Source organism: Hypanus sabinus, unplaced genomic scaffold (genome assembly GCF_030144855.1).
Source record: "Hypanus sabinus isolate sHypSab1 unplaced genomic scaffold, sHypSab1.hap1 scaffold_1318, whole genome shotgun sequence".
Lineage (NCBI taxonomy): Eukaryota > Metazoa > Chordata > Chondrichthyes > Myliobatiformes > Dasyatidae > Hypanus > Hypanus sabinus.
The window spans coordinates 37,200-108,826 of NW_026779387.1; the positions used below are offsets into that span (position 1 = coordinate 37,200).

The 71,627-nt window shown below is 49.4% G+C and overlaps 1 protein-coding gene and 1 non-coding gene across 2 annotated transcripts; both read right to left on the reverse strand.

Annotated features, from left to right (window-relative positions):
• Positions 1-21,127: 21,127 nt before the first annotated feature.
• On the reverse strand, positions 21,128-21,215 carry trnap-ugg (transfer RNA proline (anticodon UGG)). Its single transcript is given in 2 exon segments — positions 21,128-21,163; positions 21,180-21,215. It is a non-coding gene; the product is annotated as a tRNA-Pro (tRNA).
• A 9,935-nt stretch (positions 21,216-31,150) lies between these two features.
• On the reverse strand, positions 31,151-57,114 carry LOC132386815 (uncharacterized). The gene is made up of 11 exons (XM_059959148.1): positions 56,996-57,114; positions 56,599-56,675; positions 56,117-56,281; positions 49,049-49,144; positions 46,034-46,181; positions 45,638-45,714; positions 45,156-45,320; positions 34,684-34,779; positions 33,554-33,649; positions 31,437-31,519; positions 31,151-31,271 (listed from the first exon to the last, which is right to left on the reverse strand). Exons 1-11 carry the CDS (start codon positions 57,037-57,039, stop codon positions 31,197-31,199), a joined length of 1,122 nt encoding a protein of 373 aa, XP_059815131.1. The 5' UTR covers positions 57,040-57,114; the 3' UTR covers positions 31,151-31,196.
• Between the last annotated feature and the right edge of the window lie 14,513 nt (positions 57,115-71,627).

Consider the following 71,627-nt stretch of genomic DNA (forward strand, 5'->3'; position numbering starts at 1 on the left):
ACGTGGTGGTAGGTGAGTGACGGTGTGGGTTAGTGGTTGGACGTGTTGACCAGCCTCACTGTCTGAGGAAGGTATCTCTGGTGGTGGATGCTACACAGACTCCTCTCTGATGGGAGTGGGACAACAGTCAATGGACCTTGTGGACGGGATCCTTCGTGACGGACTGGCTGAGGTGACATCTCTCTGAGGTCTCTTGCTATCCTGTGCATTGGAGCCTCCACACGAGTCTTTGATGTGACCGGTCAGAATGCTGCCACAACACATCGACAGGAGTTTGCAATACGTGTCTGATGTGACCGGTCAGAATGCTCCCACAACACATCGACAGGAGTTTGCAATACGTGTCTGATGTGACCGGTCAGAATGCTCCCACAACACATCGACAGGAGTTTGCAATACGTGTCTGATGTGACCGGTCAGAATGCTCCCACAACACATCAAGAGGAGTTTTCAATGCGTGTCTGATGTTCAGAATGGTCTATCGGTAGTGGTATAGAAACTGTCCTTCGGCCAGCTGGGATGTGGTTTCAGGGATTTGTATCGTCTGTCCGATAGGGAGAGAAAGTGTGGACAAAATTTTTGATTTGAGATTGCTGCTTCTGAACCTCCCTCTGTAACTGGATCCTCGACTCCACAATCGGAAGACCAAATCCGTGGGTATTGGAAATAACATCCCCACCTCGCTGACAGTCGTCACTGGCGTACCAGAGGGATGTGTGTTCAGCCCATTCTTCTACCCTCTCGACACCCATGTCTTTGTGGCTCGGCACAGCTCAAATGCCATCTATACATTTGCCGATGATAAAACCATTGTTGGCAGAATCTCAGATGGTGAGGAGAGGGTGTACAGCAGCGAGATTTACCAGCTAGTCGAGTGGTGTCGTAGCAATAACCTTGCACTCAACGGCAGTGAGACCAGAGAGCTGACTGTGGACTCTAGAAAGGGTGAGAGGAGGGGACACAATCCAACCCTGGCGGAGGTGCCATACCCGGGTTTAGATTTCTACTGCAATGCGGTGGGATACTTTATATTAGCAGCTTTCTCTGAATGCAATGTGTCACGCTGGAAAGTGTGATTCGGCTTCGGCTAAAGATGAGGCCACATGTTGTCACTCGGTTCTGTGCGATGTGAGAGAAGGTTCCAGAGAGGTATGGGGAAGGGTTTTCTGAAGGACAGGAGTCTGGGTCCTGGGTCTTCTGTCGGGGAGCTGCAGAGAAGGGAAGATGGCTGAGAATGCCATTGGAAGGGGAGTCCCCGTTGCGCGGTGTTTCGGCAGATGAATGGCTCCAAGGGGGAAGGTGTTTTCAGGAAGGTCCTGATGTAATAGGTAGAAAAGCCAACTAAAAGGAGAGGCTGTACTTGGTCCGTAAATGGGAAATGAAACTGTTCAGTTGTCAGATGTCGTGCTGGGGGACCATTTTGGAAGTACTGATCACAATACTGACTCTACCATAGCATTGGAGAGGGACAATTTGGGAAAAAATAACTTGGGGAGGGGGAAAGTCACCGGGGCCGGATGGGATATACCCCCGGCTGATAGGCGATTTGAGGGGGGAGATTGATGAGCCTCTTGCGATGATCTTTGTGTCCTCAACAGGGATGGGAGACGTACCGGAGGATAGGAGGGTTGCAAATGTTGAATGGCTCCAAGGAGGAAGGGCCATTACACGAGAGAGAAAGAGAGAGAGAGAGAGAGAGAGGGAGAGAGAGAGAGCGAGAGAGAGAGAGATGGAGAAAGAGAGAGAGGGAGAGAGAGAGAGAGAGAGAGAGAGAGAGGAGAAAGAGAGAGAGGGAGAGAGAGAGAGAGAGAGAGAGAGAGAGAGAGAGAGAGAGAGAGAGAGAGGGAGAGAGAGAGAGAGCGAGAGAGAGAGAGAGAGAGAGAAAGAGAGAGAGAGAGAGAGAGAGAGAGAGAGAGATGGAGAAAGAGAGAGAGGGAGAGAAAGAGAGAGAGAGAGAGAGAGAGAGAGAGAGAGAGAGAGAGGGAGAGAGAGAGAGGGAGAGAGAGAGAATGGAGAGAGAGAGAGCCCGTTTCTACGGGATTGATTTCGAGGGAAGATCTGGATGTGTTGTCTGTTTCCACACAGACCGTGGGTCCCGAGAGAGAGAGAGAGAGAGAGAGAGAGAGAGAGAGAGAGAGAGCCCGTTTCTACGGGATGGATTTCGAGGGAAGTTCGGGATCTGGTGTCTGTTTCCACACAGACCGTGGGCGTGTCCAGCGCGCGAGTGGAAAGACAACTGCAGGTTGAGCTCCAACTCTCTGTCACAGTGGGACTGGTTTAACGGGAATGGGCTCTTTTATTTCTCTATCTCTTCCTTACTAATTGTTCGATAAACACGAAGTTTCTAAATATAAAATCTGTTATTTCTGGCCGAACGACAATTGAGTATGGGCAGTATTTTCACAAAATGCATTCACATCAATGTTTCTTTAATCGGAACATCACGACATTCCTTTTCTTTTTCAATGTTTTTTTATTATTATTAATATCAACAAAATAAAATTGGTACATAGATAATGTGATTACAAACATATCAATTCAACTGAACATGAAAGAGTATATAAGCAATGATTACAGTATAAATGGGTATTCCCAAATCATAAACTATACAACATACAAGTAAAAAAGGCAAACCTATGTAAATCATAATATGTAATAAAAAAACAGAAAAAAGAAAAAAAGAGAAAAAAAATTACGCAAAAAAACGAATCTAATAATCTAGTAACTAATAAGGAAAAAAACATAAAAAGAAAAAAGGAAAAAGAAAAGAAAAAATGGAAAAAGGAAAAAACAGGGCTGTTTATAACATCTCACAAAAATACAAAGTCATCAGTGTCGTCAACTCCAAATAGGCCTGGAAAAGGGTCATATTACATCATATGAAAATATTGAATAAATGGTCTCCATATCTTTTCAAATTTAATAGAAGTATTAAATACACCACTTCTAATTTTTTCTAAATTTGGACATAACATAGTTTGAGAAAACCAATGAAATACAGTAGGAGGATTAATTTCTTTCCAATTCAACAAAATAGATCTTCTAGCCAATAGTGTAAGAAATGCAATCATTCGACAAGCGGAAGAGGATCAATGGAGTGAGTACATCATTGGTAAACCAAAAATTGGTAAATCCATTCCTGTTTGGTTGAACTGTGAATCATACAGACCCGAGACTTGCATTGTACCAGCCTCCGTCGTATCCAGGACGTCTTCAAAGAGCGGAGCCTCGGTATAGCAGCGTTTATTATTCCAGATCCCACCTACCCAGTGCATGCCCTCCTCTCGCCGGAAACAAGGCACGCACTCCCCGATTCAGAAGCAGCTTCCTCCCTTCTGCATCCAATTACTGAATGGATATTGAACCATTGAACACTACCTCACGCCTTCTTTCATTAGTTCTAGTTTTGCTCTATTTTCAATTTAACTATTTAGTGTAGACCCTGTACTTATAATTTATTTATTTAGATTTTATTTCTTTGTTAACATGTATTGCATTGTACTGCTGTAGCATAGTTTACAAATTTCACGACACATGTCGGTGATAATCAGACTGATTCTGGTTCTGATTCTGATAGGGCATTTCGAGGTAAAGGACGAGTTGGTGTGAATCTCTCAGAGAACATTAAGGTGGATGTGGACCCAGAGCCAACGGCATTAGCCCCAGGATGTTGACAGAGGCAAGAGAAGAGATTGCTGGGGCTTTGACTAATATCTAGGAATAGGCCGTAAGACTACAAGATTTAGGAGCAGTATTATGCCATTCAGCACATCGAGACTGCTCCGCCATTTCATCGTGACTGATCCCAGATCCCACCCAACCCCGTACACCTGCCTTCTCGCCATATCCCCTGACGGCCTGACGGGCCAAGAAACCATCAAATTCCACTTTATATGTACAATTCAACCTGACCTCCACCGCCGTCTGTGTCAGAGCATTTCATAGAATTACTACTCTCTAGCTAAATAAATCGCCCTTAGCTCTCTTCTAAAGGGTCCCTCCTCAACTTTGCAGCTCTGTGCTCTAGTTCTGGATACCCACACCACAGGAAACAGCCTCACCACATCCACCCTGTCAAGTCTTTTCAGCAGCCGGCAGGGTTCAATGTGAACCCACGTATTCTTACAATTACAGTGAGTACAGGCCCAAAGACCACTTCCTTGCCCGGAATCATCCTCATAAACATCTTCTGTACTCTCTCCAATGACAGCACATCCTTTCTGAGATATGGGCCCCACAGCGCAGAGAAATACATCAACTGCAGCCTGACTCGTGTCTTATAAAGGCTCGACGTGTCTTCTTTAGCCACAGGCGAGTTTCCATGAGTCAAGAAGGGAACCAAGGTTAATACTGGAACCGATGGACCGACAAGTCCTATGTCAGTTTTAGGAAAGTTACAGGAGAGTATTCCTCCGGATAGGATTTCTGAGCATTTAGGAAACCCTGGCCTCATTCGCTCGAGGCAGCACGGCTTTATCGTGTCTTGCCAACTTCAATGCGTTTCTGAGGAAGTGACAAGTGTGATTAATGAAGAGAGAGCTGTCATTGTGTACATGGATTTAGTGAGGAGTTGGACAAAGTCCCTCATGGGAGGCTCATCCAGAAGATTGAGGTGCATGGGATCCATGGGGATGAGCCATTAGGATGTAGAACGAACTTGCCCACAGAAGACAGAGAATAGCGGTGGAAGGGGCATTCACGCTGGAGGTCTGTGATTACTGGTGTTGTGCAGGGAGTTGTTCGGGAACAAACTCTGCTGTCCGTGATGTATGTAAATGAGATTGATGAAAATGTAGTTAGATGGGTTTGTAAATTTATGGATTACATGAAGATTATTGGTGGGGTTATGGATAGCATAGATGACTGGCAAATATTGCAACAGGATATCGATCAGAGATGGCAGATGGAGGTTAACCGGCCAGATGAGGAGTGTTGCATCTTGGTGGGCCAAATGCAGTTACAGGACACTGTCGTGGAAGATCCTTAACAGAGTTGATGAGCAGAGGGACCTTGGGCTCCTAGTTAATGGCTCCCTGAATGTGGTGGCACAGGCAAGGCATGTGACATTCTTGCCTTTATTAGACAAGGCATTGACTTCAAAACTCGGGAATTATATTTCAGCTCCATAAAACTCTAGTTAGCTCGCATCTGGACTATTGCAAACAGTTCTGGTCGTCTCATTATAGGACGTGTGTCGAGGCTTTGGTGCGAATGCATCAGAGAATTTTACCAAGATCATGGAGGTACTAGAGGGCAAGTGCTACAATGAGAGACGGGTTGATCTCTCAGGGGCGCCGGGGGCTGAGGGAAGATCTGATGGAGATTTATAAGATGATGAGAGGGATAGTTAGAACAGACACACCGTATCTTTCCCCAAGAGTTGGAATGTCCAGAGGGCATGGCATTTCATGAGAGGGGGTAGTACTAAAGGGGATGTGACGGGAAGATTGTTTCACACAGAGAGTTCTGGGTGTCTGGAATGAACTGTCTGAGATGCAGAAAGAGCAGCTGACTTTTAAGAGACGTTTAGATAGACATGTCGATGTGGGGAAATTGAAGGAAATGAACATTCTGTGGGTAGAAGAGATTAGTTTGGTTTGCCATTTCATTACTAATTTATTTGGGTCGGTAAAACATTGCGGGCCGAAGGGCCTATCCTATGCTGGCCCGTCTGTTCTATGACCCCGTCTCTCTCTAACACAGTTACCCGTCTGATAATTATCCCCTGAAACGGAGCACAAGTAGAGGAAGGAGTGTGTGAACAGTATGGATGGTTCAGTGTTTGTTAGACAAAGGAACTGCTGCTTGATCACACATTATTCAGAGTAAGTATGAGAAATGGGAAAGTTATCAGAGTGGCAGATCTGTATGCGGAATGACACTGTGACCACTGGACCAAAGGACACCAAAACGTTTATGCGTTGTTTTACCCTTCTGTATGATATACTCGGGATTTGTGAAAGTACACAGCACGGGGAAATGAATGTGCAATCTTCAGAAGCAAGAGGCTGTGCAGATGCTATAAACCCAGAGCGACGCGCATGAAACGCTGGAGGAACTCAGCAGATCAGACCGCATCGATTGAGAGGAATCAGTCTTTGATCAGGACCGCTCTGCTCTTTCATACAGTCACAGACTCGCAGTGTTGTCGACAATGGAAACGGGCTCAAGGGTCCATTAAAACTACCTCGTGCATATAGTGCTGGGCTTATAATAGCCGATGTAATATCAATAGAGACCATGATAAGGTGAGAGAGAGTTGGAGAAATTTCCTTTCGTGAGTCGGTACTGAAAACCAAATTCGATGAAATTAAGATGTCATTTTTTTTCAAAATGGTTTGAGGGAGCAGTTGTTTTCATCACGGAGTGAGTGGTTGACGCTGACAAGGTGCCAGAATGGACTGTTGAAACGACTCCTGTAAAAGACAATTGGACTGGCTGTTCTTTGGATAGTGAGCCCGGCAGCGCCTCTTCCGGAATGAAGTGGTGTATAATAGTGGCTGGAATATGGATTTTGTGGCCGTCTCTGCCGAAGGTCATGGGGCGGTTTTGAAAGTGCATTAACACACTGAGGTGAGTAGATAGTTCTGTTGTTGGTCTTTCGTTTCTCGTTCTGTTCCGCTCTGCTCTGTTCTGTGTTGATCGGCTGAGGATGTAGCTTCTCATGTTGTGGAAAAAAGATACCATTCTATTCATGAAGCATTTCGAAGGGGCTTTGAATTATTTTATTGTTTTCGAAACCTCTCGTTAGACTGTGGAACAAAACAATTTAAAAACTGGTTCATTAGCTGAGTTGTTCACATGCAAACTTCATTTACATCCCTGTAATGACTCTCCCCCCGGAGTAAACTCTGAAATATAAATAACCGCTACACCCAGTAACCGGATTCATTGCGAAGGTCGGGTCTGATACGCGAGAACATGGAGTACCCGCCGATTTTCCGGATAGAGCAGATCTATTACCCGGTCCTTGCTGCAGTCGGTGTCCCAGGTGAGATACAGACGATTGAAGTTACATATCATTGTGCGGCTGCGGTCAGTCTTTATCCGTGTGGAGTGTTTAGTGTGGATAAAAGCAGCTGCTTTATCTATCATGAATTATTAACAGAGACAAGGACATGTCATGCTCCCAAAATTTCAATAAATAGTGCATAAAAATGAGACCAGCTGATTCTATGTAATGGGCAGGGGTCAGATGAAAATAATTGACGTTATTTTAATGTACATTGTCCTGAATGTTAGAGTGACAAGTAAAATAAAGGATTATTTCCGCATTAAATTATTTTCCAATCTGCCATTGATGTAGAAGTCTCTCTTGCATATTGGGTTCAGTTTGCAGTTCACGTGGACCAGAACAATAGATTTTTAGTGTTATCATTCAGCGATGCTCCCTACCAACAGTTCCCATTCTTCTGAAGATTGACGTGATACCTCGTTTATCATTCAGTGATGCTCCCTACCAGTAGTTTCCGTTCTGCCAAATACTGAAGTGATACCTCGCGTTGTTAGTTGGCGATGCAGACTGCCAGTAGTTCACGTTCTGCCGAATCCTGAAGTGATACCTTCTGTTATCATTCAGCGATGCACCCTGCCAGTAGTTTCCGTTCTGCCAAATACTGAAGTGATACCTCGCGTTGTTAGTTGGCGATGCAGACTGCCAGTAGTTCACGTTCTGCCGAATCCTGAAGTGATACCTTCTGTTATCATTCAGTGATGCACCCTGCCAGTAGTTTCCGTTCTGCCGAATACTGAAGTGATACCTTCTGTTATCATTCAGTGATGCACCCTGCCAGTAGTTCCCGTTCTGCCGAATCCTGAAGTGATACCTTCTGTTATCATTCAGTGATGCACCCTGCCAGTATTTCCCGTTCTGCTGAAGATTGAAGTGATACCTCGTGTAATAATTCAGTGATGCACCCTGCCAGTTGTTCCTCTTTTCCTGAAGTCTCAAGTGATTCCTTGTGTTTTTAGTCAGCGATGCTCCCTACCAACAGTTCTCGTTTTCCTGAAGACTGAAGAGGCTGCGGGTGCTGTACCCTTGCTGGTCTTAGTGCAACGTGTACCCAATTCTGTTCCCTTATCACGCAATTCATAGAACTATAATCTAAAGCTCCACCCACCTTCATTGGCTGGTTATAGTCGTTAAACTCTGGGGCTTAGGGTAGCAGTGAAGGTCTGCCTGTCCTTGGCCATGTGTTCTGTTGTTCCCCAGTGAGGTTCGGAGTCCTCATTTCTGTCCCGACGCTACGGCGCAGTTGTCTTTGTTGCCTCTCATTCTCTCGGCCCTTCGGGACTCCAGAGAAATTCTGACTCGGAGATGGAGTGTCCACCTTCACATTAATAAAATCAATGTCTTTCACCCCCCAAGACAAAGGGCTACTGAGACCCGCCGCTTTCTGAGTGAAACATGTCTCCTCATTTCAGTCCTAATGCGTGACTATTATCATCGCCCAGTGTAATAAGTGAAGTCCTCCCTGTGACAGAGAACAGAGAGCAATCGGGCATTCCGACTTTGCTCAGGGTTAACCGTACTCCAGAGCGACGAAACTAAACCATCACCGATCGCAGTTTATTTTTCACCCATCACTATGTAATTCCAGAATAACGCATATTTCTTCCAAAAGAGGTGTGTGAATGAAAAATGCTGGAATTTTTCAGCGGTGACGCAGCAGATGTGCACTGAGAAAGATAAGGAAACGTTAAGATCCAACACGTGTCATCCCCAGAGTTGTGGTTGTGAATTACATGGTGTTTCGTTTGTTACCGCATCAAGTAACTTCACCACACGGAGTTACTTTGAATCGTCTTTCACTCCAGGAGGGAGTGGGTAATCATATTGAGAAATGCATTCAATACAGAATAGGAGAAAAAGTATTTGTCTCCTGTTTTTGTTTTATATATGCAACGGATTCATTTCAATATCATTTCCTGTCTCTTGCAGTGAACTTGGTGGCAATTGTGATCCTGTCACGAGGAAGGTGCGGTTTGTCCAAATGCATCACTCGCTACCTGATGGCCATGTCAACGGCGGATCTGCTGGTGGTTATTGTCGAAGTGATAATACGTCGGGTTAATTGCATGCATTTGTCATTGAATTTTCTATCTCTCACGCGAGTTTGTAGCATCAACTTTGTAGCATCCATTATAACTGTGGACTGTTCTGTCTGGTTTACCGTCGCTTTTACCTTCGATCGCTTTGTGGCAATTTGCTGTCAGAGGCTTCAGTTAAAATATTGCACAGAGAAAACAGCTTCGGTGATTATCGGTGTTGTGATTGTATCAAGCTGCCTGAGGACAATCCCTTTCCATTTTTTGCTTGTACCGTTAGTTTATATTGACAATACTGGATGGGGCTGCGTAGTAACATCTCATTATGTGACGTCACCGATGTGGAAAGCTTACGAGTGGATCGACAGCATCATAACCCCCTTATCACCAATCCTGTTCATTTCACTCTGCAATGCTCTGACCGTCAGACATATTATCGTGGCCAATAAAGTTCGCAAGCAATTCCGAAACAATGGAGAGAATTCAAAGGATGATGCAGAGGAGAAGAATCGGAAGAAGTCCATGATTTTACTTTTCACCATTTCTGCCAATTTCATGTTACTCTGGATGATATATGTCGTGCATTCTTTGAACTGGCCGGTGAGGAACTTCTTTTACTATGATCGGTTCTTGAGTGACCCAGTGTACATCGCCCAGGAGGTTGGGTTCATGTTGCAGATTCTCAGTACCTGCACAAACACGTGTATCTATGGATTAACGCAGCGGAAATTCAGAAAGGAGCTGAGAAATGGCGTGAAATACATATTTACATTGAACGGGAAAATGTGCAAACTCTAGTTAAACAGAGAACCCTACTCTATGTGGATGAGCATGTTTCTTCCATAGTATTAAAATTGTGTCTAGGCCGGGGGAAAGTGTATTGTACACCACATGATATTTACAATAATGCTGAATTTACTACATTGAGTGGAAAAAGCAGGGCTTTATCAGAATCCAACAATATTTTGTGCATCATCACACAGTGACGTTCTATGCCCATCTATTGCAGTGGAAAGCGGAAAATAAAATTGTGAAACAAGCTGCGGGATTTGGGGATTTGGGTTCGGCACGGACTAGAAGGGCCAAGATGGCCTGTTTCTGTGCTGTGATTGTTATATGGTTATATGGTTATACATAAGGCCGGATAAATGAAGAGTCTCATTCGAAAATGTGAGAACCGGGTGAAATTCTGTGCTAAAGGCAGTAGGGAATAGAGCAAGTGGAGGAATTCTGTTGGCTGACGTAGACGATGACAATGACATGGGTCATGGGTCAAGGAACGAGAGAGAGGGGGAGGGAGAGAGAGAGAGACAGACAGAGAGAGAGAGAGAGAGAGAGAGAGAGAGAGAGAGAGAATTGAAAGTCAGTGGAAACAGAGACCATAAGAAAGTGGTTGATCAGGATATATTTTGTTGGCGCCGACGAACCTGGGTCACAATTCCTGGTCCAGAACACATTACAACCAAAAGATATATATATATATATATATATATTCCTGATTACCTGTCATAGAAAGACAGAAATCTACGGCACATTCCAGGCCCTTCGGCCCACAATGTTGTGCCGACCACTTACCCAAGTCTAGAAACCGACTAAAATTTCCCTACCGTATAGCCCTCTATTTTTCTAAGCTCCAGGTCCCTGTCTAAGAAAGACCCGACTGTACCCACCTCTACCACCTTCGCTGGCAGTGCATTCCAAGCCCCCAACACTCTCTGGGTGATAAACGTAACCCCGACATCCCCCTTGTACCGACTATGAAACACCCCTCCTTTAAGCTATTTAAGGTCTGGGAAAAGGCCTTTGGCGATCCACACGATCAATGCGTCTCGTCATCTTATACAGTACCAGGTCATCTCTCATCCTCCGTCGCTCCAGGGAGAAATGGCCAAGGTGACTCAACCTATTCTCATTGGCATGCTCCGAAATCTAGGAAACATCCTTGTAAATCTCCTCTGTAATGTTTCTCTAGTTTCCAGATCCTTCCTGTAGAGAAGTGACTAGAACTGAACACAGTTCTCCAAGTGGGGTCTGACCAAGGACTCACATAGCTGTAACATTAGCTCAAGGCTCTTAAACTTAATTCCACTGTTGATGAAGGCCAACACACCATACACCTTCTCAACAACACTGTCAACCTGTGGAGCAGCTTTGAGTATCCTATGGACATGGACCCTAAGATCTCACGGATCCTCCACACTGACGAGAGTCTTACAATTAATATTATATTCCCTTTTCAGATTTGACCTACCAAACTGAGCTACTTCACACTTAACTGGATTGATCTGCATTTGCCAGTTCTCGTCCCAGTTCTGCAATCAATCTACGTCACGCTGTAATCTCTGACAACCTTCCAGTTTATCTACAACATCCCCAACTTCTGTGTTATCAGCAATCTTACTGACCCATCCTTCTACTTCCTCATCAAAGTCATTTATAAAAAATCACAAAGAGGAGGGTGCGTAGAATAGATCCCTGCAGAACACCCCGGTCACCATCCTGCATGCAAAATATGAGCCATCTACAACCACCCTTTGCCTTCTGAGGCCAGGACAATTCTGGATCCACAAGTCACGGTTTACTTGAATCCCATGCCTCATTATTTTCTGAATGAGCCTCGCTCGGCGAATCCATATACACTACATCCAGAGTTCTACCTTCATCAGGCTGTTTTGTTACGTCATCAAATAACTCAACCAGTTTCGTAAGGCATGACCTGCCCTTGACAAAGCCATGTGGACTATCTATAATCAGATTATGTCTCTCCAAATGCTCTTAAATCCTACCTCTCAATATCTTCTCCGACAAATTGCGCGCTACTGAAGTTAGACGCACTGGTCTATAATTTCCTGGGTTATCTCTACTCCCGTTCTTGAACAATGGAACAACATTTGTTACACTCCTGTCCTCCGGTACTTCTCCCATCCCTGTTGAGGACGCAAAGATCATCGCAAGAGGCTTAGCAATCTCCTCCCTCAAAACCCATAGCAGCCTGGGATATATCCCATCCGTCCCCGGTGACTTTCCCCCTCCCTCAGTCATTTATTCCCAAATTGTCCCTCTCCAACGCTCCGGTGAAGGAGTCAGTATTGTGATCTCTACCTCCAAACTGCTCCCCCAGCTCAAGATCTGACACCTGATCAGTTTCATTTCCCATTTCCAGATCAGGTACAGCCTCTCCTCCAGTTGGCTTATCTACCTATTGCCTTCCAGAAAACACCAAACCGTCAATATCCTGGCTGGCATTTCCCACCTTTTCCCTTTACTCCCTAATTGGTCCTTAATCCGCACACTTGATTCCTAATCTTTCCCAATTCCTCTCTATCACCAGCACCTGGTTTCCATTAGCCACCAGAGGATAAGACTCCGACAGCTCCGGCCAGCCGTTGCCAGATTGATGGTCGACTCTCAGAGAGAGGGGAACCTTACTCCAAGTCTTCGACCCCATATCTCTTCGTGAACCAAATCTCCCGGATCCTGACCCAGCCTGATCCCGATTCTACTCCCGCCACGGAGATTCTGCCTCCTGATCCTGCCTCCGCGTCGGAGTCCTGCTCTTGGGTTCGTTTCCCTGCCACGTCCTCGTTACACAAACAAACTCCACCCCATCTAAACCCCTTGCTCTAAGGAGATGCCAATCCATATTAGGAAAGTTAAAATCACAACCCGACTGTTACTGCAGCATTCTAGGACCTGCCTCCCTATCTGCTCGCCGATGCCTCTCTTACAATTGGGAACGTCTATGAAAACACCCAGTAGAGTTATTGACCCTTCCCTGTTTCTGGTTTCCAATCACAATGACTCAGTGGACAATTCCCTCCATGACTTCCTCCTTAATCGCAGCCGTGATCCTATCCCTGATTAGGAGTACCACATCCCCACCTCTCTGTCATTTCTGAAATATCTATAGCCCGGCACAGTCAGGAGCCATTTCTGCTGCTCAGTCATCCAGGTCTCTGTAAGTCCGCAACATCATAGATCCACACGCTGATCCACGTTCTTCGTTCATCTGCCTTGCTTGGATTAAAATAGACACATCTCACACCATCTGACTGAGCGCTTCTTTGCTCTATCATTTGCCTATCTGCCTCATAAACTCCATACAAGCTGTCCCTACTTGTGCGCCGACTGTCCCAGCCTCTGCCTCTTCACTTCGGTTCCGTCCCTCCTGCAAATCTGGCTTAAACCCTCCCCAATAGCATTAGTAAATCTCCTTCCCAGTTTATTAGTTCCCATCCAGTTCAGGAGCCACCTGTACTACTTGTACCGGTCACCACTTTCACAGAAAAGTTTCTAACGATCCAAGAACTTGAAATCCTGCCCCCTGAACCATCTCCTCAGCAACTCATTCATCAGCAGTATCTTCTTGTTCTGACCTTCACGAACGTGTGGCGCTGGGAATAATCCGGAGATTACCACCTTGGAGGTCCTGCTCTTCAGCCTCCGTCCTAACTCCCTGGTCTTACTGTGCAAGATCTGTGCCCCTCTCCTGCCCATGTCATTGGTACCAACATGAGGGGAGATTTGATAGAGGTATATAAAATTATGATGGGTATAGACAGAGTGAATGTAAGCAGGCTTTTTCCTCTGAGGCTAAGGGAAAAACATACAGACGACATGGGTTAAGGGTGAAGTGGGGAAAGTTTAAAGAGAACACTGGGGGGGGGGTTCTTCACGTAGAGAGTGGTGGGAGTGTGGAATGAGCTGCCAGATGAAGTGGTAAATGCCGGCTCACTTTCAAACTTTAAGAAAAATTTAGACAGGTACATGGATGAGCGGTGTATGGAAGAATATGGTCCAGGTGCAGTTCAGTGTGACTAGGCAGACAAATGGTTCGGCACAGCCAAGAAGGACCAAAAGGCCTGCTTCTGTGCTGTAATGTTCTATGGTTCTATGGACAATGTATCTCACGGGTGCACAGGATGATACGTATGCATTTATTATTAAATTTACTTCGATCCCTCAGCTTTCGAACGTTGAACATTTGTCCCTCACAAACACGAATTAACGATTCATTCTCTCTCTCTCTCTCTCTCTCTCTCTCTCTCTCTCTCTCTCTCTCTCTCTCTCTCTCTCTCTCTCTCTCTCTCTCTCTCTCCCTCTCCCTCTCCCTCCCTTCCTCTCTCTTTCTTCCAGCTGCTCCGTCAGCTGATATATTTTCGCCCTGAAACGGAATATCGTTTGTTTTGTTCTCATTCAGGTGTAAAAACTCCGAACCAAACACCGAAGTAAACCGTGGTCAATGAGGCACGATCCCAATAAGATTAACCATTTACTGTTCACTCTTCCACATTAACGTGTGGTGAAAAGTCGTTGCTTCTATGATGTTTCTTAGTGCGTAGAATGAAAACTTTTCTCGCGCTGATCCTGCACACACAAACCCCCTCCTTCCCGTTTATCCAAACCGGTATTTTCCCACAAGACGCGGCGAAACCAGGTGTGACGTCATCGCATGCCGCGATACACCACAGACAACGAATTTACTTTCAAAAACCTTAACTTTAACTAGAAAATAATTCCAAACGAATTGATAAAGTGAAAATGTAATAAACTAAACAAATGCCAAGGGCAACCCACGCCCTGCCTGACCTTTGTAAGGTCACTATGAACATGAGACAAAACTTTAGTCTCTAAATCAGTCCTTAGGTAGATGTAGAAGGACGTCTGCAACTGGCCTTTGGAAAGTTTTCACATCACCTTGGTCAGAAGTTTTCACCTCAACCCCTCCGACGTGTCCATCCCTACCAGGAAATGTGGCAGTGATTCTGGACATTGGCCAGCAGTTGCGGGCGATCTGCTTGACTCTGAGCAGGTCTAAATCTCCAACTTGAAGATTCCGGCGAGGTTCTGTCCTCTTTTGTTTGTGTTGCAACAAAGGTAGATATTCATGTCTCTAACGGGACCAGAACTGATTTGCGAGAGCCTGAACCTGTCTCCATTGCTTTGTGTACAAATCCTTGTCTGAGAAGTCCCCAGGTGGAGGGGGAGCTCCTGCCTTCTGCGTAAGGAGCATTGATGGCGAGAGTATGAAGGGGCTTTCCGGGTCAGAAGACACAGGTAGGAGTGGTCGCGCATGTATAATGGCTGTGACCTCTGCCATTAGTGTGCACAGTACTTCGTGGGTCAGTCGGGTGCGTTGCTGCAGAAACATTGATTCAAGGACCCTTTTAGCAATGCCAATCATCCGTCCCCATGAGCCTCCCGTGTGAGAGGCGCGTGGCGTTTTGAACTCCCAGTTGCATCCCTGCTGACTGAGGTACCTTTGCACCGTTTTGTCCATTCCGAGCTCCTTGGACGCTCCAACAAAGTTTGTGCCACAATCAGACCTTAACTGTTTGCAGGGCCTCTTAATGCAAAGAAGCGCCTGAGAGCGTTAATGCAGCTGGGTGTATCCAAAGATTCGATGACCTCAATGTGTACCGCTCTCGAACTCATGCAGCTGAACATGATGGCCCACCGTTTGCTCTCTGCTTGTCCTCCTCTGGTACGTCTAGTGGTGATAGTCCAGGGACCAAATACATCGAGCCCCACATGTGTAAAAGGAGGGCAGTCTTTGAGGCGTCCTGGTGGGAGGTCCGCCATACATTGAGCTTCAAGCTTCCCTCGCAGCTTCCGGCAGGCTACACATCTGTGGAGTAATGAATCGATCAGTGTTTTGCCTCCCAAGACCCACAGTCCCGCTGCCTATATTGCTCCCTCCGTCAGGTGATGGTCCTGATGCCTTACCTGTTCATGGTGATGGCGAGTAAGCAGTAAGGACACACGGCTGTCTTTGGGCAGGATTACTGGGCTCTTTTCTGCAGCTGAAAGGCAGGAGCGTATTAATAGGCCTCCAATGCAAATGAGATCGTTCTTCAGGATCGGGCTGAGTTTCCTCAAAGGGTTGTCCTTTGGTATTAGTTCATTAACTTGGAGAGCTGAAAACTCCCTTGCAAAAGCTGCTCTTTGAGTTGTTTTAAGGATGACGTCCTTTGTCTGGGCCAATTCATCCGCAGTGCGAGGTAAGTTTACTATTTCGGGATGAGTGTTCGCGTGATCTGACCATGTGAATGAGGAACGCAAGTCCTCTCACTGAAGAATTCAAAGTGAAGAACTGCTGAAAGCGTTCGGTGGTTCGCATTGATTCTTCCAGGTAGGTGACTCCTGTTTGTATTTGCGGCCGAATTTCCGAGTCTCTTTCGGGTTCGATCAGCTCAAATGTCTCGCTCATTTGAGTTTTTTCTGTTGGTGGCTGATCCAGGAAGGGAGGTCCGGTGAACCAGGAAGTCTGCGCCAGACGGGATGCAGGTAAGGATCTCGATGCATGGTCTGCAGGGTTACCCTCTGTACGCGCATAACACCATTGTTCAGGCCTTGATTACAGGTGGATACGTTGAACTCTATTATGAACGTACACGTAGAAACGTTTTGATTCATTATAAATATAACCAAGCACAACTTTGCTATCCGTGCAGAACCTGGTGTCATCCAGCTGCAGGTCTAGCTCGTCCTGGATAAGATCCGCCATTTCTACAGCCAGGACAGCTGCGCACAGTTCAAGCCTTGGAATTGTCGGCTCGGACTGAGGAGTGAGCTTCGCCTTACCAGTTACAAATCCTACTTCAACTTGACCATCCCTCCCGACTACTTTCAGGGAAGCCACAGCACCGATGGCCTTGGTTGACGCATCCGAAAACCGCACAACTCTCTGTGAGCTGCCTCGGTGGGTGTGGTCACAGTGTACCTAGGTGGGATATGAAGCTGTTTTAGATCTTGAAGTGAATCTCTCCAAGCCTCCCACTTGCTTAGCTTGTCTTCTGGTCGGGGAGTATCCCAGTCGGAGAGCTCAGAGGTAAGTTCTCTGAGAAGGACTCTTCCCTGGATCGTAACTGGCGCCAGTAGACCCAAGGGATCGAAAACACTGTTGACAGTGGAGAGAACTCCACGGCGGGTAAATGGCTTGATCGCGGTCGGCACGGAGGACGCGAATGGGTCAGTTGTAACTCACAAAGGAGGCCCAAAATCCTTTGTGTGGGGTTGGTTTCTCAATCCAGATCTAGGCCTTTGATTGCCGGAGCACAGTCATCACGTGCAAAGGCATCCATGAGTGCCTGACAGTTTGATGCGAAGACTGACTGTCCCAGTGTCTTGTCGGTTACCTTACTGCACTTGTTGAAGCCTCGTCGTGCTTCCTTGATACACATGAAGCTTGTGCAGGGTTGAACAATTGAATGGCGGCCACTCTCCAGCACGCTTGTCTTGAGTGTGTTAACTGTCGGTTTGTGTACATTGCCAAGGCACACCTCTCCTATCACCACCCAGCCCAGATCCAGGCGTTGGGCGGAGGGGGCATCGTGTGGTCCATTGACCTGCTGCCTGACCATGTGCACCCTGAGAACGTCTCCTCTGAGCAGCAGGAGTATTTATGCTTTTGGGTTCAGTTCTGGGATGTGCTTGGCGATATGGTGGAGAGGTGGCTGGTGTCGCACAGCGCTTGGCGTCGGGATCTCGGTGCGGTTATTCAAGATCTCATTGCACTCTAAGAGTGGAGGGAGACAGATAATAACTTTACCATCCAGCGACTCGAGCTGGAAGCCTTCTGCCTTCCTGCCATATGTTTCTACGCTGCCTGAGGAAGTTCGAAGGTAGTATGGGAACTGATCACTCTCTACGTTGAACAAGTCAAAGAACGCTGGTCTGACTAGTGAGCGATTGCGCTGGTCGTCCAGAATTACATAGGCTTTGATGGTCTTGACTTTGCCTCCCTTAGGGTACACCTTAGAGAGGCAGATCTTTGAGCAAGAACGGCTTGACTGACCTTGACCGCAAACTTCTGCGCAGCTCGAGCTGACAGCAGTTGTCTTGGAGTGATCCTCTCCCTCCCCGCCGTCCTCTTGTGATGGTGAAAGAGCTGTGCGTTCCAATCTGGTCCTTTCTGAAGTAGATTTTACTTCCTCTAGAACGTGCATTTCTTCAGCGCTTTCCAATATTTCTGCTTCCACCCTGGCAGCTTCGGCGTAGCGTCAGCACTTCTAACTCTGTTTCTATCCTCACCTTTGCCAACTGTTTTTCGCCTTCTCCAGCAGCCTCTTCCCTTTCTCTGGCAGCCCTTTCCTTTTTGGATTTCGGCTTCTCTGGCAGCCTTTTCCATTCTCAATTTTGCTTTTTGTTCAGCGTATGACGCTCGCACCTTGGCGGTTTCTGCCTTAGCTCTTGCGAGGGCAGCCGTATTTGTCGATGCCCTCCTGCTCCTGGCGCTGGATGGCAACGACTTGACACTGGATCGCGAGGTCATCGTACCACTTGTTGAAACACCAAATAATGCCGCCTTCTCACTGTAGTGTTGTCACACAGGTGTAAAAACTCTGAACTAAACACCGAGATAAACCGTAGTCAACGAGGCGCGATCCCAGTAAGATTAAGCGTTTACTGTTCACTCTTCCACATGGTGAAAGAGTATGGTGAAAACTGTTGATAAAACAATACAAAATATACACAGTCTTTGTTTCCTTCTTGGCATCACATTTACATCATAAATATTTGTAAAAGTAAAACTACAACAAACTATATTCCATTAAAGTACAACATACAGTCAGAATCTACCTAGGTCATCAACTGCTTTAAATACTTCAACACAAACTGTCCGCAACTCTTAAAATAACAAAGAACATAAACTTTATCAACCGTCGTTACTTTTAACAGAATCAGCGTTAACAATTTTACTTCAACATATTGATTATCTTATGAACTTCAGGCTTTGCTTCTATTATGTTCCTTAGTGCGTGGAATGAAAACTTTTCTCGCGCTGATCCTGCACACACAAGCCCCATTTTCCGTTTCTGCAAACCGGTATTTTCCCACCAGATGCAGCGAAACCGGGTGTGACGTCATCGCATGGCGCGATACATCACAGACAACGAATTTACTTTGAACAACCGTAACTTTAACTAGAAAACGATAACAAACGAATTACTAAAGCGAAAATGTAATAAACTAAACAAATGCCTTACGGGCATCACAGACTCATTTCCCTTAAGTCATTAATAATCTGGTTTCTAGTTGATAAGAATGAAGACTAACCTTTCAGTTATCACCGTCCACATCTGGTACACATCTGCCCGTTCACCAATCCTGAATGAACCGTATCGGAGACGGTTTGCGTCCTGCTCACTGCTCCCCATCGCACCAGCAACAGTGTAGTTTCATGCCGTCCGCAGAAAGGCAATGTGTCCACAATATGACCCGGTAGTGGAGCGGTTTGCGTCCTGCTCACTGCTCCCCATCGCACCAGCAACAGTGTAGTTTCATGCCGTCCGCAGACAGGGAATGTGTCCACAACATGACCCGGTAGTGGAGCGGTTTGCGTCAGGCAATTGAACTGGCCGCTGTAAGATCGGGATTCAGTTCCCACCGCTGTCTGCAAGGAGTTTGTACGTTGCACCCCCGACCACGTGGGTTCCATCCGGGTTCTCCGGGTCCTCCCACATTCCAAAGACGTACGGGTTCGTGTAATAACTTACTGGCACGCTATGTTGGTGCTGGACACATGTGGGCTGCCCCCAGCACAATATTCACTGATCCAATTTGACGCAAATGACGGATATCACTCGATGTTTAGATGTACAAGTGAGAAATAAATCTAATCTTTAAATACTGTACTGAAGCTTCAAAGTTATCGCCGTACTCTGTGAACAACTGGGCTGGGCACCGAACCCTGCGAACCCTAACTTGTCACTTCCTTCCACCCAGCAAAAGGCCCGCATCTCCCTCTTCCCTGCGGCTCTGTCACCTGACAATGCCCCGTGTGGGTTCGTATTCAATGTCACAATCCTTCAGGGAGACTTACCAAAATCCTTTTGAAAGTCCAAATGCATTAAACCGCCGGCTCGCCTTTAACCATTCCGGAGTCGGAGAGGAGAAAATCCAATAGTTTGTTAAAACTGCTTTCCATTGAGAAACGAAGGCTGTTATTCCCATTCCCGTTCATTCTTTCCTGTGTGACATCTTTCAGAAGGGATCCCAGTGTGTTCCTCACGATCTAATAATGGCTCAGAGTCTTAGAATCAGAGCACGGCGGTACAGAAACAGGCTCTTCGACCCGTCTAGTTCCGTCTAGTCAATCCTTCCATCGACCTGCACCTGGACCACAGCCCTCCACGCCGTTTTCATCCACGGACGTATCCAAACTTCACTTAAATGTTGACATGGAGCCAGGAATTCACCACTTCCACTCACAGTGAATTCCACTGCCCTCTGTGTGAAGAATCTCCCCCTCAGGATCCCCCCCCTTTAACTATTTCACATTTCACCCTTAACCCATGACCTCTGGCTCCTACCTCAGTGGAAAAGACCTGCTTGCACTATCCCTGTCTATACCCCTCATAATTCTGTACACCTGGGTTGCTCCAATTCCCCGGGTCTCTCGGTTCCTTTGTGAAACTACGAGGTTACATTTGCCACACTCTGCTCGGCAGGAACGTCTCCAGACGTCAGAGAAAGTGGGAAGATGGTCATCCACTCAAACACTAATTCCCATGTTCCCGTTGTGTATCTCGCTTCAATGTAGAGAGTATCAGACTCAGGACACCTGTTCCTATCGATAGAGCTGGATTTCAGTAATACAAGAACACAGGATTATAGGGGCAGGAATTGGCCTCTCAGCTTCACAACGACTCCCATCTATTCAACTTCTACGCCGGCCCAAATCCCTGATAGAGTCATAGAGCTTTACAGAACAAAATCAGGACCTTCGGCCCAGCTCGTCCATGCCAGCCTTCTGAATAATTCCACCCACCCGCACGCGGAACATAGGCTTCCATACCTCTCCCATCCACGTACCTATCCAAACTTCTCTTAATTGTTTCAATTATAATGCATCTCTTTCCACGCCCACCACAACCTCTGGACGAAGACGTTTCATTTGAATATTTCATAGCCCACTCCAAATCTTTGATCTCGAGTTGTTGTCTCGCCTAACCTGAGGGTAGCGAGCCTGCAGGCATTGCCCTAAATCTAGCCCTCATAAATTTGTATACATTTAATTATCACCACTCATTCTCCTGCGCTCCACTGACTGAAGTTCTAAAATATATAATTCAGGGGGCTCGTCCGGGATTCGAACCCGGGACCTCTCGCATTCTCGCGAGTTGAGACCCAAAGCAAGAATCATACCACTGGACCAACGAGCCCGTTCAGTGTTTCTGACATAAAACCGATGCCTTTCACTTACTCAATCTCCTTCCTCAATGCATCTGGTGGTAAATTTACCACCAAATTTGATCAAAGAGCAAAGACCAGTACAGCACACTACAGGTCCTCCGGCCCATGATGCTGTGCCCACCTATGCCGAACTACTCTGCCATCAATGTGGCAATTCAGTCCTACACAGCCCACAATCCGCTATTTTCACTATAGCCACTCGTCTATCCAAGTATCTTATTAATGTCCCTATTGTGTCAGCTACGACCAGCATCCCGGCAGTGCGTTCCCAAAACCCACCACACTGTGTACAAAACAAAACAACTTACCTTTGACCTAAACTTTCCGACAGTCATCTTCAACACATGTCCTCTCGTATTGGCCGCTGTCACCCTGGGGAAAAGGTGTTGTTGGCCACTCTCTCCGTGTCTCTTGTAATCCTATACACCTCCACCACACTCCGTAGCTTCGAAGAGAAAAGCCCCAGGTCGCTAAAACTTCCCTCACAGGACGTTCTCTAATTCAGGCGACATCCCGCTGAACCTCCTCTGCAACTTCTCTAAAGGACGTTTTAAAAGTTTTTTCCACCATTTCCCCAGACAGTTACTCCGATCAACCATTCAATGTAGCACCACCACTCTTCCCCGAAGCGCCCTCTATCTATCATCCCTGTCACTGCACCACACTGTAAACACTTTTAACCACATTTGTATCATGTTGTTTACATTGTAAATACAATCTGCTGTCTGTGTTATTCATGCACATTCTGTTCTATATCCGGACTGTAACCAGGAACGTTCTTTATATAACTGTTTACGCTTTATCATCGGTAAATAGTTTTCTTGCATGCCGTCCCAACTCACCATGTCAGCTTCCGAATACACGTAAGTGCATCGGCGAAACCGTTGATCATTAACATCTGATCCCTGATGTTTCCTATAACGGGACGAGCTGAACTGGACACAATACTCCAAGTGCGCTCTAATAGGAGTCGGACAGAGTTAGTTACCTTGCGGCACTTGACCTCAATCTCTGACCAATGAAGGTCACCACAACGCGTGACTTCAGAACCACCCTCTCAACCTGCACCAGCGTGGGTCTAGTGTTGTTTGGATGTCAATTATAATTGTCCCCAATACTGGTGACAGCCAATTCTTTCTTTTTTCTCCATCCAGCAGGTGTTCAGAAGAGTGCTCAGACCCTTCAAAGCAAACGGAGAAAACGAACAGCTCGAGAACTGGGCCTGTCCCGCAGCCTCTGAGGAGGGAAGAGAATGATTAACGATGAGGGTCGACACCCTGTAGATGCTGGAATCGTCCACTGTTCCAGATCATGCGCAGTTCCTCCGGAAGTTAGTTTTTCCACCAGACTCCCGCGTCTACGCACTCCGTCTAAAATATACTGTGTTCAGCCAGATGCTCCCCCTCCCATCCTCCACCCATCCCATCCCTCACCCAGGGAAATTTCCAACCTACTTTCCATAATTTTATTCACCGGTAACCCTCGGGCTCGATGCCTCGGATTCTTCCTGGGCATTTTATGTCGCCTCTTTGAATGATAAGCAACAGGATAGGTGTGTGTAAGATGATAAGAGGCACAGATCGAGTGCACAGCTGGGGACTGCTTCCCCGGGCGGAAGCGGATAAATGGAGGAGAGTGCAGCGGGATGTCAGAGGGAAGTTCTTTCCCAAGAGTGCGGTAGGCCCGGAGAGCGCCATTTCGCGATGGTGACAGAGGCAGACATGTTACAAAGAGAGTGGTAGGACCAGGGAGTGGTCTGCCGGGATGGTGACACGTTACAAAGAGAGTGATACGCCCGGGGAGGGGTCTAACAGGATAGGCACGTTAAAGTAATTTAAGAAACGTCTGGATAGGGGCATGGATGATAGAAAGATGGGGGTTATGCATGAAGAAAGTGTTAGATTGATCTTTGAGCAGGTTAAAACGTCGGACAACGACATTGGGCTGCAACGGTCTATGTTCTTTTTTATATATGTTACAAGGCCGCGTCGTTGTAGGAATCATGTAGAAGGTTTAAAGAGGAGATTTACTGGAATACCTTCCGGATTATCAGGATGTATCTGGCCGGGCCCTTTGGATTTATAACACAAGGTAGGGTTTATTATGTAGAGGGTTTAGATAGATCTACCTGGACGCTGCCCGGATTATGAAGATGTATCAGGTCAGATCCTTCGGATTTAAAACACAAAGTAAAGTTCATTACAGGAATCATGTAGAAGGTTCAGAGAGATTTATCGGGATGATGCTCGGATTATGAAGGTGTATCGGGTAGGACACTTCGGATTTAAAACACAAGGTAGGGCTCATTACAGGGATCATGTAGAGGATTTAGAGAGGAGATTTACAGGGACGCTGCCCGGATTATGGGTACGAATTGAGAGGGCAAGGGCTTTCTCTCTTTGGGGTGAAAGAGGGCATGAGGCGACCTGATGGAGCTGATAGGATGAATAGGTATCTGGATAGCCAGATAGTTCTTCAGGGCAATAATTTGATCGTTTCTGGGACTTGCGGCTCTCTGTCCTCGTCCATCTTGTTCGTCACCTTTTCAAACAACCCAACGTATTTCACGAGAGGCGTTTTCCCGCCCGAAACCCACACTGACCATTCCCAAACGGAGGGTATTTCCAAATGCAGGTATATCGCGTCTCTCAGAATCACTCGCAGGTAGTTTTCCGTCACTAATGTTAGGATTAATGTCTTATTAATCCCTGTCTTGTCCTTGTAGCCTATCGTTACTAAAAGCAAAGCATTCGCCACCCTCCAGACTCCAGTACCCCACGTGACTCATGATAGTAAAACTACCTCTGCCGTTGTCCCATTCATCTCTTCTCTGGCTTCCCGCAAAGCCCTAGATGCACTTGGTTGGACCCTGGGGATGTACAGTATGCATTTTCTACAGTGTAAAGCGGCCAGCACCTCATCTTTTGCAACAGGCGCATGGTTCAGGGTAGCGCCGCCTTCTTCCCCGAATTTCCTCGCTTCCATTTGATCCTCCACGCTAAATTCAGAGGGGAAGTATTCATTTGACGCTTCGCCCATCCCCTCGGGCTCCGAGAAAACGGCCGCACTGATCCACTCATTCCTTGATATTGCATTTCCTGCAATATATTTATATAATCCCGGAGGATTTTCCTTTGCCTTTCCTGATGGATCGATGCCCAACCTGGACTGTGTCTTCTTTTAAACACGGGGGATTCTGCACTATCGGACAGACACATCGACTGTTTGTTTTCCCTTTCCCTACATGCCGCCAGACCTGCTGGGTTTCTCCAGCATTTGGTATTCGTTATTACGCCTCCTTTACCCTGAGCGGGGTCTCAGTATCTCTCGTCAGCCAACGCTCCGTACTCTGACCAGCTCTGCCCATCACTCTGGTTGGAACACGCTCTACCTGAACTCCGGGTATCGCAACTTGAAAACCAGATGTCTATTCACCAGAAAATGAAATCATCCCGTTCCCAACCATAAACCCCGGGAAACCCCCGGCTAATCGATCTGAAATCGGCCCCACACTAAATTAACACCTTAACTTGTGGAACAGCCCTAACTTTCTGCAGAACTATTTTCACCCTGGTGGAATTATGGTCACTGATCGCAAAACGGTCACTCATTGACTCTTCAAGGAATTTGCCCTTAAAGATAAAGATTAGCGTTATTTATCACATATCGTACAGCAACTATTAGTGGGAAGATAGAGGATTGGGAAGCTGGTAAAAACCAACAGAAAGCAGCTAAAGAGATAAAAGATGAAATGCGAAGGTCAGCCGGCTGATAGTATCAAAGATGATACCGAATGTGTTATATTTTCAGATATATACAAAGTTACAGAGAGGTGAGAGTGTATATCTGACCGCGGTAAAGTGACACTGGAGAGTTAGAAATGGGGGAAACAATGAAATGGCGGACGAACTTGATAACTATCCTGCACCAGGCCTCCCGGTGGAAGACACGAGCAGAATGCCAGAAATCCGAGAGAGTTTGGGGACAGAAATGAATGAGGTTTCCATTACTAAGGAGGAGCTGCTTGGGAAGCTGAAGGTTCTGAAGTTAGACTAGTCACCCGGACCTGATGGACGACACCCAGATTTCTAGAAGAGGTAGCTGGAGGGGTTGTGGAGACGGTAGTAATGATCGCTCAGGAATCGCCCTTAACCTGTGACCTCTAGTTCCAACCTCTGTTGAAAAGTCCTGCTTGCATTAACCCTGTCTATACCCCTCATAATTGTGTACAACCTAGTTTACTCTTATTTCCAGGGTATCTAGTTCCTTTGTGAAACAACGAGTTTACATTTGACTCATTCTGCTTGACAAGAACGTCTCCAGACTGCAGAGAAATTTTGGAAGACGGTCATCTACTGAAATACAACTTTCCATGCTCACTACTTTTATTTCGTTTCAATGCAGAGAGTATGACAACTAACATTTGTTAGTATTTGACCTGAATTTCAGTAACACATAAACCAAAGAAAATGGGGGCAGGAGTTGACCACCAGCATCACAGCACTTCCCACCCATTCCATTTACATCCTGGCTCCAATCCCTCATGAATTATAGAGTCAAAGAGCACTACAGAACAGAAGCAGACCCCTCGGCCCATCGAGTCCATACCAGCCTTCTGACTAGTTCTTTCTACCCGCTCCAAGAACATAGCCTTCCACATGCCCCGCATTCAAACTTCTCTTAATGTTACAATTCAACCTGCATCTCGTTCACTCTCGCGATATCCTCTGAGCGAAAACGTTCCCCCGCAGATTCCCATTGAATATATAACTTTTCATGATCAACCTGTGATTTCGAGTAATCATCTCTCCCAATCTAAGGGGGAAACCCTGCAGACATTGACCTTATCTATATCCCACATGATTTCGTAAGTATCTCCCCTCATTCTCTTGTGCTTCACTGAATGAATTCCTAAAACGCATTATTCAGAGGGGATCGTTCAGGAATTGAACCCGGGACCTCTCGCATATTCGCAAATTCAGGCCCTAAGCGAGAATCATACCACTAGACCAACGAGCCCGTTCAATGTTTCGCAACATAGAACTGATTACTTTCACATTCTCAGCCTCCTTCCTCAACACATCTGGGAGGTGTTTTATGTCTGACCTTGGAAGACAGGACCTAAGTAGAACAAAGAACAAAGAGCTTGTCCAGCACACTCGGGGCCCTTCAGACCACCATGTTTTCTCCAGCTATGTAAACTACTTTCCCATAACTATAACTTTTCCCTCCTACCCAGGCCATAAACCGATATTTTAACTCCCACCTATCGACCTAAGTGTCTTTCAAACGTCGCAGTTACACACGCCTCTACCACACTGTTCTAAAACCCACCACACTGTGTAAAAACAAACTTACCTCTCACATCTCCCGTAAACTCTCCTCTACTCTCCTTGCCGCTACCTACAAGGAGTTTGTACGTTCTCCCCGTTTCCGCGTGGATAATCTGATCAACTATTTCAGTTAGACCTCCCCCACCTCCTCTATCTATTACCTCCCCCCCGTCGCTGCACCGTCAGCATCTTAAAGCGCTTTTAATAATACTTACAGTCGAAATGTATTTTATTCCATATCGTACTTTAACAACTAACTATATTTTATAACATTCTTTATTCTTCATCATTGCTGAATGTTGGATTATTATATCGCGTTTTTCGTGTTGACGAGCACACCACAGCAAAATCCTTATAGAGTAATGTGAACGAGTCTTAGCCACATATAAATTACTCTGAAGCCTAAGATTGTTGCACAGTACTGTTGTAATTTTATGTATTGCACTTTACTGCTGCTGCTGGATAACAAATTTCATGAGGTATGTGAGTGATGACAAACCTGATTCTGATATGGGTCTCTATTGTGGACTAAGAGTGGTAAGGGGGCAGGGAGAGGGGAGTCATGTTTTGGAAAAGGGGAAAGGAGAGGGAAGGGAGCGGGAAGCACCAGTGATTAATTCTGTGATGATCAATAAACCCATTGTTTGCAATAAAATGACCTTGCCTGGTGTCTCAGTGTTGGGAGTGTCTGCATCTACGCCATACCCAACCGCCCCTGGCACTCCTTCTCTGCCAACTGTTCCACACTCCCTCCCACGGCACTCCGTCCGCACCATTCATAAAATCCTTTGATCCCGTCAGATTTATATATTTTATTTGTGCACATTAGCTGATTTTTTTTTCTCCGTTTGCTCGGTTATTTTTCAATCCTTCTATTCCCTTCCACAAGCTCTGCCTGCCCCCTCATTACATGTCACACATACAGCTACGTCCCAGCTTTCGTTCTGCAGCTTTGAGAAATTTAAGTGTTAAAGATCATATTTGTTTCAACTGATATTGCTGGAGACGTTCTGGGCTGGAAACGGTTAAACGAGTGTGTTTGTTCAGGGACTGTAATTAATGACGGTCCCACTGGAAACCCCTGACGTTTGGGACTTTTCCTTCGCCCCCGTTCATCAGCAAATATGGTTCTGTACTTCCCACAATTCCGTGAGATCGTTTCCATTGGCAGTGACGGGACAGCGGCGCCACCCCGAGGCAAAGTGTGACATTACACGAGAAATATCCAGCTGTGGTGCTTGTTGTTGTATCCAGGTATCGATTCTCTTAACCACGCATTTTGGTCCTTCTGTGCACTCAAACTGAGATGTAGCGTTTTTATTGTTCTCAGTGCAATATTGACTCCTGAAGACATTTTACTTCAAGCTGACGTTCTGGGCAAGATGCTGACAGCACTAAACATTCTACTTTCAAGAGACGCACAATCTCACTTCTATCGCATCTCCCACCTGTACGCCATACATTAACACCTCCCTATTCTGCCACCAGACATTAACGCCCTCCTCCTATGGTCCCGTACAGTAACACCCTCCTCATTTGGCTTTGCATATGAACACCATCTTCACTCGACCCTGGACGTTAACACCCTGCTTTTTAAATTAACGCCTCCTCTCCCAGATCGAGTAATTAACCCTCTCTCAGCGGTCCCGTGTAAGAATTTGCGTGGATGGCAGATGTGGACGGATTCCAGGTTGTGTGGGAAGAGGGGAGCGAGAGGGCTGAAACCTGAGTTCCCGAAGATCATCAAAGCCCAGTGGATGAGGATCCAGGATCACTGGCGCCATCCAGGCCCTACCCCTGCGGGGGAGATGGATCCTCCCCTGCACTGGGGTTGTGCTGAGTTAGACGGGGTGCTGAGGCTCACTGCGGGCTCCCCTGGAGAAAGTACGGCTGGTGGAAGGAGGGAGAGGTGGAGGGGATGGAAGAGGAACAGGGGTGGAGGGGTTGGAGAGATGGAGTGAGGATGGGATCTGGAGGCTAAAGGATGTGAGAATAAGGTAAAGTGAAGACAGAGGAATGAGGAGGAGGGAAGATGGAGTATGAACGGGAAAGGAAAAAGGTTATGAGAAAGGATGGAGTGGTTGAGAAAATGAGAGAGAAATATATAGTGGGGTAGAATGACAGAGTGGGAAAGGAGGAGGGAAGAAATGGGAGCCTCGTACCAGAGGACAGTGTCAGACTAAAGGACACACATTTACCAGGGAGGTGAGAAGGAATTTGTTCCCCCCACAAATGGTCAGAGGGATGGAGGGAGGGGGAGGGGAGAGAATACAAACTTCACAGAGACAGCACCGGGGACCGGGATTGAACCGGGTCTTCAGAGAGAGATGGAGTGAGAGAACGAGGAAGAGTTTGCAATGAAAGAGAGAAAATGTAATGAAAGGGATGGATGGGAGATGAAGGAGTGAAAGAGAATGGGATAACGGGAGAGAGAGAAAATGATAGGGAGCGATGGGGTGAAAGTATGTGAGGGAGAATGAAAGAGAATGGGAAGGGTAGAGAGAACATTGGAGGAGAGAAGGTAAACGGGAGGAAAGGATGAAGGCAGACAGTGTGCAGATATACGAACTATTCCCTATACAATGATATGGTGCCATGGGGGGGGGGGGTTGAGAGGGGGGACAGAATGAGCTTACAAGAAAGGAGGGGAACAAAACAGGCACCTGAGAGATTAAGGGTCCAATTTTTTTCTCCACCTCCTCATTATCACTCAATCCACCCCCACACCGTCAGGCGAGACGCTGCAAATTCCCTCAGGTCCACGAAGGGTCTTGCGATCCCCGCACCCTGGCCACCCACCCAAATGACCTGTGCACACACTCCCTTTCCTCACAACACCCACTGTTTCTGCCCTGCTCACTCTCCCCAGCAGAGGGCGCCAATGCTCAGCTCTCCACACTGACCCGCAATTACCCATGATACCAAAGGAACACTTCTCTCAAAACCTTTCGTACGGACAGTTCCATGTTTATTGAGCACGCACAACAAGCAATAGCAATGCAAATCATCAGCTTCACTACCAAATAATATTCAGTAATGTCAAAGATCCCTTGGATTTCAACCCTTCAAACCCTTGCAGACTGAGAATACATTATACCGTCTCTGCACTCTGATCTCCGACGCCCTGACCCAAGTCAGTCGATCTCTAACCACAGATTCCCTCTCTCCGTTTGTGGGAATCTGTGGTTAGAGATCGACTGACTTGCTCGATGTCAGAAATGGAAATGAGAGTGTATCAGAGAGAGCAAGAGATGGAATAAAACAGTATCAAAGAGAGAGAGAGAGAGAGAGGTGGAGTCAGAGAGCAAGAGAGGTAGGGAATGAGAGTGTGTCAGAGGGAGGGATGGAGAACAAGAGTGTGTTAGCGAGAGAGATGGAGAAAGAAAAGTGCATCAGAGGGAGATGGAGAATGACAGTGTGTCTGAGGGAGAGATGGAGACCAAGAGAGCATCAGAGGGAGTGTCGGAGTGCGAGATGGAGATCGGGACGGTGTCAGATGGATGTGTCGGGTGTTGTGCTGATCGGGTGGGAATGTGCAGGATTGTCCTGTGCTCTGCGAGTGTACACAGATGTCTGCAAAGGTGCACAGGATACTTTCCTCAGTACCTCTGGAGATCAGGGATCTTCCTCACTACATCCACAGACCATGATGTCTTCACGGTTCTGCAGTTTTATCAAAAATCGATTCATTATTTCACACATAAGTTCAGTTCAATCAGTTACAACAAATTATTGATGACATATTTATGCAATGAAGCCCAGCATCAGCTAATTTTCCCATTTTATTGTAAACCCACATGTGTGTTTCACACTGACCCAGTCCTGTAGTGAGGGGTGTCGGTGTTTACGGACCATACACTGTGGAAGGTGTGTGACGTCTCACACCGACCCGGTCCTGTAGTGAGGGGTGTCGGTGTTTACGGACCGTACACTGTGGAAGGTGTGTGTGTGTCTCACACCGACCTGGTCCTGTAGTGAGGGGTGTCGGTGTTTACGGACCGTACACTGTGGAAGGTGTGTGACGTCTCACACCGACCCGGTCCTGTAGTGAGGGGTGTCGGTGTTTACGGACCGTACACTGTGGAAGGTGTGTGACATCTCACACCGACCCGGTCCTGTAGTGAGGGGTGTCGGTGTTTACGGACCGTACACTGTGGAAGGTGTGTGACGTCTCACACCGACCCGGTCCTGCAGTGAGGGGTGTCGGTGTTTACGGACCGTACACTGTGGAAGGTGTGTGACGTCTCACACCGACCCGGTCCTGTAGTGAGGGGTGTCGGTGTTTACGGGGACCGTACCCGGGATGTTCTGTGATTGATCTCATCATTCGGAGGATCTGCTCCTCCTGGAACAGGCCGGGTCTGTGTGCTCACTCTCAGTTCTGGGCTTCTGGCGTCACTACTCAATGGGATCGTACTTCACAATGTGATCAACTAAAAGCTCGCAGGCTGCGGCACACTGGGGAATCAGCAGAGTGTAGCAACATCTTAGGCTCTCCTGGGATTAACCCTCTGTGAGCCGTATACTTGTCTAAAGGCAGGCTGGAGTAAGGGAGAGGGTGTAAACCGTCAGGGAGATGGAACTGCAGACTCCTTCACTCATTGACAGATCACTCCTTCACTCCTCTGAAGGTTCTGCCCTGAACCGTGCAAGCTTGATCTGAAGATTTGGATCACCGAACATCTCCTGGAGCTGCGGTCAGAGAGGATTAAAGATGAATGACTGCAGAGGTATGGGGAGTTGAAGGAGTGACGGGAGGAGAGAGGCATCGAGACGGGAGGCAGAGCTGTGACTGAGAGGGAGAGTTGGGAAAGGAGAGGGATTAAGAACTGAGAGACTGGGAGGGAGTTCACTCACCTTTCGTCGAATGGCTTTCCACACTTCATCCTCACTCACGTTTCCACTCGATGTCAGCTGCACGTTAATCCACATGCGAACTCCTGAACAAAACAGCCCAGTGTCAACATGGATTCACTCTCAGGTCAAGTGCTGCTCACAGGATGTGCTCCCTCATCTCCGTCCCTTCGATGGTGCAATCTCCTCTCCCCCACTGCCCACCCTTGCACACCTTGATTCCTCCCCACATCCTCATCAAATATCTATGTCAATATTCATTTAGACAGGGACAGGGAGAGTGTGAGAAAAGGGCAGGGGTGGGGTCAGGGAGAGAGTGTGTACAGGTAGCGAAGAGAGGCAGAAAACGAGGGAGGGGCAGACAGTGAGTGGGGTGGAAAGTGGTAGTGAGAAAAGAAAGAGAAAGATGGATGAATCCAGAGTGAGAGACAGAGACATGGAATGTGAGATTTCCCAGTTACCTGCATTGGACAGTTTTATGGGAAATGATGTCAGTTACATCCACATGTAAGATTAGAGCAGTACACGGTCATCAGTGCAGAAGATTAGAGCTCCTGGTATTGGGTGTAGTGTGTTAACGAGGAGTGAAGACTTGTGATCACACGGAGAATGTGACACGGGATGAATTTTAGGGACTGGCCCTGGGGAACAACATTCCATTCAGTGATCCCCACCACGGACACCTGAGCTTGTAGATCCTTCTGGGGTGGTGGTCAAACCCGGACCAGGTTCTCCCGTCGCTGCTCCCAGGGGTTCCTGAGTTGTGTCTGAGTGGGGATCTGTGAGGAGTGACAGGGTGGGTGGGGACGTGCGAGTGATTACAGAAAAGATATTGAAAAGCTGGTCAGGATGAACCTGGCTGCAGAGAATGGAAGGTACCAGTTCATAAGAACCCATTAAACATCACGAGTCTAACAAATCAAACCTCTCATCCCCTACATTACTGTCTCCTGAAATGCCACAAAAAGGTTATTGGAAAGCACAAGCCAGGAGATGGAAACAAGAAAATTTCCAAATCACAGAATACCCCTCGGAATACAGTTATGTCAATCAACAGGAAGTGGAAATCTGCCTCGAGCTGTCTCTTCTCAACAACTGAGTGACTGTGCAAGAAGGGGACGAGAGAGTGACCCACCAAGAGGCCAATGACAACTCTGGAGGAGTCACAAGCTTCAGTAACTGAGCTGGGAAAGATTGCTCACACAACAACTCTTGCCCGTGTGTTTCACCAGTCGCAGCTTTATGGGATGGTGGCAAAGAGAAAGCCACTGTTGAAACAAACTCAATGAACACTGGCAGAAGGCCTATGGGAGACTCCAAAGTCTGGTGGAAGAAAGTTCTATGGTCTGAAGAAAACAAAATTCTTTTTGGCCGTCTGACTAAACGCTATGACGGTGTAAGCCAAACACTGCACATCACCAAAAACACACCATCCCTACCGTGAAGCACGGTGGTGGCTGCATCATGCTGTGGGGATGCTTCATTCCAGCAGGCCCTGGAAGGCTTGTGAAGGTAGCGGGTAGAATGAATGCAGCAAAAGACTGGGAAATCCTGCAGGAAAACCTGACACAGTGGGCAAAGGTACTGCGACTTGGGAGAAGATTTGTCTTCCAGCAAGACAATGACACCAAGCATAAAGGCAAAGCTGCACAGCAATGGACTAAAAACAACAAAGTTAATGTCCTGGAGAGGCCCAGTCAGAGTCCAGACCTCAATCCAACTGAGCATTTGTGGCTGGACTTGAAAAGGACTGTTCACTCACAATCACCATGCAATCTGACAGAGCTTGAGCAGTTTTGTAAAGAATGGTGAAATATCGCAGTCTCCAGATGTGCAAAGCTAATGGAGACCTATCCACACAGACTCAAGCCTGTACTTACTGCCGAAATTACATCTACTAAATATTGACTTGAAGGGGCGGAATACTGAAACCATCAATTATTTTGTGTTTTATATTCATCACCACAACAAAGCACACAGCAGAAATTTCACACAGACGGGAGGGAAGGAATAAATGAACACCCGTTACGACGCACATCCAGCAGCTGAATCGGTCTATGAGAAGTTCGACATCACAGAGTGACAGACTGAGAGACCCCGATGGACACAAGATCTAATACCTGAGGATCTCTCTCCCGGTGAGACAGAGGATGGTGTTGCGGTGGGTTGACCTGTAAATGATCCATTGGATTGATCCATTGTGGAAGCCTCCAGGTCTGGAACAAAGTAACAGAGACATGGGAGAGAGGCAGAGATTAAACAGGGACAACAGTTCATAAAGATGAGAGATTCTGCAGATGCTGAAAATCCAGAGCAACACACATGAAATGCTGGAAGAACTCAACAGGTAAGGCTGCGTCTCTGGAGGGGAATAAACAGTGAATGTTTTGGGCTGAGAACATTCATCAGCACTGGAGAGGAAGGGGGAAGAAGCCAGAATAAAGAGGAGGGGAGGAGTATAGCTGGCAGGTGATAGGTGAAGCCAGGTGAGTGGGAAGGTGGGTGGGTGAGGGAGGGTTGATTTGAGAAGCTGGGAGGTGATATGTGGAAAAGGTAAAGGGCTGCAGGAGGAGTAATCCAAAGAGAGAGGACAGTGGACAAGAAAGTAAAGGAATAGAGGAGGGGGATCAGAGGGAGATGATGGGCAGGTGAGCAGAAGAGAAGGGTGAAGGAGTGAGCCAAAAAGAGATAGAAAGAGAGGGAATTAGTCGGGGCATAAATTGCCGGAAGTTAGAGAAATCAATGTTCATGCCGTCAGTTTGGATGCTACAGAATCACAATATGAGGTGTTGCCATTCCATTCTGAGATTGACCTCATCATGTGGAGACCTTGGACAGACACGTGGGAATGGGAATGGAAATCGAGTTGAAATGGGTAGCCACTGGGACAACAATTTGAAAAGGAGGTCTCTGATCTGAAGAGATACCAAAATCATCCCGTTTCTGTAAAGTAACGCTCCCTCGTGAATGTCTGTGACCAGTCACTACTCTCAGTCAGAGCCCAGATGAGTATGGAGGACTGAAGAAGTGAACATGACCCCATCACTGATACCTGAGTTAACAGACCCTGCTGAGGTGGTGGTCAAACATGAGCCAGTTTCTCCATTCTTTGATCCCTGGAGTTCCTGAGTTGTGCCTGGCTGGGGTTCTGCTTTTGAGCTTGAAGAATCTGCTGGGGTGGTGGTCAAATCCAGGCAGGTTCTCCAATTGTTGAGACTAAATGAACACAGACTGACATGAGACTTGGTACCTGAGGATATGTCTCCCGCTGGGACAGAGGACAGTTCCTGGGTGTGCTCTGTAGTAGTCAATCCTGTAGACTGTTCCAGTGTTGAAAACTCCAGGTCTGGAACAAAGTAACAGAGACATGGGAAATGGACAGAGCATAAACAACACAACAGGGACAATAATTTGTACAGACGAGGAATTCTGCAGATGTTGAAAATCTAGAATAAACAGACAAAATGCTGAAGGAACTCAGAAGGCCAGGCGAGCACCTCTGGAGAAGAATAAACAGACGATGTTTTGGGCTGAGACACTTCATCAGGACTGGAAGGGAAGGGGGCAGAAGCCACAATAAGAAGGTGGACAGTGGACAAGCTGGTAGGTGATCAGTGAAAATAAAAGAGTGAGACTGTGTGTGGGTGAGTGAACAGGATGATGACAAAAGCAGGGAGTGACATATGCAACGAAAAGAGTGAGACTGTGTGTGGGTGAGTGAACAGGATGATGAGAGAAGCTGGGAGGTGATCAGTGAAACCAAAAGTGTGAGACTGTGTGGGTGAGTGACCAGGATGATGAGAGAAGCTGGGAGGTGATCAGTGAGTCCAAAAGAGTGAGACTGTGTGTGGGTGAGTGAACAGTATGATGAGAGAAGCTGGGAGGTGATCAATGAAACCAAAAGAGTGAGACTGTGTGTGGGTGAGTGAACAGGATGATGAGAGAAGCTGGGAGGTGATCAGTGAGTCCAAAAGAGTGAGGCTGTGTGTGGGTGAGTGAACAGGATGATGAGAGAAGCTGGGAGGTGATCAGTGAAACCAAAAGAGTGAGACTGTGTGTGGGTGAGTGAACAGGATGATGAGAGAAGCTGGGAGGTGATCAGTGAGTCCAAAAGAGTGAGACTGTGTGTGGGTGAGTGAACAGGATGATGTGAGAAGCTGGGAGGTGATCAGTGAAACCAAAAGAGTGAGACTGTGTGTGGGTGAGTGAACAGGATGATGTGAGAAGCTGGGAGGTGATCAGTGAAACCAAAAGAGTGAGACTGTGTGTGGTTGAGTGAACAGGATGATGAGAGAAGCTGGGAGGTGATCAGTGAAACCAAAAGAGTGAGACTGCGTGTGGGTGAGTGAACAGGATGATGAGAGAAGCTGGGAGGTGATCAATGAAACCAAAAGAGTGAGACTGTGTGTGGGTGAGTGAACAGGATGATGAGAGAAGCTGGGAGGTGATCATTGAAACCAAAAGAGTGAGACTGTGTGTGGGTGAGTGAACAGGATGATGTGAGAAGCTGGGAGGTGATCAGTAAAACCAAAAGAGTGAGACTGCGTGTGGGTGAGTGAACAGGATGATGTGAGAAGCTGGGAGGTGATCAGTGTGTCCAAAAGAGTGAGACTGTGTGTGGGTGAGTGAACAGGATGATGTGAGAAGCTGGGAGGTGATCAGTGAGACCAAAAGAGTGAGACCGTGTGTGGGTGAGTGAACAGAATGATGAGAGAAGCTGGGAGGTGATCAGTGAGACCAAAAGAGTGAGACTGTGTGTGGGTGAGTGAACAGGATGATGAGAGAAGCTGGGAGGTGATCAGTGAAACCAAACGAGTGAGACTGTGTGTGGGTGAGTGAACAGGATGATGAGAGAAGCTGGGAGGTGATCATTGAAACCAAAAGAGTGAGACTGTGTGTGGGTGAGTGAGCAGGATGATGAGAGAAGCTGGGAGGTGATCATTGAAACCAAAAGAGTGAGACTGCGTGTGGGTGGGTGAACAGGATGATGAGAGAAGCTGGGAGGTGATCAGTGAGACCAAAAGAGTGAGACTGTGTGTGGGTGAGTGAACAGGATGATGAGAGAAGCTGGGAGGTGATCAGTGAGACCAAAAGAGTGAGACTGTGTGTGGGTGAGTGAACAGGATGATGAGAGAAGCTGGGAGGTGATCAGTGAAACCAAAAGAATGAGACTGTGTGTGGGTGAGTGACCAGGATGATGACAGAAGCTGGGAGGTGATCAGTGAGACCAAAAGAGTGAGACTGTGTGTGGGTGAGTGAACAGGATGATGAGAGAAGCTGGGAGGTGATCAGTGAAACCAAAAGAGTGAGACTGTGTGTGGGTGAGTGAACAGGATGATGAGAGAAGCTGGGAGGTGATCAGTGAAACCAAAAGGTGAGACTGCGTGTGGGTGAGTGAACAGGATGATGAGAGAAGCTGGGAGGTGATCAGTGAAACCAAAAGAGTGAGACTGCGTGTGGGTGAGTGAACAGGATGATGAGAGAAGCTGGGAGGTGATCAGTGAGACCAAAAGAGTGAGACTGTGTGTGGGTGAGTGAACAGGATGATGTGAGAAGCTGGGAGGTGATCAGTGAAACCAAAAGAGTGAGACTGCGTGTGGGTGAGTGAACAGGATGATGAGAGAAGCTGGGAGGTGATCAGTGAAACGAGGAGTGAGACTGTGTGTGGGTGAGTGAACAGGTGTTCCGGTGGAACATCACTGGTCACCATCCTCCATGCAGAAAACGAAGCATCTACAACCACATTTTGCCTTTGATGGACAAGCCATTCTGGATCCACAAAGCAAAATCTCCTTGGATCCCATGCCTCCATATTTTCTAAAGGAGCTTGCATTGGGAACCTTATCAAATATGCTCATGAAATCCAGATACACTATATCCACTGCTCGACCTTCATCAATGTGTTATGTTACATCGACAATAAAATTCAATCAGGCTTGTAAGACATGACCTGCCTTTGACAAAGCCATGCTGACTATGCCTAATGAGGTTATGTCTCTCCAAATGCACATTGTAACGTTCTCCTTCGGGAACGTCGAACGCCGAATTCAACGTCGAGATAAACCACGGTCAATGAAAACCAGGTCCCAATAAGTTTAACCATTTACTGTTCACTCTTCACATTAACATATGGTGAAAACTGTTAATAAAACAATACAAGATTGATACAGTATTTGTTCCTTTCTTAATATCACATTTCAATTGTAAATACTTGTAAAGGTGACTATAACTACATTACACTAAGATGCAGTATACAGGCAGAGTTTACCTGCGCCATTGACTACTTTAAATACACTTCAATGCAAACTATCAGCAACTCTTTAACTAACGAAAACATAAACATTATCGACCGTCGTTACTTTTAACAGGATCGGCGTTAACATCTTAGTTCAATATATCGATTATCTATTAACTTACAGCGTTGCTCTCACTCTGATTTCTAATGCTTGCAATACAACTTCTGCTCAGGTGTGCCTCGTGGTGAGCCCCCACCCTCGCGTTAATTTCAAACCGGTATTTTCCCACAAGACGCGGCGAAACCGGATGTGACGTCATCGCATGCCGATATATTTTACATGCAATGAATATACTTTAAACGCTTCTAATTCTATCTAGAAAATACTAACAAATGAATTACTAAGCGAAAATATTATAAACTAAATAACTGTCGTAAAGACAACACACACATAAATCCTGCCTCTCGGGATCTTCTCCAACAACTTGCCCACCACTGAAGTAAGACTCACTGGTGTATAATTTCCTGGGTTATCTTTCCTCCCCTTCTTGAACAAGGGAACAATGTTTCCAACCTTCCGACCCTCTAGTACTTCTACCATCCCTATTGACAATGCAAATATCTTCACCAGAGGCTCAGCAATCCTGTCTCGCTTTCTCTGTAACCTGGGGTATATCTCGCCTGGTCCCGGCGATTTATCTAAATTAATATATTTCAAAAGCTCCCGCACATTCGCTTTTTTAATGCCTATATGCTCAAGTGTTTCAGTCTGCTGTAAGTCATCCCATAATTGCCAAGGTCCTTTTCACTAATGAATGCTGAGGTAAAGTATTTATTATGTTCCTCTGCTATCTACTCCGGCTCCATGCACGTTTCCACTAACGCTCCTGACTGGTCCTATTCTCCCATGGCTCATCCTCTTGCTCTTCACATTCTTGTAGAATGCCTTGGGGTTTTCCTTAATCCTGCTCACCAAGGCCTTCTCATGGCCTCTTCTAGCTTTCCATAGAACCACAGAACATTACAGCACAGAAACAGGCCTTTTGGCCCTTCTTGGCTGTGCCAAATCATTTTTCTGCCTAATCCCACTGACCTGCACCTGGCCCATATCCCTCCATACACCTCTCATCCATAAACCTGTCAATGTTTTTCTTAAATGTTAAAAGTGAGCCCGCATTCACCACTTCATCTGGCAGCTCATTCCACACACCCATCACTCTCTGTGTGAAGAAGCCCCCCCCCCCCATCTGGCTGAGTGTATCATCTATCCTTCTCAAACATTCCCAACAAGCTGTCATTACTTGTACACCAACCACCCCATCCTTTGCCTCTTCATTAGTTCAAAACCTCCCCAATAGCATTAGCAAACCTCCCTCCCAGGATACTGGTTCCCCTCCAGTTTAGGTGCAACCCGTCCCACTGTGCAGGTCACCCCTTCCCCAGAAAAGGTTCCAAAGATCCAAGAACTCGAAACCCTGCCTCCTACACCAACTCCACAGCCATCTGCACTATCTTCCTGTTCTGACCTTCTCGAGCTCGTGGCAACAGGAGTAATCCCGAGATTACCACCGTGGAGGTCCTGCTTTTCAGCCTCCTTCCTAACTCCCTAAACTTACTGTGCATGACCTCAATCCCTCTCCTATCTCATTGGTACCAACATGTACCACGACCTCCAGCTGCTCACCCTCCCCTCCCAGAATATTCTGCAATCGCTCAGAGACATCCTGGACCCCAGCACCCAGGAAGCAACAAACTATCCTGGTGTCTCTTTTCCTGCCACAGAATCTCCTGTCTGTCCCCTGAACTATCGAGTCCACTGTGACTATTGCTCTGCCTGACTTCACCCTCTCCTTCTGAAGTTCAGAGCTGACCACAGTGCTATTGATCTGGCTGCTGCTGCCTTACCCAGACAGGTCACCCCCCTCAGCAGTATCCTACCTGTTGCTGAGGGGAATGGCCACAGGGGCACTCTACACTGACTTCCTTCTCCCTTTCCCTCTCTCGGTGTTCACCCATCTGCTCCCCGAATTCTGCACTCTGGGTCTAACACCTGTTCACAAGTCGTATCTATCAATTGTTCTGCCTGCTGGGTATTCCTGAGTTCATCCATCTCCAGCTCCAGCTCCTTTATGGGGTCTTTCAGGAGCTGGAATTGGCTGCAGTCATCAGGGAGACTATCCGGTTCCAGGAATTCCCACATCCTGCAGGGGGACCATAGAGAGGAGCTATAGGCAGGTAGTCACTCCAGGGCCTCGGGAGACAGAGAAGTGGGTAACAGTCACGAGAGGGATGGGCAAGAGGCAGATGCTAGAGAGTACCCCTGTGGTGGTCCCCCTTAAGAATAAGTACTCCTGTTTGAGTACTGCTGGAGGAGACGGCCTACCTGGAGGAGGCAACAGTGGTCACGCCTCTGGGGCAGAGTCTGGCTCTGTGGCTCAGAAGGGTAGGGAAAGGAAGAGGATGGCGGCAGTGATAGGGGACTCTATAGTTAGGGGGTCACATAGGTGAATCTGTGCACACAGAAAAGAAACGCGGATTGTAGTTTGCCTCCCAGGTGCCAGGATCCAGGATGTTTCTGATTGCATCCACGATACATTTAAGTGGGAAGGAGAACAGCCGGAGGTTGTAGTCCATATTGGTACCAACGATATAGACAGGAAAAGGGAGGAGGTCCTGAAAACAGACCACAGGGAGATAGGAAGGAAGTTGAGAAGCAGGGCCTCACAGGTAGTAATCTCCAGATTACTGCCTGTGCCACGTGACAGTGAGTATAGGAATAGAATGGGGTGGAGGATAAAAGTGTGGCTGAGAGTTTGGAGCAGGGGGCAAGGATTCAGATTTCTGGATCATTGGGACCTCTTTTGGGGCAGGTGTGACCCGTATAAAAAGAACGGGTTGCACTTGAATCTGACGGGGACAAATATCCTGGCAGGTGGGTTTGCAAAGGCTCTGCGGGGGAGAGATAAAATAGAATTGCCGGGGTGTGGGAACCAAACTGAAGTGACGGAGGAAAGGGAGGTTGGGTCACAAATAGAGAAAGTTTGGATACAGTGCAAAAGGGAGTATAGGCAGGTGATAGAGAAGGGATGTGCTCAGACCGATGGTTTGAGATGTGTCTATTTTAATGCGAGGAGTGTTATGAATAAAGTGAATGAGCTTACAGCGTGGATCAGTACATGGATCTATGATGTTGTGGCCATTACAGAAACTTGGATGGTGCAGGGGTAGGAATAGCTACTTCAAGTGCCGGGCTTTAGATGTTTCCGAAAGAACAGGGAGGGAAGAAAAAGAGGTGGGAGCGTGGCACTGCTGATCAGAGATAGTGTCACGGCTGCAGAAAGGGAGGAAGTCATGGAGGGATTGTCTATGGAGTGTCTGTGGGAGGACGTTAGGGACAGGAAGGAGTCAATAGCTCTACTGGGTGCTTTTTTATAGACCATCCAATAGTAATAGAGACATCGGGGAGCAGATACAGAGACAGATTGTTGTGGTGGGAGATTTCAATTTCCCAAATATTGATTGGCATCTCCCTAGAGTGAGTGGTTTAGATGGGATAGAGTTTGTTATCTGTTTTCAGGCAGGTTTCTTGACACAATATGTAGATAAGCCTACAAGAGTTCTTCATCTGGTATTTGGAAATGAACCTGGTCAGGTGTCAGGTCTCTCACTGGGGAAGCATTTTGGAGATGGCTATCACAATTCTATCTCCTTTACCACAGCACTGGAGAGGGATAAGAACAAACAAGTTAGGGAAGTGTTTAATTGGAGTACAGGGAAATATGAGGCTATCCGGAAGGACTTGGAAGCATAAATTGGAAGCATAAACAGCAGAAATGTGGCAAACATTCAGGGGATATTTGCGTGGAATTCTGCAGAGGTACATTCCAATGAGACAGGGAATGGATGGTAGGGTACAGGAACCGTGGTGTACAAAGGCTGATGTAAATCTAGTCAAAAAGAAGAGCTTATGAAGCGTTCAAAAACCTAGGTAATGATAGAGATCTAGAAGACCATAAGGCCTGCAGGGAGGAGTTTAAGCATGAAATTAGGAGGGCCAGAAGGGGCCATGAGAAGCTCTTGGCCAATAGGAATAAGGAAAACCCCAAGGCATTCTACAAGTATGTGAAGACCAAGAGGATAAGACATAAGAGAATAGGACAAATCAAGTGTGACAGTGGGAAAGTGTATATGGAACTGGAGGAGATGGCCGGGTACTTAATGAATTCTTAGCTGCAGTATTCACTATGGAAGAGGATCTTGGTGACTGTAGGGATGATTTGCAGTGGACTTAAAAGCTTGAGCATGTAGATATTAAGGACGAGGATGTGCTGAAGGCTTTGGAAAGCATCAAGTTGGTTAAGTCACTGGGACCGGACAGGATGTACCCGAGGCTACTGTGGGAAACAAGGGAGGAGATTGCTGAGCCTCTGGCAATGAACTTGCATCATCAATGAGGACAGGAGAGGTTCCAGAAGATGGGAGGGTTGTGGATGTTGCTCCCTTATTCAAGAAAGGGAGTATCAATAGCCCAGGAAATTATAGAACAGTGAGTCTTACTTTAGTGGTTGGTAAGTTGATGGAGAAGATCCTGTGAGGCAGGATTTATGAACATTTGGAGAGGCATTATATGGTTATGAATAGTCAGCATGGCTTTGTCAAAGGCAGGTCGTGCCTTACGAGCAGATTGAACTTTATTAAGATGTGACATTGAAGAAGGTAGAGCCATAGATGTAGGGTATATGGATTTTAGCAAAGCATTTGATAAGTTACCACATCCAAGGCTTACTGAGAACATAAGGAGGCATGGGATCCAAGTGGACATTACTTTGTGGATCCAGAGTTAGCTTGCTAAAAGAAGGCAAAGAGTGGTTGTAGACGGGTCATATTCTACATGGAGGTCGGTGACCAGTGGTGTGCCTCAGGGATCTGTTCTGGGACCCTTACTCTTTGTGATTTTTATAAATGTCCTGGATGGGGAAGTGGAGGGATGGGTTAGTAAATTTGCTGATGCCACAAAGGGTGGAGGTGTTGTGGATAGGGTGGAGGACTGTCAGAGGTTACAGCGGGACAAGATGCCAATCTGGGCTGAGAAGTGGCAGATGGAGTTCAACCCAGATAAGTGTGAAGTTGTTCATTTCGGTAGGTGAAATATGATGGCAGAATATGTTATTAATGGTAAGACTCTTGGCAGTGTGGAGGATCAGAGGGATCTTGGCGTCCGAGTCCGCAGGATGCTCAAATCAGCTGCGCGGGTTGACTCTGAGGTTAAGAAGGTGTATGGGGTATTGAATTCATCAATCGTGGAATTGAATTTACAAGCCGAGAGGTAATCTTGCAGCTATATAGGACCCTGCTCAGACCCCATTTAGAGTACTGTGCTCAATTCTGGTCACCTCACTACAGGAAGGATGTGGAAGTCATAGAAAGGGTGCAGAGGAGATTTACAAGGATGTTGCCTGGATTGGGGAGCAGGCCTTATGAGAATAGGTTGAGTGAACTCGGCCTTTTCTCCTTGGAGTGACGGAGGATGAGAGGTGTCTTGATAAAGGTGTATAAGATGATGAGAGGCATTGATTGTGTGGATAGTCAGCGGGTTTTTCCCAGGGCTGAAATGACTAGCACGAGAGGGCATAGTTTTAAGGTACTTGGAAGTAGGTACAAAGAAGATGTCATGGGTAAGTTTTTTTTTACACAGAGAGTGGTGAGTGCGTGGAATGGGCTGCCAGTGACGGTTGTGGAGGCGGATACGATAGGGTATTTTAAGAGACTCCTGGATAGGTACATGGAGCTTAGAAAAATAGAGGCTATGGGTAATCCTAGGTAGTTCTAAGGTAAGGACATGTTCGGCACCGCTTTGTAGGCAAAGGGCCCGTATTGTGCTGCAGGATTTCTATATTACTATCTTTCTATTCCACTATCATATCTGCCACCCTGCCTGCACTGTACGATGGGTAACAAAGACCAGATCGTTTAACCTGTTTCTTTGGCCTCAGCCTCTTATCAAAGCCTGACAACTCCTACCCTCATCGCTGACCTCCTCTCAACAATGGCCGCCCCGTTTGCCACTTCTGGACTTTTACTTCATTTGCAGTGCTCTGCTCCCTACGCTGATCAGACCTCTGGAATGTCTGAACGCCTGTCTCCTCCTTCATCACTACGGGTCGGGATGAAATTCTGGGACTGACCATGGGGGTCAGCGTTCCCTTAGATGATCCCACCACCAATTCCTGAGCTGTGGACCATCCTGCATCCATTGTTTCTCCCCCCACCACCCCCACAACTGTCTACAGCTCCCTCTCAGCACCTCTCCTCCCTCCAGTCTCCATCTTGTATCCCAGACCTCTCTCCCATCCCCACCTACAATCTCCCTCTATTGTTCTCGTTTTCCTCCCTCCTCCTCACTCCCTTCACTCTCCCTCCTCTCCACTTTCCCACCTCCCTCCACCCCAGTCATTCCCCTCTCACCCCTCCATTCTCTTCAACGCCCCCCTCCCTTGTGATGTTCATGTGATCACCATGTGTAACAGGGCAGCCGGGGGGGGGGGGTGGATACAGGGACTCAAGTCACCGCATTGTAGCAAAGATGTGGAAGTTTTAGAGAGAATGCAGAATAGATTTACCACGACGATGTCTGGATTAGAGAGCAGGTCTTGTCAGGAGAGGTTGAGTGAGTGAGTACTTTTCCCTTTGGAGTGAAGAAGGATGGGAGGTGACGTGATGGAGGTGTACGAGATGGTAAGAGGCATAGATCGTGCAGACAGAGAAACTTTTTCCCTGGAAAGAAGTAACTAAAAGCAGGGGGTGTAATTTTAAAGTGACTGGAGGAAAGTAGAGGGTGGATGTCAGAGGTAAAGTTCTTTATGTGGAGACTGGTGGGTGTGTGGAACAGGCTGCAAAGGGTGGTGGTATAGACAGATACATTCGGGGTGTGTAACACACTCATAGGTACGTGGATGTCAGAGGTAAAGTTCTTTACACGGAGAGTGGTGGGTGTGTGGAACTCCCTGCAAAGGGTGGTGGTACAGACAGATACATTCGGGGTGTTTAACACACTCATAGGTCCCTGGATGACAGAAACATGGAGGGTTTTGTAGAAGTATGTATTTACTTCGATTTGTACTTCATGGAGTGCAAAGCACAGAATCAAGTATCGCTGTGATGACTGGACGCTCTAGTATCAATTGTTGGTGGCAATAAAAGTAAAGGGGAGGGTTAGACTGATCTCAGAGTGTGTCTTCTCAACATTGTGGGCCGAAGGGCCTGTGCTGTGCTGTACTGTTCTGTGTTCTATGATCTCTGTCACAGGTCAGACTGGGCAGTTTCATTCTGACCCCGGTGTGAAGGGGGATACGGGAAAGGTGATCACAGACCACGGGCAGGGCAGCCCACTGGAAAACTCAGCCCGTGGTGTGTGTTGGTGACTCAGGACGTCCCAGAATTTCCCCACAACTACCACACTGCTGTGTCATGGGGGAACAGTGACCTACCTGTACAGTACACAGCGGTACCCACGGGTGTCGGCCACAGCCGATACACAAAGTAACCGGAGCAGTTTTTCAACCCGATCTCCCGTCTCCAGTAACAGGTGTTTTCACTCACAGTGAAGCAGACGGTCCTGGTCACCTCCCCCTCTCCCACGCTGGGATGGGGACCTGGAATGAGATTTATAAACACTGTAAAATGTACCCGGTCCCACAGTACAGCGGGGAATGTGAATCAGGACCCACTGTAAATCAATGGTTCACAACCCACGGTCCGGTCCGGCCTCAGTCAGCACTGAGCTGCTGCCCTCTCCCTTTCCACCCCACCCTCCCCACAGCAGCACCATCATCTTCTGAATGAGCCTCCCATGAGGGACCTTGTCAAACGACTGGGGGATCTCACTGAAACCTATCTGAAGAGATCCGGGTCATCAGTCTGACACTCCCCAAAAATAAACAAGCCTCATTGATGTAAACTCTGACCCTACCATTTAACCAGCCTGGGTACACCCCGGAGCAGCGATACTGTGGTACGACCGTCTCGGGAATCTTCCATCCTCCGGAACTGAAACAACAATCAGAGAGTCAGTCCCTGATCTGAGGGAGTTTATTCACTCAGGGAGACATGGGAAATTACACTCACTCTGTCCGTACCTGTCTCTGGTCAATAACCCCCCAAACCTGGGAATTCCCTCTCTGTTGTACCTCTCCCTTGTCTCTACCCCAAGAATATGGGATCTCCCTTCTCCCTGTATTTACTCCCCATCTCAGTGTAGTCACTGGTGATCCCGGTCTCCCTGCATTTCCCATTCACACACCCCTTGTTCCCCTGTTTACATTCCCCTTCTGTGTCCAGTTTCTCAGTGATTATCTTCTCACTTTACCTGTTAAATCTGTACCATCCCACTTCAAGATGTCCATCACTCATCCATTGTCCACCGGTACACTCAGTGTGGGAACAATCCGTGCTCCTCCAGGGCTGATCCAGGATGGTGCGGGTTCCACACGGATCACCGAGTGCGGCATCTGTGACTGAGGAACACAACGATGTTCAGTGTTAATGTACAGCTCACGTTCCCCATCCTCTTTCTCTGCCAACCACAACCCCCAACTGCACTTCCACCCTCAGCAACCCCTGGGCAACAATATTTATTTTTATTCCTCGAAGGGGCGTGAGTTTCAGAGGCTGAGCCAGTGTAGAACTGCCCCTCCAGAGGTTCCCTTGAGAAGGTGGTGGTGGTGGCCTGTCCTTGGCCTGTTGCAATCCTTGATGTGTGGGGACACCCACAATGATGATCCGGAGTTCCAGGGTTTTGACCCGGTGACACTGAAGGAGCAGCAATGTATTTCCAAGGCATGGCAATATGGAATTTGGATGGAAAGATCTGGAAATTTCCACAACCCGCAACTATCCATAGCCCTCTCCACTCCAGCCCCCTCTCAACATCCCTCCTCCAGTCCACTCCCCTCCCAGCATCCCTCCTCCACTCCAGTCTCCTCTCAGCATCCCTGCTCGTCCATTCCTGTCTCAGCATCCCTCCTCCAGTCCCGTCCCGTCTCAACATCCCTCCTCCAGTCCAGTCCCGTCTCAGCATCCCTCCTCCAGTCCAGTCCTGTCTCAGCATCCCTCCTCCACTCCCCTCTCAGCATCCCTCCTCCAGTCCAGTCCCGTCTCAGCATCCCTCCTCCAGACCAGTCCCGTCTCAACATCTCTCCTCCACTTCCATCCCTTCTCAACATCCCTCCTCCACTCCAGTCCCCACTCAGCATCCCTGCTCATCCAGTCCCGTCCCAGCATCCCTCCTCCACTACACTCCCCTCTCTGCATCCCTCCTCCAGTCCAGAAGGGAATGACTCCCCCCCCCACACACACCTGCAATCACCTCACTTCATCCCACACACCAGACCTTAATCCCATCCACCACCTCTGGCCTCCCTCCAATTTCCCTTCCCCTGATGTCTCCTACCCACCCTCCTTCCTCTCCCCATGGTCTTCCCTCCACCCCAATCTTTCCCCTCCCACCCCTCCACTCGCCTTCACTCTTCCCCATTCCCTCACTCCCCACCGTGGCCTTTACAATGTTTCCCTGCTCCCCATGTGTGTCAGGGCAGACTGGGTTGGGTGGTTCTGCTCACCTCATTATGGGAAGGATGTGGAAGCTTTCGAGAGTGTGCTCAGGCTTTTATCACTGGAGTGAAGGAAGATGAGAGGGGACTTGATAAAGGTATGAAGGATGGGACGAGGAATGGATTGAATGGACAGCCAGCTATTTCTCCCCCAGGACGGATGTTGCTAATACCAGGGGCCATAATTTTCAAAGCTAAGTTTTTTCTTTTTTTTTTACACACAGAGAGTGGTGGGCACATGGACGTCTTGCCAGGGGTGGTGGTAGATTCAGATATATTAGGGGTTTTTAAGAAACTGAGATTAATATTGACATTATCAACACTGGTTCAGGAGAATGATGAAGGGTCGTGTGGGAGTTAAGGCTCCTGTACCTCCTTCCCGATGGCAGCTGTGAGAAGAGAGCATGGACTGGATGGTGGGGTCCTTGATGATGGATGCTGCTTGCAGATGTGTTTAATGGTGGGGAGGGCTTTTCCTGTGATGGACTGGGCTGCATCCACTACTGTTCTGATCTTGGGCATTGGTGTTTCCATACCAGGCTGTCATGCAACCAGAAATACTCTCCACCACACATCTATAGAAGTTGGTCAAAGCTTTAGGTGACAGACTGAATCTGTGCAAACTTCTCAGGAAGTAGAGGAGCTGCCATGCCTTCTTTGTAATGACACTTACATACTGGTCCCAGGACAGATCCTCTTATCGTACAAGATGTCTGTTCAAGAGTCTGATGACAGTGGGGGTAGATGCCCTCCTTGAGCCTGGTGGTACGTCCTTTCAGACTTCTGTATCTACTGCCCGATGGGAGGGGAGATGAGAGAATGTCCGGGGTGCTGGTTGCTTTAATGAGGTAGCGAAAATGGGTAAGCTGTGTCTGCCTGTATGTCTGTGTATGTCTGCTGGGAATCCAGAACAATGCACAGAAAATGCTGAAGGTCCATCAGCATCTCTGGAGGAGAATAAACAGTCGAAGTTTTGGGCCAAGTTACTTCTTCAGGACTGGAAAGGAAGGGGGCAGAAGCCCGAATAAGAAGGTGGAGAGTGTACAAGCTGGCAGGTGATAGGTGAAGCCAGGCAGTGAGAAGATGTCTGGGTGTGTGAGCAGGATGATGGGAGAAGCTGGGAGGTGATATGTGGAAAAGGTAAAGAGATGAAGCAGGTGAAATCCAATGAGACAGGACAGTGGACAATGGATTAAATAGATGGAGGAGGGGGACCAGAGGGAGGAGATGAGCAGATGAGGAGAGGGGAAGGGTTGAGAGGAGAGCCAGTATGGGAATGGAAAAAGAGGGAAGTGGGAGGGAGAAGAATTTACAGGATGTAAGAGAAATCGATATTCATGCCATCAGGTTGGTGGTGACCCTGACAGACTATGAGGTGTTGCTCTTCAAACCTGGGGGTGGTCTCATCAAGTCAGAGGAGGCCGTGGACAGTCATATCAGAAGGGAATGGTAAGGAGAATTAAATTGGGTAGCCACCAGAACAAGAATTTAACAAAGAGGTCTCTGATTTGAAAAGAAACCAAAACCATCTAGTCACCATTCACCACCTCTCCCTCCCAAAATTTCTGTGAGTGGACACGTCTCTCAGACAAAGTCCAGATGAATATCGAGGACTAAAGGAGGGAAAGACCATTCTATTCATTGACCCTCACAAACCCCATCATGAATAACTGAGCTCAGAGACCCTGCTAGGCTGGTGGTCAAACCCAGACCAGGCTCTCCTGTCATTGTTTCCTGGGCTTCCCAAGTTGTGTCTGACTGGGAATCTGTACCTGAGCTCACAGACCCTGCTGGGCTGGTGGTCAACCCTGGACCAGGCTCTCCGGTCACCGATCCCTGGCGTTCCTGAGTTGTGTCCGACAGAGGTTCTGCAATAAGTAAAGATACAATGGAAGGGTAAAGTAGTAAACAAGTTTTACATTCAATCAGGAAGGAACTCAATGGCAGGAACAGGAGGCTCAAGTCCAGGTTAAATCTGTCCTCTGAAATACACACACTCCCCTCTCCTTTGCTCTTTAATATCTCTACCCTTGTCTCTCAAATCCCTCTCCTCACATCTCCCACATTGCACCTCTCTCTCCATCCCTCTCACCCATTTTCTGCTGTCCACGTACTGAATTACTCATGATGAGAATCAACTCGTGCCGGAGCGAGGACCTGGACCCACTGTGATTTGCCTATCACAATAGCTCTACAAATCAAATCAAATTAAGGTTAATTATCATTCAAACCATACATCGATACAGCCGAACGAGACCGCATTCCTCTGGGGACAGGGTACAAAACATTCAAAATAGCAAGCAAACATTCAAAAACACTGAGTAACAGTGTTCAAAATATCGAGCAAAGAAGCATCTTCACTTGAAAAGGAAATCATACACAGTCCAAGTCCCTGAGAGACAATGTCCAGCAGTCGATGGTACTGTCTCCCGGCAGTGTACAGACACACGCAATCCAGCCTGTCAGTCCACCGCTCAAACACGATAGGGCAGAGAGGGGTGGACACAGAGAAGGGCGAGGTGTGATGGAGGTGGGAGGGGAGGATGGTCACAGAGAGGAAGGGAGGAATGATTGTGAGGAGTTACACGGTGACTGATGAGACACAGAAACGACCGGAGTGGGATTTGAGTAATTCAGTACATGGACAGAAGGAAATGGGTGAAAACACACTGGATGGAAAGGGAGGCGGCATACTGGAGTGGGAGGAATGAGGCGAGTGAAGAGAGAATGATGATTGTGTGAGGAGAGTTGGGCAGAGAGATCAGTGAGAGGGAGAGGGATCAACTGGAGGGAGGGATGGAGAGACTGAAAAGAGAGTGATGCAGACAGAGTGAATGCCGAGAGAGGGGGATGTGAGGAGAAGGATTTGAGAGACAAGGGTGGAGGATTGGAGGAGGGGGAACAGACGGAGATGATGGACAGGGGAGGAGAAGAGAAGGACCAAGATGGGAGCCGGAGTGGGGATGGAAATCGAGAGAAGTGGTAGGGCTAGAAATTACCGGAAATTACAGAAATCAATGTTTATGTCGTCAGGATGGAGGCTCCCCAGAAGGAATGTGAGGTGTTGCCCCTCCATCCTGATTCTGGCCTCATCAGGTGAGTGCAGGAGTCCTTGGACAGACATGTGGGAATGGGAATGGGGAGTTGAATTGAAATGGGTAGCCACTGGGACAAAAATTTGGAAAGGAGGTCTTTGATCTGAAGAGATACCAAAACCATCCAGTCCCTGTTCAGCAACTCTCCCTGGTGAATGTCTGTGACCGGTCACTACTCTCAGTCAAAGCCCAGGAGAATATCTGGGGCTGAAGGAGAGAAAGATCGTTCCCTTCAATGATCCCCACCACAGTTACCCGAGCTTGCAGACCCTGCTGGGGTGATGGTCAAACCCAGACTCGGCTCACTTGTCTCTGATCCCCTCTAATTTCCTGTTTAATACCTCCAACCCTTGTCGGGCAAATCCATCTTGTCACGTGTCCCTCTCTCTGTCTGAATCACTCTCCGGTCAGTCACTCCTTCCTTCCCCCAGTTGGAGTGTCCCTTTCACTAATCTCTCCACGTTTCCACTTCCCCTCTGCATCTCCCCGTCTCCCCCTTTCCTCGGACCCTCACCATCTCCCCCTCTCCTCAGACCCTCACCATCTCCCTCTCCCCTCAGCCTCAACGTCACTCCCACTCCCTGTCTCCCCTTCCCCTCTGCATCTCCCCGTCATCCCCTTTCCTCGGACCCTCACCATCTCCCTCTCCCCTCTGCCCCTCCCTCTTTCCCTCTCCCTCTCCCAACCTCTCACCCTCCCCTCTGCCCATCTCCCTCTCTCTCCCCCTCCCCCACACCTCGGGCGCTCCCTGGGGTGGAGATATCACGTGTCAGACCGTGATTGGAGAGAGTTCTGAGCATGTGCAGAAATCTGAGAAAGATCGAGAAACTTCGAGAAGCATGGCCCTGTGAGACTCGTGTGGTTTTGCTGCTGTTGTCAATAAAATTCTATTCTTCCAGAATATGTTTCATTATTAGAAACCCCTGGAATGTATTAATATATAAAATACAACACCGGTCTCACTGTCCCCTCGGCCTCTCCCTATCTCCCCTTCCCCTCGGGCACTCCCTGTCTCACCGTTTCCTCCGTCCCTCCCTGTCACTGCCTCCCCTCAGCCTATCAGTTCCTCCCCCTCACCTCGGTCTCTCCCTGACTCCCTCAGCCTCAGCCTCTTCCACACCTCTCTCCCTCCTCAGGCGTGTCCAGACAGGTATATGTAGTGCACCACAGGGGGCAAAAGTTTAGGGGTAACACGAGGGGGAATTCCTTTACTCAGAGAGCGGCAGATGTGTGGAACGAGTTTCCAGTAGAAGTGGTAGAGGCAGGTTCATTTAAAATAAAATTGGATAGGTATATGGACAGGAAAAGAATGGAGGGTTATGGACTGAAAGCAGATCAATGGGCCTAGGTGAGAGTAAGCTTTCGGCACGGACTAGAAGGGATGAGATGGCCTGTTTCCGTGCTGTAATTGTTATATGGTTCATATATGTTTATCGGTTCTTGTGAATAACTCTGCTATGGATGGTCCCAAGCCCAGCAGTGAAAGGAGGAGGGTTGGCATCGGGCTAACATCCCGTAAAAACCTACAGCTTCATGAACGGTAACAGAAGCTCCAGACATCTCATTCCCGGGAGATGAAGGACACATCCAGAAGAAGGGCTACACCTGATGATAAAGTGAACGACTGACCCAGGATGGGAGACTCTGTTGAGCTGCTCCTGATGGCCGATGCTCCACTGCGGGAGTGGGCTTATCTATCTAAAAAATGGATTTAATTTGGCTGTTTTTTACATTGATCAAGAGCACACCCTCAGAAAGCAAAGGCTCAGAAAGGTGGCATCCATCATCAAGGATCCTCAAACCCAGGACGTGCTTTCTTCTCATTGCTACCACCATGAGGAGCCTGAAGGCAGACATAATGTTTCAGGAACAGCTTCTTCCCCTCCGCCATCACATTTCTGAATGGCAATGAACCCATAAACATTACGACCTCAATATAACCGGAGACAGTCAGCAAGCACTCACACCACTGCAGCACAACATCACAAGTGTGACATTTAACAGGGTGGCGTGCCGAACCTGAAGGAATGTGCTTGTTCTTTCCATAGATAATACGTTTTCTACGGGAGTATCGAAGATAATCGGAAAAAACTGAGTTTGTGTTGTTTTGTTGTTTGCTAACAGTTTTACAAATGGAGGGGCTGCAGTCGCCACCGACACTTCATTTGTTGGGGAACTGGAGAAAATTTAAACAACGTTTTGTGATTTATGTATCGGTGATCGGAGCAGATAAAATCAGGCCTCTCCCTCTTACCCCCTCCCCATCCCCTCTGCCCCTCCCTTCCTTCCCCACACCTCTCCCATCCCTCCCTCGATTTCCTGTCAGCCTCACTCCACCCTCCACTCACTCACACCTCACTCCCTCCATTTCCTGTCAGCCTCACTCCACCATCCCCTCACTCTCGCCACTGCTCCCTCCATTTCCTGTCAGCCTCACTCCACCCTCCACTCACTCACCCCTCACTCCCTCCATTTCCTGTCAGACTCACTCCACCCTCCCCTCACTCTCACCACTGCTCCCTCCATTTCCTGTCAGCCTCACTCCACCCTCCACTCAATCTCACCGCTGCTCCCTCCATTTCCTGTCAGCCACACTCCACCCTCCCTTCACTCTCACCCCTGCTCCCTCCATTTCCTATCAGCCTCACTCCACCCTCCCCTCACTCTCACCCCTCACTCCCTCCATTTCCTGTCAGCCTCACTCCGCTCTCCCCTCACTCTCACCACTGCTCCCTCCATTTCCTGTCAGCCTCACTCCACCCGCCCTTCACTCTCACCCCTGCTCCCTCCATTTCCTGTCAGCCTCACTCCACCCACCCCTCACTCCCTCCATTTCCTGTCAGCCTCACTCCACCCTCCCCTCACTCTCACCACTGTTCCCTCCATTTCCTGTCAGCCTCACTACACCCTCTCCCCTCACTCACTCCATTTCCTGTCAGCCTCCCTCCACCCTCCCCTCACTCTCACCACTGCTCCCTCCATTTCCTCAGCCTCACTACACCCTCCCCTCACTCTCACCCCTCACTCCCTCCATCTCCTGTCAGCCTCACTCCACCCTCCCCTCACTCCCTCCATTTCCTGTCAGCCTCACTCCACCCTCCCCTCACTCTCACCACTGCTCCCTCCATTTCCTGTCAGCCTCACTCCACCCTCCCCACACTCTCACCCCTCACTCCCTCCATTTCCTGTCAGCCTCACTCCACTCTCCCCTCACTCTCACCGCTGCTCCCTCCATTTCCTGTCAGCCTCACTCCCCCCTCCCCTCACTCTCACCGCTGCTCCCACCATTTCCTGTTAGCCTCACTCCACCCTCCCCTCACTCTCACCCCTCGCTCCCTCCATTTCCTGTCAGCCTCACTCCACCCTCCCCTCACTCCCTCCATTTCCTGTCAGTCTCACTCCACCCTCCGCTCACACTCACCACTACTACCTCCATTTCCTGTCAGCCTCACTCCACCCTCCCCTCACTCTCACCACTGCTCCCTCCATTTCCTGTCAGCCTCACTCCACCCTCCCCTCACTCTCACCCCTCACTCCCTCCATCTCCTGTCAGCCTCACTCCACCCTCCCCTCACTCTCACCCCTCACTCCCTCCATTTCCTGTCAGCCTCACTCCACACTCCCCTCACTCTCACCCCTCACTCCCTCCATCTCCTGTCAGCCTCACTCCACCCTCCCCTCACTCTCACCCCTCACTCCCTCCATTTCCTGTCAGCCTCACTCCACACTCCCCTCACTCCCTCCATTTCCAGTCAGCCTCACTCAACCCTCCCCTCACTCCCTCCATTTCCTGTCAGCCTCCCTCCACCCTCCCCTCACTCTCACCACTGCTCCCTGCATTTCCTGTCAGCCTCACTCCACTCTCCCCTCACTCTCACCACTGCTCCCTCCATTTCCTGTCAGCCTCACTCCACCCTCCCTTCACTCTCACCACTGCTCCCTCCATTTCCTGTCAGCCTCACTCCACACTCCCCTCACTCTCACCCCTCACTCCCTCCATCTCCTGTCAGCCTCACTCCACCCTCCCCTCACTCTCACACCTCACTCCCTCCATTTCCTGTCAGCCTCACTCCACACTCCCCTCACTCCCTCCATTTCCAGTCAGCCTCACTCCACCCTCCCCTCACTCCCTCCATTTCCTGTCAGCCTCCCTCCACCCTCCCCTCACTCTCACCACTGCTCCCTGCATTTCCTGTCAGCCTCACTCCACTCTCCCCTCACTCTCACCACTGCTCCCTCCATTTCCTGTCAGCCTCACTCCACCCTCCCTTCACTCTCACCCCTGCTCCCTCCATTTCCTGTCAGCCTCACTCCACCCACCCCTCACTCCCTCCATTTCCTGTCAGCCTCACTGCACCCTCCACTCACTCCCTCCATTTCCTGTCAGCCTCACTCCACCCTCCCCTCACTCTCACCACTGTTCCCTCCATCTCCTGTCAGCCTCACTCCACCCTCCCCTCACTCCCTCCATTTCCTGTCAGCCTCACTCCACCCTCCCCTCACTCTCACCACTGCTCCCGCCATTTCCTGTCAGCCTCCCTCCACCCTCCCCTCACTCTCACCACTGTTCCCTCCATTTCCTGTCAGCCTCACTCCACCCTCCCCACACTCTCACCCCTCACTCCCTCCATTTCCTGTCAGCCTCACTCCACTCTCCCCTCACTCTCACCGCTGCTCCCTCCATTTCCTGTCAGCCTCACTCCCCCCTCCCCTCACTCTCACCGCTGCTCCCTCCATTTCCTGTTAGCCTCACTCCACCCTCCCCTCACTCTCACCCCTCGCTCCCTCCATTTCCTGTCAGCCTCACTCCACCCTCCCCTCACTCCCTCCATTTCCTGTCAGTCTCACTCCACCCTCCGCTCACACTCACCACTACTACCTCCATTTCCTGTCAGCCTCACTCCACCCTCCCCTCACTCTCACCACTGCTCCCTCCATTTCCTGTCAGCCTCACTCCACCCTCCCCTCACTCTCACCCCTCACTCCCTCCATTTCCTGTCAGCCTCACTCCACACTCCCCTCACTCCCTCCATTTCCAGTCAGCCTCACTCCACCCTCCCCTCACTCCCTCCATTTCCTGTCAGCCTCCCTCCACCCTCCCCTCACTCTCACCACTGGTCCCTGCATTTCCTGTCAGCCTCACTCCACTCTCCCCTCACTTTCACCACTGCTCCCTCCATTTCCTATCAGCCTCACTCCACCCTCCCCTCACTCTCACCCCTCACTCCCTCCATTTCCTGTCAGCCTCACTCCACCCTCCCCTCACTCTCACCACTGCTACCTCCATTTCCTGTCATCCTCACTCCACCCTCCCCTCACTCTCACCACTGCTCCCTCCATTTCCTGTCATCCTCACTCCACCCTCCCCTCACTCTCACCGCTGCTCCCTCCATTTCCTGTCAGCCTCACTCCACCCTCCCCTTACTCCCTCCACTTCCTGTCAGCCTCACCCTCCCCCACTCCAGGGGATGGGTAGACTCTCTCCCGGCAGCTGACACAGCATTGTGGGCCGAAGGGCCTGTGCTGTGCTGTACTGTTCTGTGTTCTATGATCTCTGTCACAGGTCAGACTGGGCAGTTTCATTCTGACCCCGGTGTGAAGGGGGATACGGGAAAGGTGATCACAGACCACGGGCAGGGCAGCCGACTGGAAAACTCAGCCCGTGGTGTGTGTTGGTGAGTCAGGACGTCCCAGAATTTCCCCACAACTACCACACTGCTGTGTGACTGGGGAACGGTGACCTACCTGTACAGAACACAGCGTTACTCCAGGCTGTCGGCCACAGCCGATACACAAAGTAACCGGAGCAGTTCTTCATATTGATCCAAAGTCTCCAGTGACAGGTGGATCCACTAGAAGCGAAGCAGACGGTCCTGCTCACCTCCCCCTCTCCCACGTTGGGATGGGGACCTGGAATGAGATTTATAAACACTGTAAAATGTACCCGGTCCCACAGTACAGCGGGGAATGTGAATCAGGACCCACTGTAAATCAGTGGTTCACAACCCACGGTCCGGTCCGGCCTCAGTCTGCACTGAGCTGCTGCCCTCTCCCTCTCCACCCCACCCTCCCCGCAGCAGCACCTTCATCTTCTGAATGAGCCCCCCATGAGGGACCTTGTCAAACGTCTGGGGGATCTCACTGAAACCTATCTGAAGAGATCCGGGTCATCAGTTTGACCCTCCCCAAAAATAACCGAGCCCCACTGATGTAAACTCTGACCCTACCGTTTAACCAGCCTGGGTACTTCCCGGAGCAGCGATACTGTGGAACGACCGTCTCGGGAATCTTCCATCCTCCAGAACTGAAACAACAATCAGAGAGTCAGTCCCTGATCTGAGGGAGTTTATTCACTCAGACAGACATGGGAAATTACACTCACCCTGACTGTACCCTGTCTCTGGTCAATAACCCCCCAATCCTGGGAATTCCCTCTCTGTTGTACCTCTCCCTTGTCTCTACCCCGAGAATGTGGGATCTCCCCTCTCCCTGTATTTACTCCCCATCTCAGTGTAATCACTGATGATCCCAGTCTCCCTGCATTTCCCATTCACACACCCTTTGTTCCCCTGTTTACATTCCCCTTCTGTGTCCAGTTTCTCAGTGATTATCTCCTCACTTTACCTGTTAAATCTGTACCATCCCAGTTCAAGATTTCCATCATCCATCCATTGTCCACCGGTACACTCAGTGTTGGAACAATCCGTGCTCCTCCAGGGCTGATCCAGGACGGTGTGGTTTACACACGGATCACCGAGTGTGGAGTCTGTAACTGAGGGACAGAACGGTGTTCAGTGTTAATGTACAGCTCACATCCCCATCCTCTTTCTCTGCCAACCACAACCCCCATCTGCACTTCCACCCTCATCAACCCCGGGCAACAATATTTATTGTTATTCCTTGAAGAGACGAGAGTTTCAGAGTCTGAACCAGTGTATAACTGCCCCTCCAGAGGTTCCCTTGAGAAGGTGGTGGTGGTGGCCTGTCCTTGGCCTGTTGCAATCCTTGACGTGTGGGGACACCCACAATGATGATCCGGAGTTCCAGGGTTTTGACCCAGTGACACTGAAGGAGCAGCAATGTATTTCCAAGGCATGGCAATGTGTAATTTGGAGGGTAAGATCTGGAAACATCCACAACCCCCCACTGTCCATAACCCTCTCTCAACATCACCCCTCAACTCCAGCCCCCTCTCAACACCCCTCCTCCACTCCAGTCCCCTCTCAACACCCCTCCTCCACACCAGCAGCCTCTCAGATTCCCTTCTCCGCTCCAGCCCACTCTCAATAGACAATTGACAGTAGCTGCAGGAGTAGGCCAGTCGGCCCTCCTAGCCAGCACCGCCATTCACTGTGATCATGGCTGATCGTCCACAATCAGTACCCCGTTCCTGCCCTCTCCCCATATCCCGTCACCCCGCTATCTATAAGAGCTCTATCTAACTCTCTCTTGAAAGCATCCAGAGACTTGGCCCCCACTGCCTTCTGGGGCAGAGCATTCCACATATCCACCACTCTCTGGGTGAAAAAGTTTTTCCGCATCTCTGCTCTAAATGGCCGACCCATTTCATCATCCCTCCTCTACTCCAGTCCCCTCTCAGCATCCCTCCACCAGTCCAGTCCCATCTCAACATCTCTCCTCCACTCCAGTCCCCTCTCAGTATCCCTCCTCCACTCCACTCCGCTCTCAGCATCCCTCCTCCACTCCACTCCCCTCTCAGCATCCCTCCTCCACTCCAGTCCCCTCTTAACATCCCCCTCCACTCCAGTCCCCTCCCAACATCCCCCTGCCTCTCAACTCCCCTCTCATCATCACCCACTCCACTCCAGTCCCTCTCAGCATCCCTCCTGCACTCCAATTCCCTCTCAACATCCCCCTGCCTCTCTACTCCCCTCTCAGCATCCCTCCTGCACTCTTGTCCACTCTCAACATCCCTTCTCCACTGGAATCCCCTCTCAGCATCACCCACCACTCCCCTCTCAGCATCCCTCCTGCACTCCAGCCCCCTCTCATCAGCCCCCCTGCACTCCAGTCCCTCTCAGCATCCCTCCTGCACTCCAATTCCCTCTCAATATCCTCCAGCCTCTCTACTCACCTCTTAACATCCCCCTCCAGTCCAGTCCCCTCTTAACATCCCCCTCCACTCCAGTCCCCTCTAATCATCCCTCTTCCACACCAATCCCCACAGCATCCCTCCTGTACTCTTGTCCCCTCTCAACATCCCTCCTCCACTCCAGTCCCCTCTTAACATTCCCCTCCACTCGTCCCCTCTTAACAGCCCCCTCCACTCGTCCCCTCTAATCATCCCTCTTCCACACCAATCCCCACAGAATCCCTCGTGTACTCTTGTTCCCTCTCAACATCCCTCCTCCACTCCAGTCCCCTCTCAGCATCCCTCCTGCACTCTAGTCCCCTCTCATCATCCCTCCTCCACTCCAATCCCCTCTCAGCATCCCTCCTTCAGTCGTCCCCTCAGCATTCCCCCTCCACTCCAGTCCTGTCTCAACATCCCTGCTCTACTCCACTCCCCTCCTCCACTCCAGCCCCCTCTCAGAATCGCCCACTCCACAGCATCCCTTCTTAGCATCCCTATTGCACTCCAGCCCCCTCTCAGAATCCCCGCCTCTCTATTCCCCTCTCAACATCCCCTCCACTCCACTCAGCATTCCTCCTCCAGTCCATTCCCATCTCAACATTCCTGCTCCACTCCAGTCCCTTCTCAGCATCCCTACTCCACTCCAGTCCCCTCTCAGCATCCCTCCTCCACTCCAGTCACCTCTCAGCATCCCTCCTCCACTCTACTCCTCTCTCAACATCCCTCCTCCACTCCACTCTCAACTTCCCTCCTCTTCTCCAGTCCCCTCTCAGCATCCCTCCTCCACTCCACTCCCCTCTCAGCATCCCTCCTCCACTCCCCTCTCAGCATCCCTCCTGCACTCCAGCCCCCTCTCAACAGCCCCCCTGCACTCCAGTCCCTCTCAGCATCCCTCCTGCACTCCAATTCCCTGTCAACATCCCCCAGCCTCTCTACTCACCTCTTAACATCCCCCTCCAGTCCCCTCTAATCATCCCTCTTCCTCACCAATCCCCACAGCATCCCTCCTGTACTCTTGTCCCCTCTCAACATCCCTCCTCCACTCCAGTCCCCTCTTAACATTCCCCTCCACTCCAGTCCCCTCTCATCATCCCTCCTCCACTCCAATCCCCTCTCAGCATCCCTCCTGCACTCTAGTCCCCTCTCAACATCCCTCCTCCACTCCACTCCCCTCTCAGCATCCCTCCTCCACTCCAGTCCCCTCTTAACATGCCCCTCCACTCCAATCCCCTCTCAGCATCCCTCCTTCAGTCGAGTTCCCTCAGCATTCCCCCTCCACTCCAGTCCCGTCTCAACATCCCTGCTCTACTCCACTCCCCTCTCAACTTCCCTCCTCCACTCCAGCCCCCTCTCAGAATCGCCCACTCCACAACATCCCTTCTTAGCATCCCTATTGCACTCCAGCCCCCTCTCAGAATCCCTGCCTCTGTATTCCCCTCTCAACATCCCCTCCACTCCACTCAGCATTCTTCCTCCAGTCCATTCCCATCTCAACATTCCTCCTCCACTCGTCCCCTCTCAGCATCCCTCCTCCACTCCAGTCCCCTCTCAGCATCCCTCCTCCACTCCAGTCACCTCTCAGCATCCCTCCTCCACTCTACTCTTCTCTCAACATCCCTCCTCCACTCCACTCTCAACTTCCCTCCTCTTCTCCAATCCCCTCTCAGCATCCCTCCTCCAGTCCCATCTCAACATCCCTCCTCCACTCCACTCCCGTCTCAGCATCCCTCCTCCAGTCCAGTCCCATCTTAACATCCCTCCTCCACTCCCATCCCCTCGCATTAGCAACCCTTGAGCATCAGTAATTTTGTTGATTTATTCATCAAAAGGGAGAGAGTTTCAGAGGCTGAGCCAGTGTATAACTGCCCCTCCAGAGGTTCCCTGGAGAAGGTGGTGGTTATAGTGAGCTGCCTTCCTGAACTGTTGCAATCCTTGATGTGCGGGGACACCCACAATGATGATCCGGAGCTCCAGGGTTTTGACCCAGTGACACTGAAGGAGCAGCAATGTATTTCCAAGGCATGGCAATGTGTAATTTGGAGGGTAAGATCTGGAAACATCCACAACCCCCCACTGTCCATAACCCTCTCTCAACATCACCCCTCAACTCCAGCCCCCTCTCAACACCCCTCCTCCACTCCAGTCCCCTCTCAACACCCCTCCTCCACACCAGCAGCCTCTCAGATTCCCTTCTCCGCTCCAGCCCACTCTCAATAGACAATTGACAGTAGCTGCAGGAGTAGGCCAGTCGGCCCTCCTAGCCAGCACCGCCATTCACTGTGATCATGGCTGATCGTCCACAATCAGTACCCCGTTCCTGCCCTCTCCCCATATCCCGTCACCCCGCTATCTATAAGAGCTCTATCTAACTCTCTCTTGAAAGCATCCAGAGACTTGGCCCCCACTGCCTTCTGGGGCAGAGCATTCCACATATCCACCACTCTCTGGGTGAAAAAGTTTTTCCGCATCTCTGTTCTAAATGGCCGACCCATTTCATCATCCCTCCTCTACTCCAGTCCCCTCTCAGCATCCCTCCACCAGTCCAGTCCCATCTCAACATCTCTCCTCCACTCCAGTCCCCTCTCAGTATCCCTCCTCCACTCCACTCCGCTCTCAGCATCCCTCCTCCACTCCACTCCCCTCTCAGCATCCCTCCTCCACTCCAGTCCCCTCTTAACATCCCCCTCCACTCCAGTCCCCTCCCAACATCCCCCTGCCTCTCAACTCCCCTCTCATCATCACCCACTCCACTCCAGTCCCTCTCAGCATCCCTCCTGCACTCCAATTCCCTCTCAACATCCCCCTGCCTCTCTACTCCCCTCTCAGCATCCCTCCTGCACTCTTGTCCACTCTCAACATCCCTTCTCCACTGGAATCCCCTCTCAGCATCATCCACCACTCCCCTCTCAGCATCCCTCCTGCACTTCAGCCCCCTCTCATCAGCCCCCCTGCACTCCAGTCCCTCTCAGCATCCCTCCTGCACTCCAATTCCCTCTCAATATCCCCCAGCCTCTCTACTCACCTCTTAACATCCCCCTCCAGTCCAGTCCCCTCTTAACATCCCCCTCCACTCCAGTCCCCTCTAATCATCCCTCTTCCACACCAATCCCCACAGCATCCCTCCTGTACTCTTGTCCCCTCTCAACATCCCTCCTCCACTCCAGTCCCCTCTTAACATTCCCCTCCACTCGTCCCCTCTTAACAGCCCCCTCCACTCGTCCCCTCTAATCATCCCTCTTCCACACCAATCCCCACAGCATCCCTCGTGTACTCTTGTTCCCTCTCAACATCCCTCCTCCACTCCAGTCCCCTCTCAGCATCCCTCCTGCACTCTAGTCCCCTCTCATCATCCCTCCTCCACTCCAATCCCCTCTCAGCATCCCTCCTTCAGTCGAGTCCCCTCAGCATTCCCCCTCCACTCCAGTCCTGTCTCAACATCCCTGCTCTACTCCACTCCCCTCCTCCACTCCAGCCCCCTCTCAGAATCGCCCACTCCACAGCATCCCTTCTTAGCATCCCTATTGCACTCCAGCCCCCTCTCAGAATCCCCGCCTCTCTATTCCCCTCTCAACATCCCCTCCACTCCACTCAGCATTCCTCCTCCAGTCCATTCCCATCTCAACATTCCTGCTCCACTCCAGTCCCTTCTCAGCATCCCTCCTCCACTCCAGTCCCCTCTCAGCATCCCTCCTCCACTCCAGTCACCTCTCAGCATCCCTCCTCCACTCTACTCCTCTCTCAACATCCCTCCTCCACTCCACTCTCAACTTCCCTCCTCTTCTCCAGTCCCCTCTCAGCATCCCTCCTCCACTCCACTCCCCTCTCAGCATCCCTCCTCCACTCCCCTCTCAGCATCCCTCCTGCACTCCAGCCCCCTCTCAACAGCCCCCCTGCACTCCAGTCCCTCTCAGCATCCCTCCTGCACTCCAATTCCCTGTCAACATCCCCCAGCCTATCTACTCACCTCTTAACATCCCCCTCCAGTCCCCTCTAATCATCCCTCTTCCTCACCAATCCCCACAGCATCCCTCCTGTACTCTTGTCCCCTCTCAACATCCCTCCTCCACTCCAGTCCCCTCTTAACATTCCCCTCCACTCCAGTCCCCTCTCATCATCCCTCCTCCACTCCAATCCCCTCTCAGTATCCCTCCTGCACTCTAGTCCCCTCTCAACATCCCTCCTCCACTCCACTCCCCTCTCAGCATCCCTCCTCCACTCCAGTCCCCTCTTAACATGCCCCTCCACTCCAATCCCCTCTCAGCATCCCTCCTTCAGTCGAGTTCCCTCAGCATTCCCCCTCCACTCCAGTCCCGTCTCAACATCCCTGCTCTACTCCACTCCCCTCTCAACTTCCCTCCTCCACTCCAGCCCCCTCTCAGAATCGCCCACTCCACAACATCCCTTCTTAGCATCCCTATTGCACTCCAGCCCCCTCTCAGAATCCCTGCCTCTGTATTCCCCTCTCAACATCCCCTCCACTCCACTCAGCATTCTTCCTCCAGTCCATTCCCATCTCAACATTCCTCCTCCACTCGTCCCCTCTCAGCATCCCTCCTCCACTCCAGTCCCCTCTCAGCATCCCTCCTCCACTCCAGTCACCTCTCAGCATCCCTCCTCCACTCTACTCTTCTCTCAACATCCCTCCTCCACTCCACTCTCAACTTCCCTCCTCTTCTCCAATCCCCTCTCAGCATCCCTCCTCCAGTCCCATCTCAACATCCCTCCTCCACTCCACTCCCGTCTCAGCATCCCTCCTCCAGTCCAGTCCCATCTTAACATCCCTCCTCCACTCCCATCCCCTCGCATTAGCAACCCTTGAGCATCAGTAATTTTGTTGATTTATTCATCAAAAGGGAGAGAGTTTCAGAGGCTGAGCCAGTGTATAACTGCCCCTCCAGAGGTTCCCTGGAGAAGGTGGTGGTTATAGTGAGCTGCCTTCCTGAACTGTTGCAATCCTTGATGTGTGGGGACACCCACAATGATGATCCGGAGCTCCAGGGTTTTAACCCAGTGACACTGAAGGAGCAGCAATGTATTTCCAAGGCACAGTAGTGTGTGGCTGAGACAGAAACTTGCAGAAACTCCCCCACCTGCAATCACCTCGCTTTATCCCACACAACAGACCTTAATCCCATTCCCCAGCTCCGGTCTTCCTCCACTTTCACTTCCCCTGATGCCCCTCCCCACTCCCCTACCTCTCCCGATGTTCTTCCCTCCACCCCAGTCTTTCCCCTCCACTCTTCCCCATTCCCTTCCTCCCCACCATGTCCTTTACAATGTTTCCCTGCTCCCCATGTGTGTCAGGGCAGACTGGGTTGGGTGGTTCTGCTCACCTCATTATAGGAAGGATGTGGAAGCTTTCGAGAGTGTGCTCAGGATTTTATCACTGGAGTGAAGGAGGATGAGAGGGAACTTGATAAAGGTGTGAAGGATGGGAAGAGGAATGGATCGAATGGACAGACAGCTATTTCTCCCCCAGGACGGATGTTGCTAATACCAGGGGTCATAATTTTCAAAGCTAAGTTTTTTTCTTTATATTTTTTTTACACACAGAGAGTGGTGGGTGCATGGACGTCCTGCCAGGGTTGGTGGTAGATTAAGATATTGTCATTATCCACACTGGTTCAGGAGCCTGATGGTTTGAAGGGTATTCTGGGAGCTAAGGCTCCTGTACCTCCTTCCCGATGGCAGCAGTGAGAAGACAGCATGGACTGGATGGTGGGGTCCTTGATGATGGATGCTGCTGGTAGATGTGTTTAATGGTGGGGAGGGCTTTTCCTGTGATGGACTGGGCTGCATCCACTACTGTTCTGATCTTGGGCATTGGTGCTTCCATACCAGACTGTCATGCAACCGGTCAGAAATACTCTCCACCACACATCTATAGACGTTGGTCAAAGCTTTAGGTGACAGACTGAATCTGTGCAAACTTCTCAGAAAGTAGAGGAGCTGCCATGCCTTCTTTGTAATGACACTTACATACTGGTCCCAGGACAGATCCTCTTATCGTACAAGATGTCTGTTCAAGAGTCTGATGACAGTGGGGTTAGAAGCTGTCTTGAGCCTGGTGGTACGTGCTTTCAGACTTCTGTATCTGACCCATGATTCCACTCTGTCCCTAAAACCATTCCTACGAACTGATAACAAGGCCTATATCTGAGGCAAGATCTTGACACAGATCGCAGTAGGGTGTCATTTTGACCATCTATTCTGCAACATTCCCCAGACACCATCTTGACCATCTATTGTACAACTCTCCGCAGACACCAGACACCATCTTGATCATCTATTGTACCACACTCCACAGACACCATATCAGGCACCATCTTGAATCAGTCAGTGGATGTAAATAATGTCGAATGGGTTCGGTAGTGGTGGGTGGAGAGAAGCTGTCAACATCTCTGAAGATCTATTCTGTGCCCCACACATTGACCCAATCATGAAGAAGGCATGCCAGCAGCTATAACTGATTAGAAGTTTGAGGAGATTTGCTTTGTTACCAAAGACTCGAGCAAATTTCTACAGCTGTGCCTTGGAGAGCATTGCAACTGGTTGTATCACCATCTGATATGGAGGGGCCACTGCACAGGATCGGTAAAAGCATGGTGTCAAGATGAGGCCACCCTCAAGGTGGAGGAGCAACACCTCATATTCCATCTGGGTACCCTCCAACCTGATGGTATGAATATTGATTTCACTTTCCGGTGAACAAATTTAACTCCACTTCCTTCCTATATTCACATTCAGATCTTTTACTTCTCACCTGCTTTAAACTTCCCCAGGTCTCCTCCTCTTTCCGTTTCCCCAATGGTATTCACTCTCCTCTCCTATGAGTTACTTTCTTCTCCAACACTTGACCTTCCCAACCTCCTGGCTTCACCTGTCACCTTCCAGTTTCTCACTTCACCCTCCCACTCACTTACCTTCCCCCTCGCCTGACTCCACCTATCACCTCCCAGCTTCTCACTTCACCCTCCCACTCACTTACCTTCCCCCTCGCCTGGCTCCACCTATCACCTCCCAGCTTCTCACTTCACCCTCCCACTCACTTACCCTCCCCCTCGCATGACTCCACCTATCACCTCCCAGCTTCTCACTTCACCCTCCCACTCACTTACCCTCCCCCTCGCTTGACTCCACCTATCACCTCCCAGCTTCTCACTTCACCCTCCCACTCACTTACCTCCCCCCTCGCCTGGCCCAACCTATCACCTCCCAGCTTCTCATTTCACCCTCCCACTCATTTACCCCCCACCTGGTCTGGCTCAACGAACCACCTCCCAGCTTCTCACTTCACCCTCCCACTCACTTATCCTTCGCCCTCGCCTGACTCCACCTATCACCTCCCAGCTTCCCACTTCACCCTCCCACTCACTTACCCTCCCCCTTTGCCTGACTCCACCTATCACCTCCCAGCTTCTCACTTCACCCTCCCACTCACTCACCTTCCCCCTCACCTGTCTCCACCTATCACCTCGCAGCTTCTCACTTCACCCTCCCACTCACTTACCTTCCCCCTCGCCTGGCTCCACCTATCACCTCCCAGCTTCTCACTTCACCCTCCCACTCACTTACCCTCCCCCTTTGCCTGACTCCACCTATCACCTCCCAGCTTCTCACTTCACCCTCCCACTCACTTACCCTCCCCCCTCGCCTGGCTCCACCTATCATCTCCCAGCTTCTCACTTCACCCTCCCACTCACTTACCTTCCCCCTCACCTGGCTCCACCTATCACCTCCCAGCTTCTCACTTCACCCTCCCACTCACTTACCTTCCCCCTCACCTGGCTCCACCTATCACCTCCCAGCTTCTCACTTCACCCTCCCACTCACTTACCTTCCCCCTCGCCTGGCTCCACCTATCACCTCCTAGCTTCTCACTTCACCCACCCACTCACTTACCTTCCCCCTCGCCTGGCTCCACCTATCACCTCCCAGCTTCTCACTTCACCCTTCCACTCACTTACACCTGGCTCCACCTATCACCTCCCAGCTTCTCACTTCACCCTCCCTCTCTCTTACCTCCCTTGTCGCCTGGTTCCACCTATCACCTCCCAGCCTGTGTTGCTTCTCTTCCCCCCACCTTCTTATTTCAATTTCCCCAACCCCGTCCTTTCCTGTCCTGATGAAGGGTCTCAGCACAAAACGTCCACTGTTCATTCCTCACCATGGATGCTGCCTGACCTGCTGAGTTTCTCAGCATTTTCTGTCGATTTTCAGCATCTGCAGAATCTCGTGTGTTTGTAACTGACATGGGCAGTAGGTACGAGGGAGGGAGGGAAGGAGGGAGAGGACACAGTATGAACACAGAATGTGTACTGGGCTGTGCCACATGAATCTGATACAGGGGCACAATTGAGAGCATCCTGACTGGCTGCATCAGTGCCTGGTATGGGAACTGTACTTTCCTCAATCGCAGGACTCTGCAGAGAGTGGTGTGGACAGCCCAGAGCATCTGTAGATGTGAACTTCCCACTATTCAGGACATTTACAGAGACAGGTGTGTCAAATGGGCCCGAAGTATCCTTGGGGACCCGAGTCACCCTAACCACAAACTGTTCCAGCTGCTACCATCCGGGAAACGGTACCACAGCATAAAAGCCAGGGCCAACAGGCTCCGGGACAGCTTCTTCCACCAGGCCATCAGACTGATTAATTCACACTGATACAACTGTATTTCTATGTTATATTGACTGTCCTGGTGTACATACTATTTATTACAAATTACTTTAAATTGCACTTTGCCGCTTCAGACAGAGACTTAACATAAAGATTTTTACTCCTCATGTATGTGAAGGATGTAGGAAATGAAATCAATTCAATTCTCGTCTCCCTCCGTCCACAGTCTCTCTCGACCTCCATCTCCCCTCTAACTTTCACAAACTCCCTCTCCCCTCAGTCTCTTCCTACCTCCCTAACACCTCGATCTCTTCCTCACTCCTCGGTCTCTCCCTACCCCCTCTCTCTCCCCCCCATAATTCCATCTATCCTAGATCACTGCCACCCACCCCCCTTGGTCTCCTTCTCTCTATCTCCGCATCCCCTCGGACACCACAACCTCACCCTCGCCTCCCTCATTTCTTCACCCCTTGGCCTCCTCCAACATTTCTTTCCCCTCAGCCCCTCCCTACTTCCCTATCACCTCAGTCTCTCCCTACTTCCCTATCCCCTCAGTCTCTCCCTACTTCCCTATCCCCTCAGTCTCTCACTACCTGCTTCTCCCCTCAGACTTTCCCAACCTCCCCATCCCCTTAGTCTCTGCGTACATACCTCTTCCCTCGGTCTCCCACAATCGACATCTCCCCTCCATCCTTCACTACCTCCCACTCCCCCTGGTGTCCCCCAACCTCTACCCTCAGTCGCACCCCAACATCCCCTACCCTTCTTCTCTCGTTATGTTTTCCCCACGGTCTCTCCCCACCTTATTCATGCCTCAGCCTCTCCCTACCACCCTCTCCCCTCAAACTTGCTGTACCCTCTCCCCACCTCTACACGTCCTCACTCTGCCTCCCTTCAATTTCTCCCTACCATCATCCCCTCTGGTCATTCCCTTTCTTCCTCTCCTGAGTTGCTCCCTACCTCCCTTTTCACTCACACACCCTACTACCCTCCATTTCTTCCTACCATAGTCAACTCCACCTACCCCTCTCCCACCTCGGTCTCGCTTTTCCTCCATATCCACCAAACTCCTACTTCCCTCAATCTCTCCCTTCAGACTCCTCCAACCCCTTTCCCTCAGACTCTCCCTACCTCCCTCACCCCTCGGTCCCTACCTTCCTCACCCCTCGGTCTCTGCCTCCTTCTCTATTCGGAATCTCCACACTACCCCCTCCACTCGGTCTCCTCCTAACTTCGTCTCCCCTTGGTCACTCTCCATCTGCCTCCCTCCTTTGGTCTCCCTCTGCCACCCTTTCCCTCAGTCTCTCCCTACCCACTCCTTCCTCAGTCCCCCCAACCTTCCCCTCCACTTGATCTCTGCATACATCCCTCTCGGTCTCTCTCTACCTCTCTTTCCCTTATTCACACTTCCCTCAGGCTCTCCACTTGGCTTCTCCCTACCTCCCTCAGCACAATCTCTACCTCCTTCACCCCTTGATCTCACCCTTACTCACTACTCCCTTGCTGTTCCCTCACACTCTCTCCCCTTGGTGCCTCCCTCCCTCCCTCCCCAAGGTCTCACCCTTCGGATACTCCCAACCTCCATCTGTCCTCGGTCCATCCTTACCTGGTACTCCCCTTGAATTCTCCCTTACTCCCTCTCCACACGGGGTCTCCCTCCCTCTTACCTCATACTCTTCTTATATCCAACCACTCCATCTCTTCCTCCCTCGCAATCTCTCCCCTTGTTCCCTCCCTCATGCTCTCTCAGCCTGGGGTCTATCTCCCCTCCTCTCCCTTCCTGAGTACCTCTACCCTCCGAGTCTTCTTTACCTCCCCTCCCTCGGTCCCACACATCTCTCCCCTCCTCTCGGTCCTCTCCAGCCTCTCCCCACTCCCCTCAGTCCTCCCCTGCCTCACCCTCTCCCCTCGGACAGTCCCTGCCTTACCCTCTCCCCTTGGCCGTCTCTACCTCTCCATCTCCCCTCGGTCCATCACCACCTCCCTCTCCCCTTTGGACTCTCGCCAACTGCCTCTCTGCCCGGTCTCTTGGCACCTCCCTCTCCCCCTGGTCTCTCCCTACATCCCTTTCCCCTCAGACTCTGACTACCTCACTCTCACTAACTCCCTCTCCCCTCAGATCACTGGACCCGAAGTGCTCCCCACCACATACCTCAGTCACCTGACCTATCTCATTCCCCAACAGGAGATGAAACACTGCCCCTTCTCTAGTTGGTACCTCTATGTATTGCTGCAAAAAACTATCCTGCACACATTTTACAAACTCCAAACCATCCAGCCCTTTGACAGAATGGGCTTCCCAGTTTATGTGTGGAAAATTAAAATTTCCCACAATCACAACCTTGTTCTTATTACTGTTACGTATCCCGTAACTAGGTCACTTACCAGCAAAGATAGAGAGGTCCGTTGAAGTCTGATGGTACTATTTTTAAGAGTATTTATTGATAAAAATACACAAAAATAGTATCAATGCAAACATACAGATAATATACGTCATCAATACTAAATCTAAAAGCTCGGGTATAATAATAATCCATAAGAAATAGCTCTATCGTTGTCTAGGGGATAATGTATTGTCCGATGGAAATATAAAAGTCACTTTGGTTCAATCAAGCTGCAGCATTTTGGTTTGAGAGAAAGACGGGTTGCCCAGTCCTTTTATGATGTCAATCCTTCAAGAGTCGTTGGGAGTTGATTTCCCCGTTGTTAGCTAAAAACCGTTCTTCCGTGGTAGAGGACCACCAATTCTGGGGCAAATGGAAACGGACGCACGTGGCCTTCCCACTGGCTTTTGCTATTATGGGATTGCTAGCGTTTCTTCTGGTGCGTCTGAGGGGCTGTTCCCACAGACCCTCTTTTATCCTGACTCACAGGGTCGCAGATGTCAATCAGGTAGGGATGATGCAATCTCTCCACCAACCAGCCCACTTTGCCCGAGGGCTTCCACGAAGCACAGTACTTTAATACACAATTCCGTCTTCAAGAGACAATGGCCGTTTCCCCGTAGCTTTATATTGCCGGAGGGGTCAAGACATTCCAAACGTCTCTCTCTCATTTCCTGGATCTTCTGAACTGACTCAATAGTGATCTTGTGATTCTCACAAAGGAGGGGGCTACCCCACACCCTTTGGCCCCTCAGAGCTGTGGTACATTCATAACACTACAAATATCTGCCATCTCCTAACAAATTTGCTCCTCTAATTCTTGCTCCCCATTAGCTGGTCTGTAATACACCTCTATAAGTGTTACTACACCTTTCCTATTCCTCAATTCCATCGAAATAGCCTCCCTAGATAAGCCCTCTAATCTATCCTGCCAGAGCACTGCTGTAATATTTTCTCTGACAAGCAATGCAACAGCTCCCCCCTCTTGCCCCTCCAATTCTATCACACTTGAAGCATGAAATCCAGGAATATTTAGTTGCCAATCACACCCCCTCCTGCAACCATGTTTCACTAATAGCCTCAACATCGAATTTCCAGGTATCAATCCATGCTCTAAGTTCATCCACCTTTCTTACAATGCTCCGATCATTAAAATAGATGCATTTAGAAACTCTACACCTCTTCCTCTCTGTATATCTGTGACAGTGCAAAACAAATTTATTATCATTTTCTTCCTTCTTCCCTACATCTTCGGTCAGTGTGCTCCCCTTCTCTATCACCTGACTATCCTCCCTCACACTGTCTACTAGCTTTCTCTATTTGAGAACTAACCTCCCTCTACCCTAGTCTCTTCAAATTGATTCCCACTCCCCAACCATTCTAGTTTAAAGTCTCCCCAGTAGCCTTAGCAAATCTCCCCACCAGAATATATTGGACCCTTAGGATTCAAGTGTAAACTGTTCTTTTTGTACAGGTCACACCTGCCCCAAAAGAGGTCCCAGTGGTCCGGAAACTTGAATCTCTGCCCCCTGCTCCAATCCCTCAGACACGAATTTATCCCACACATCATTCTATTCCTACTCTCACTGTCGCGTGGCAGAGGCAGTAATCCAGAGGTTACTACCTTTGTGGTCCTTCTCAACTCCCTTCCTAACTCCCTATATTCTCCTTTGAGGATCTCTTCCCTTTTCCTACCTATGTCATTGGTACCTATATGTACTGAGACCTCTGGCTCCTCACCCTCCCACTACAGGATATCTTGGACGTGATCAGAAACATCCCGGACCCTGGCACCAAGGAGGCAAACTACCATACGTGTCTCCTGATTACATCTACAGAATCGCCTATCTGACCCCCTAACTATCGAGTCCCCTATTACTACAGCCTTCCTCTTCATTTCCCCTACCCTTCTGAGTTACAGGGCCGGACTCTGTGCAGGAGGCACGGCCACTGTTGCTTCCCCCAGGTAGGCTGTCCCCCACCCCCCAACAGTACTCAAACAGAAGTACTGATTGTCAAGGGGTGCAGCCACAGGGTACTCTCTTGTACCTGACTCTTCCCCTTCCCCCCTCCTAACCGTGATCTGTAACTCCTCTCTATCAACTCTTCGCTCTCCTGACCAGATGGAGATTATCGAGCTGCAGCTCTACCGTTCCCG

What these genes read in the sequence shown, in the direction of transcription:
- LOC132386815 (XM_059959148.1), bottom strand. Translation starts at nt 57,039, where the DNA reads ATGGATGATGGAAATCTTGAACTGGGATGGTACAGATTTAACAG. An exon ending in TAACGCTGTGTTCTGTACAG is followed by an intron (nt 49,145 to 56,116) that starts GTAGGTCACCGT and finishes TACTTATTGCAG; the next exon opens with AACCTCTGTCGGACACAACT. An exon ending in AGCGGGAGACATATCCTCAG is followed by an intron (nt 33,650 to 34,683) that starts GTACCAAGTCTC and finishes ACTTTGTTCCAG; the next exon opens with ACCTGGAGGCTTCCACAATG.